At 45.3% G+C, this 72089-nt stretch overlaps 3 protein-coding genes across 3 annotated transcripts in view; 1 reads left to right on the forward strand and 2 right to left on the reverse strand.

Annotated features, from left to right (window-relative positions):
* Positions 1–5153, forward strand: part of fam49al (family with sequence similarity 49 member A, like) — a 6476-nt gene extending 1323 nt beyond the window's left edge. Inside the window, exons 2-8 of the mRNA XM_080516004.1 lie at positions 1008–1144; positions 1259–1336; positions 1741–1857; positions 2865–2944; positions 3323–3449; positions 4448–4518; positions 4598–5153. Of these exons, the coding sequence (XP_080372130.1) occupies positions 1061–1144; positions 1259–1336; positions 1741–1857; positions 2865–2944; positions 3323–3449; positions 4448–4518; positions 4598–4661 (621 nt within the window). The 5' untranslated portion in view covers positions 1008–1060 and the 3' untranslated portion in view covers positions 4662–5153. The remainder of the gene's footprint in view (positions 1–1007; positions 1145–1258; positions 1337–1740; positions 1858–2864; positions 2945–3322; positions 3450–4447; positions 4519–4597) is intronic.
* Positions 5154–19357: 14204 nt separating this feature from the next.
* trit1 (tRNA isopentenyltransferase 1) lies at positions 19358–53528 on the reverse strand (the record flags this gene model as incomplete). The annotated part of the gene is made up of 11 exons (XM_080516333.1): positions 19358–19931; positions 20021–20138; positions 20638–20747; positions 28635–28712; positions 28860–28972; positions 33581–33692; positions 33820–33962; positions 35412–35557; positions 35956–36034; positions 39166–39326; positions 53370–53528. 11 exons carry the CDS (start codon positions 53526–53528, stop codon positions 19720–19722), a joined length of 1431 nt encoding a protein of 476 aa, XP_080372459.1. The 3' UTR covers positions 19358–19719.
* Positions 53529–56203: 2675 nt separating this feature from the next.
* myclb (MYCL proto-oncogene, bHLH transcription factor b) lies at positions 56204–59567 on the reverse strand. Its single transcript, XM_080515997.1, has 2 exons — positions 58997–59567; positions 56204–57382 (listed from the first exon to the last, which is right to left on the reverse strand). Exons 1-2 carry the CDS (start codon positions 59550–59552, stop codon positions 56583–56585), a joined length of 1356 nt encoding a protein of 451 aa, XP_080372123.1. The 5' UTR covers positions 59553–59567; the 3' UTR covers positions 56204–56582.
* Between the last annotated feature and the right edge of the window lie 12522 nt (positions 59568–72089).

Genomic DNA, 72089 nt, shown 5'->3' on the forward strand with positions numbered 1-72089 from the left:
TTTGTCTCATCCCGCAAAGCAGCAAAGTGGCTTGGTTCGACACTGCATGCAGCACCGGGGATATGCATGTCCACTGACGCGCTGGCCAGAGGGATCAGTCCGGTGCAATACTCCCGAGAGACATGCGTTCAGTTAGTGTGAGGGAGAAATATCCCAGCGTCTGTGGTGACAGGGGGCGAAAAGAGTCTGTCAGGGTTAGACGAGCTCTCTTCTTAGACAACAACAGCAAACAAATAAAGAGTGAAAGCCACTTTCCCCTCTTGAGCCAAGCATTAAAGACCCCATGAATGGAAAGTTAATTCATTCCCTTGATTTCATGTAAATTCGTCTGCATTTATCAGCCCAACAACTCACAAAACAAAAATCACATCAAATTTTCCTCTTTCAGTAAAATATCGCCAAATGTCTGATGACTCATGCTGCACTTAGTAGAGTTTAATAACCCTACATGCAATAGAGATGCAAATGCAGCTTAGCGGGGGTCTCCCGTGCATTAAAAGCGGCACCAGTGTGAGTAATGGGGGTGTATTTTGCACCAAGAGCGATTCTAGAAGCCACCTGCCCTCTCAACTTTTACAGGAAATATTAAAAGAAATACTGAAATCTCATAGCACTCCACAATTTCTGGAGGTCGTTGAATGAAGATTTCTTTGTAGAGCTTCACAGCGTGAATTTTTTTTTTTTTGCTTAAGTTAAAGCCGGTTGACCAGCGGCGCTGAGCCCAAAGGTCTGCTATTCTGCTTGATGTCCGCCCCTACTGTGAAAAAAGTGCAGAATCCAACAGGGAAACCCCCCGTTATCACAGAAAGAGATGACAAAACCCTCTTATCTGTTTGTATTGCTCCAAATTTGTGTTTTATTTTGTTTTCAAGTTTACGACATGAAAGAGTCTTATGATCCTGGCCGGATCTCAGAGAATTGCAGTAGTCGGATCAAAAAAAAAAAAAACACCCCAGAAAAAGCTGGAGAAAAGGAATTTCCGACATAGAAATGTGTTTCCTTTGCAGAGAATGCCTTGCGCAGTCTACTGGAGGCGCTGACGAGCCCGCCCTACGCCCCCATGCAGCACCTGGAGAGAGAGCAGGCCCTGGCCAAACAGTTCGCCGAGATCCTTCATTTCACACTCAGCTTTGATGAACTGAAGGTGGGAGGAATCACTTCTCGGCGTAATTACAGTCCTCCGACACCGACCTGCATCGCACCGGCAAATCAATACCTACCTTTAAGCCCCGCCACCTTTTTTCCTCTCGCCACGCAGATGACAAATCCAGCCATTCAGAACGACTTCAGCTACTACAGGAGGACTATAAGTAGGAACAGGCTGAACAACCAGCAGGTGAGGAGACGCGATCCGGCCCAGGCGGTTGTTGCTGTTGCATACGTGATCAAACGTCGAGCCAAAGCAACATGGCCTCACTTTCGCTCTTTAATCTTTAATGAGTCAAGTGGAGGTGTTCCCTTCCTCCGAACAACACAAAGAGATGTACAATCAATATTTCATCTGGTATTGGAGGTACACAAATTAGAAGCCGGATTGGCTTCATCATTACACTCATTTTGCCAGCATGCGAGACGCGATGATTGGATTCGTGCAGCTCCTGATTAATGCTAATGCTAAGCCTCCCATGTTTGACATCTGTTTTCTTTCTCGTGTGTGTGTGTGTGTGTGTGTGTGTGTGTGTGTGTGTGTGTGTGTGTGTGTGTGTGTGTGTGTGTGTGTGTGTGTGTGTGGCTTTGCAGCTGGAAGCAGAGAACGAGGTGAACAACGAGATGGCCAACCGAATGTCCCTCTTCTACGCAGAGGCAACACCAATGCTGAAGACTCTGAGCAATGCCACCACCAAGTTTGTTTCAGAGGTACGTCCTCCAAATGATCGACATCTAGTACGTGGAGTACAGGATTAGAGTCGGGTAAACTTCATACAAGACTGTTTTGCCAACTTTCTGCATCAAGTTTAGACATTGAGATACAACTGCAAACTGCTGCCTTGTCTAAGAGTGCTGCTTCCCCTCTGAGACCAGACTATGCATTTGTAAATTGATGCACTGTTGTTAGTTCAGTCCATTATCGCACTTATTATCGCCACCGCGGCGCAAGCCCGGCGCCAATTGTGGGGCGATGCGTTTCCGCGACTACCGAGTGTGACGGCATGAGGAGCGTCACGTTTCTATGACAACCGAGCGTGTCGACGAGGGGTTGCGAACTGAATGGTGTTTCCCCACTTAGTGCTGCTTCTTGAATCCCATTTATTTCTGCGCCAGCGCTTCCGGTCTTAATGAGGGCATAACTCATTTTGACATTCTCAACACAACGTTTTTCGGCACATTGTGATTAAGGCTCTTTCCTATGAGGCGTTGGCCTGACGCTGCAAATGCATCACTGTTCCTGGGTTAGGGTTAGGGTTTTGGACCAGGGTTTGGTCGTAACCTTTTAATCTGAACCAACAAGCAAATTACAGGCAATATTCTGAAGCATTTTAAACGTGTCCTGGTTTCTCGTCTGTTTAAGCTGTGAAACATCCGAGCCGTCTCCCCAGGCACCCTCTGCATCAAATCTCTCCACCGCCTCCGTTCCTCCGCTGTCAAAACACAGTTCTCGTGTTAGGGTGGGAGCAGTCATTTGCTAACTTTACACCGTAGTGCGTCCTGATGGGACACACCTCTGAGAAAATCCTTTTGGGACTCATGCAAAATGTAGAGGACATGCTGCTGATGGGTGCCTTTTACCAGAGCGGCTTCAGAGGCCTCTGACTCTTTGCCTCCACCTTGTGGTGGAACATTTTGTCCAGATGGCGCAGGAACACGTCCTCACCATGGAAAACAATGTCCACTTTTGCTCCAATCTCCCTTGTGTCTTTCCCTAGAATAAGACCTTGCCCATAGAGGACACCACGGACTGCCTGAGCACCATGGCCTGTGTGTGCCGCGTCATGCTGGAGACCCCGTGAGTGCTCTATCACACTTCCTTTCCCTTTTCCAGTTCAATCCCTTCTTCCTCAATCCATCTCCTTCTTGCTCTCGACGAAGGTCAGAGGATTAAGTTTTAATTAAGAGGCCTTTTCAGAGAGTCTCACATGTGAGAACCCGATTCTATTGACTGAACGAGTTTGACTCGCAGAGTCCTTCATGCCAAATTCAAGACAATTCAATCTTCCTTATTCGACGTGTGTCTCTGTGAACGAAACACCGTCAGTAATTGGTTCTCTCTCCTTTTGTACTTGCTCTGACGCACTGTCCCACTGTTCGCCAGCTCTAAATTTAACAAACGTTAACTGAAGACTCTTCGGGTAATCACTTTGCTCCGCGACCGTCTCCTTCACAGGGAGTACCGCTGTCGGTTCACCAACACAGACACCATGCTGTTCTGCATGAGAGTGATGGTGGGCGTCATCATCCTGTACGACCACGTTCACCCCGTCGGAGCGTTCGCCAAGACCTCCAAAATCGACGTGAGTCCAACACGCTGTGACACGCACACAATCACAGGCCCAATCATTTGGGTTGTATATGACTTATTAAAAGTACAGCAGTGGGACCATTCTCACACACCTCAACGATCAAAAGTCATCAGTGTTTCACCATCATCAGTAAAAACCTTCTCAACAAGTGTCCTAAGATGATTTATTCAAACTTGATTGAATAAGTTAGTTACAGCTGATCAATGGTTCTCATGAAAACTTTCAAATTAGATCAATCAATCTAAATTGGATTGGCCACTAAAAGCTTTCATGGTTTAATTCTTACTGAGGGAGTCCGCAGATGAAATAATAGGCTTTATTTTATAAGTACATTTAAGTGAACCTGTCTGAGCAGTACAAGCTTAATCAGACACAACACTGTTCTCTGCTCTAAAGAGGGGCTGGATACCAGAACGGTGGAAGCTAAACAGGCGAGCATTGATGAGTTTAATGTGCACAATCTGAACCCAAGTTGGGTTTGCAAAGTGTAAAAATGAAGACTAATTATGATTAGAAGATTAATTGTTTTTTGAGTTTGTGGAAAAATGCATGCGTCAGAAATCTTGTGATTTGAGAAACAACAGGCAGGATTGAACTTTAAAAAAAAATTTCTTTAGAAAACATCAGCTTTTTCATTATAGGTTTTGCAAAGAGTACATCAAATTGAAGAATTTTCAGTATGCATTTATATATTTCTTGCAAGAAACTACAGGAAACAGTTAGTGTGTTTGAGCGGTGTGGTGAAATTATCAAATTGTGCATAATGCATCTTTCTTGTTCCCGTCCTAATTCCGGCGGCCACTAGAGGTCGCCTCATACCATTACATAAAACATTCAATCTCCCTGAGCTCCTGGAGAAGACAAAAAAAAAAAATGTTTCTTCACCTCAAAGTGCAGACGCATGTCTGCTTCCCGGAGAAGTAATTTGCCTTTAATAAATGTGTGTTTGAAAAGCTGCTGACCTTTCCTGAATGTTTTGCGGTGTGCAGATGAAGGGCTGCATCAAGGTGCTGAAAGAACAACCGTCCAACAGTGTGGAGGGACTTCTGAATGCACTGAGGTGCGTATAACCAGAGCAAGGCGTCCGCCTCGAGACCAAGCCGCTACGCGAGACATCTCAACGCTTCTTCTCTCTCCAGGTATACAACACGACATCTAAACGATGACAGCACCTCCAAACAAATCAGGGCCCTCCTGCAATGAAAGACCGAGGCGAGTGACGGAGAGAGAGGAAGAATGAAGGAGAAGAAGGAGGAAGAGGAGGAGGAAACAACCGCCTGTGGCTGATAAACCTGTTTGTTTACAACGAACAAAGAAATTCATCTCCAGGTTAAGAGCGACCTGATGATACTAAGAGAAAAATAATTATATATATTGTCAGCTGTCCATCATTCTGTCTCTCATTTTGTAAAGTAATAAAAGAGAAAAAAAAGCCAGAAAAGAAGATTATAGATATATATTAAAAGAAGCGAAACTCAAGCAGCAGATGAAGAGTTGGTAGGGTTAAGAGAAGAAGCTATATTGGAGGATTTACAGTCAGAACCAAACTGAAAATGGAGAAAAAAAAGAAGAAGAAGAAGGGTTCATGTTGCAGCAGTAGTCTGACAAGTATTTTTGCACACACTTTGAAAACAATGCCATCTCCTCTCCCCTGAAATCTGACCCCAAAACTGGTTCCCTGATACTTTCCTGTGTCCCTCCCTTTCACACACACACACACACACACACACACACACACACACACACACACACACACACACACACACACACACACACACACACACACACACACACACACACACACACACACACACACACACACACACACACACGGCTGAACTGGAGGGGCTTCCAGCCATGCAGGCGCGCCGCGGCCTCTCCGTCGCCCCCAGCTGCACCGATCCCTCACCGTTCGGGCGGACCGTGAAGCAATGTGATGGATTCCCTCCGGAGATTTGCTTCCGCCTGTTTCGGTGCAGCTGGAGGAGAGGAGACAAGTGACGAGAGCCCTCTTTCTTCCCACTCATCCAACCTCCCTGCCGGAGATGTGGTTTTTCCTTGGCACAACAACAACAACAACAACAACAAAAAGACTGATACACTCATATGTGCCCCGACGCTGTTTATGTTCCAGCACAAAAAAGCATCTCGTGACTTGTCTGGCTTTACTTGAACAAAGTCGTCCACTCCGTCTTTCTCTCCATGGTGCTAACGTGGTTCAGAGGTCACGGTCATTGCTTGTTAGGCATCATTTGGCTGTCGCCAACGCAGGACATCAAATAGGCTCGATCTCAGATCTGTGCGTTCACATTTCGTGAAACGAGGTTTGGCGACACTCGTAGAACCCCAGCGAACCACAGCACACTTTAATCTCTTCACCCAGTGCCAAAGCTGATTGGTTATACGCTTTTATAACGCCACTGAACCGGGCCGGGGGCGAGCCGGAGGGGTGTCGTCCATCCACCTTCTTGCGAGGACTTGAACCGGCCCCGAGCTGACAGGAGGCGAAGTCACAGACACACATACACACGTTTTTTTTTCCGGAGAGAGCCGAGACGTTCCCGTGTAAATACGGGAGGCTTTTCTCAACGGGCATCCACGCGGCCCACTTGGGTCCTCAAGGAAAAATAAAAAATCACAACCAGTGTCAAACGCCTGCATTCACCGAGACTTCTTCCTTTTCCAGTGTGAGGTCGAAGCCATTCACTAAGTGGGATAATAAAGTGAAAACAACAGAAAAAAAAAATTAATAAAAACGATTTAAAAGTAAGTGCTGTACTTTGGATGTCTATAGCCCTTAGTCTAACTTAATTTGATCTTCTAATATATTTTCTATACAGGGGTATGTGCACAAGCATATTCTGTATAAATACATAGATGGCATGTTGTAAAAGTTCTGACAGAAAAACGTGTAAATAAGGTGTTTTTATTCATTTTTAATTGTTCAGTGACGCTGAAATTGGGTATGTGTTGTCTCTCAGAGTTACCATGCGTTTTGGCTTGGGCCATCGGACTTGCCGTAGTCATAGGTTTCAGAACTTCAGCTTCATAAATGGCGAGTGAACCGGAGGGAGGGGAGGGATGCTACGGTGTGGGGGAAGGGGCAGTGGGTGGGGGTGGGGGCCGTCCATTTGCTTGTTATTTTGTATATTTTGTGCAACAATAAACTTGTCATTTATTACATTCAAAAAAAGCCATGTGCCGTGTCTCTACGTGGGAGGAATTGCGAGTTTTGCAAATTATCGCAACACAACTGAGGAGCATGGAGTTGATTTGATATAATGCCATGTTTATGGATGATTGCAGAATTTGTTTTTTTGTTTTTTTAAACAGCCTCATCAATCTGTTATACCTCTTTGTACAAGTTATTCCGAGGGGTGTGCAGCTTGTTGACTGTGGACATGTTTTCTGTGAATCACAGGATTTCAAAACAGTACCAGTCAAAAGTTTGAACACACCTTCTCATTCAGTGTTTTTTTTTTCTTCCCTTTATTATTATTTACATTGTAGATTCTCACTGATGGCGTCAAAACTATGAATGGACACGAATGGAATTACGTGCTAAACAAAAACGTGGGAAATAGGTCAAAAACGTGTTTTATATTTTAGATTCTTCAAAATAACCTTGCTCACTCTTGACATTCTCTGGGTGAGCTTCATAGGAAAACCATTTCGTCACCTGAAATGGTTTTCCCAGCAGTTTCGAAGGCGTTCCACGGAGAGGGCGAACACTTGTTCGGCCTTTTGCCTTCACGCCGCGCTCCATCTCACCTCTGATATCGGTACTGGGTTGAGGTCAGGAGACTGTGGCGCCCCGGTCATCTGGCAGCACCGCGTCACTCTGGCGGTGTGTTTAGTGTCATTGTCCTGTTGGAAAAAAAAAAATCAATGCTGGTTCAACTAAAACACGAACCGGATGGGATGGCATATCATGCTGCGGTCACCATGCTGGTTCAGTGTGTCGAACATTTTGAATAAATCCCCAACAGTGTCACCAGCAAAGCCACCCCCCCCCCCCCCCCCCACACACACACACACCATCACACCTCCTCCTCCATGCTTCACGGTGGGTACCACGAATGTAGAAACCATCTGTTCACTTTGGTTTTTTGTTTTTTTTTAGCTTCGCTGCGTTGTTTCCTAGCTGCTTTTTGATAACACAGGCCTGATTCACACAGTCTCCTCTGAACTCTGTGTGGCATTTATCTGGCCTCTAATCTGAGGTGCTGTTAACTTATGATGTCTGAGGCTGGAGACCCGGACGAACTGTTCCTCAGCAGCAGAAGTCACTCCTGCTCTTCCTTTCCTGGGCGGCTCCTCATGCGAGCCACTTTCTTCGAGGAGCTTGATGGTTTTTGCGACTGCACTTGCGGACACGTCCACATTTTTTTTTTGGCAATTTGCTGGACTGACCGACCTTCAGTTCTTCAAGTAATGATGGACTGTCGTTTCTCTATAATTAGCCGATTGGTTCTTGCCATAATAGGAATTTTAAGAGTTGACAAATAGGGCTGTCAGCTCTGTACCGACCTGACTACTGCACAACACGACTGATGGTCCCAACCACAGTAAGAAGGCAAGAAATCCCACAATTGAACCCCGAAAAAGGGTGAAGAGCCGTGAAGAGAAAACCTCGCCATGAAGGATATTCAGAGAAAGTCAAGGGTTTACAGAGTTCATTCATAGAGTTGTTGCTTTCAGTGAGAATCTACAATGTAGTTGATAAAATAAAGAAAAAAAAAACATTGAATGGGAAGGTGTGTCCAAACGACTGACTGGTAGACACTATCCATCCACTGGGAGGAATTCGTGGTTCAGTATCTTGCTCAAGGACACGCCATAAGGAAACGGGGAGTCAAACCTGCAACGTTTCAATTGAGAGACGACCCACGCTACCAGCCTGCCACACAGCAACCGCGTAAGACAACCGTCCTCCATCCACACTCACTAAACATGCAAAGGAAGAACATGCAGACTCCACATGGACAGGCATGCACTGACACCTTTATAACTGTCATTATTGAAATTAAATGATCAAACAATAACAAAGGAAAACCACTCAGACTGAACTAAATTAATAACGCAAGTGACACGTTGGTCCAACAAGGTGTATTTAATCCTCCAGAGGTGGTTTTAATGTGAGCTCTCCCATACAGAGCTGCCACTTATCAGGACTTTTTGTTTTTAATCACAAAGAATTGTGAGTGACTTATGGTACACAGTGTTCTCCCCCTGCAGGGTGTTATTCCCACATCCTCACCACAAGGGTGCAGCAAAAGATCACTTTCCAAAAAGCAGTCAAACCAGGCCAATTAGGACACACGCACAGATGTAGCCAGCACGATGTGGACCGAATGATAAATATTTTACATTAATTAAAATGTGAAAGCTGGTCAGTAATTAGCAACACTTAGCTCTAAAGCAGCATTAAAAGGTTGTAAACGTGAGGTATAAATACTGTGTATATATTTGTCGTTCATAGTGGTGAAGTTGTTGCCACAGCAACCAGGTGTAACTTAGCGCTGTGTGGAGTTTGCATGCTCTTCCTGTGCACACATGCAGATTGTTGTTGTTTTTGTTTTTTTTTACCCCATAATCCAAAGACATGCTTATTTCTGACACCTGGTACACAATTGTCATGATCTGGGATGAAGCGGGTTCACTCGACGGATGGGCGAGAGGTTTCTGCCGTCGGTGTGCGATGTAAAACCCAGCATATTTAATCGAGGATATGACTGCAGTCCATTCAGCCCTGCAAGATCTGTTTGTGCTGTACAGTACAGCTGCTGCAAGGTGGAAAGTAGGGCAGGGGGGCACAGGAGAGCCTGTCAGAGAGTATAAATGGAAAAGACAGCAGCATGCTGACACCGTACCGTCTCCGAAGGTGAAACACAACTGCTGGGAGAAAACAAACGGGCACTTAACAAGTAATCAGATGTCAAACACAAGGTGAATGAGGTGAGTGAGGTGTCTTGTGGGTTTCGAAAGACGGTGCCGAGTGTGTTTGTGGCGTGCAGCGGCTTTGGCTTTGTGCCCCAACTGTCGTGTAATAAATAAGGAACTAAGTGTCTCACATTACTTCCCTAACATTTAAATTCAAAACACACACAGGCACCCTGTTCAGACCTCGTTTAATGTTCATCACGGCAGACGACGCAGAAACTACGAAACAACACTGGCTAAAGTCAGACCTGCAGGGTGACTGAGGTTGTACAGTTCGCACCTTTTTGACCCAGCACACCTTTTCAATCCTTCGGCGCGCACTGTGCCTTGCCGCAAAAGCAGCCGTCCACCCACCCATCACCCTCACTTCAAACCCCCGGTGGTGCCACGGATGAGTCGTCGTCATCAAGCATGAAGTCAAGTTTGATCGCGTCCGAGGAAAACTTCAGTTGGACTCAACGGTCGGACTTATCAGATATAACGCCGAAGTTCTACTGAAACGCCCCCCGCCCCCCTCAAGTCAAATATCTTGGCGCCCTTTCTCTTTCTCCCCTCCCGATGCCGCGCCACAGTTTGGCCCGGACTCATCAAGCGTTAACCGTTAACCGCCACGAGGAGGGAACACCTTATCAAGCGAACTGGGAGTGATACAGTGGTTTCCCTCCACTGGCTTCCCCTTACCGCCTCTCAACACACACACACACACACACACACACACACACACACACACACACACACACACACACACACACACACACACACACACACACACACACACACACACACACACACACACACACACACACACACACACACACACACACACACACACACACACACACACACACACAAACAGCCTTTCCTCCCCCTTCGTTTCCCTTTGTCCATTGTCTCACTCTTACACACCTAACTGATCTCCTGTCATGCTTCATATCAGCAAACATTCGCCAACCACAATGTAAATCGGCGCCAGCGAGCCAACTGTTGTACAAGTGTGCCAACCAACTGTGCTGAGCAACAGATCTGTGGTGTGTGTGTGTGGGTGTGTGTGTGTGATCTATTCAGTGGAAATGCATCATTCAGTGCTAATGCAACACATTTTGCACTTCACTGGAGGACCGCTACTGCACTTAAATTCATTTTTGGGCTGAAAAATCACAATCTTGATATAAAGCGTGCCCGTCAATGTTTATTCATTCTGCTCTATTCATGCGAGGTAAATACAAATAACTTGGAAATGCATCAAAGCAAAAATAAGTTTGTGATCATCAAAAAGAGAGAAAGCAACCGGTGATAACAGGAAGGAGATGTGAGATGTTTAAAGATAAGAGCTGCAGATCACCCTCACAGTGAGTTACATCCCCTCTTCACTGTTTTGAATGAACTGATCTTCTAAAAGTTCTTTGAAAGATTTTGATGCTTGGTGCTCTGAGGAAACCTGTTCCAGTAAATCAGTGACGCAATTGGAGGCAGAGACGATTTAGAGCAGGGGTGACAAACATAAGGCCGGTGGGCCAAACCACCGAGAAAATCATAAAGATTTCAATTAAAAAAAGTTTTTAATTTTGAAAGAGTAGCGGACACAACATAACACTGAGACCCAAGATGAGATATCGGTGACGCCACCATCAAAGAAAGCAAACTATCAAACTAGCCTCAAAATGAAGCTGTCAGGGTGACTTTGTAAAGAAATATGCAAACTGCTAAAGCTATATGGGTTTTGTTGTTGTTTTTTTTAACATTTAAATGTATTTTGCACCAGAAAGTATCATTAAAATTGGCTTCAGGTTGAGATTGCTGTCATTTTAGGAAGTAATTGTTCTTGTGAAAACATAGACATCGTCTATATTCTGCGCCTCAACAAAGAAAAACTTTAAAGTTTTAATATTTAAACGTTGATATGACACTGTTGGAACAGTCCAGCCCACTTGAGATGAAGTCGGTCTTGTACGTATGTGGCCCCTGAACTAAAATGTGTGTCGACACCCCTGATCTAGAGCCTTTTTCGATGAATAAGAAGAATTTATGTTATGTCAGAACCTTGAGATGAGCTGAACATGTTTCATATCTCTGCGAGGGGAACCTCAGCAGCATTCCTTCATATGATGATATCTCATGTGTGGGCATGCGATCGCCGAGTCTTGACGTAAGTCGAACAATCGTACCACGTGCGTAAATACCTAATTTAGGTGGGAAATACATTACCAAATGTGCAAAGGCAGGCCCTTGAATGCTGCATTCATGCCACAGCCACACGCAACCTGCAACAACAGAACTTGCAGATATTTAATAATCGATAGCCCACTTTACATAACTTCTTCACCCGGGATCAAATGTCACACATGCTGTATGTTTGCTGCATGACAGCAGTGCTCCTTTCAGCAGGAAGCTGGTGAAGTTCAGCCGCGGCAGCAGATCTGGGATCTGCCGCGTCGCAGTGCTTTGAAACACACCGAGAGTAGAGGAGGAGAATTTATAGTATTCGTGGGATTGAGACACTTTGCTGAATCCAGAGTTGTTTGGGTTTTTAGTTGTTTTTTTTCCCTCCTCTTAGCATGTTGAAAAGTATAACTTCTTCATAAAACAGGACCCTTTGTTAGAAACGGCATGAAGGAAGGAGGGGTGAAGGCATGTACGTGTGTGTGTGTGTGTGTACAACAGCTGCTATTGGTCTACATGCCATCTAAAGTTACACATGGTTACATAACACACTAAAAACATGAAGCAGCCATGTGCTGCTACACACATGCACATCTGTCTCACAATACCTGTGGGAGGCCTGAAACTGGACCGCGGTGAAGGTTTACGAGTGGAAATGGTTCAGGACATCGGGTTTTCATGAAATGTGCAGAATTCGGTGTCAGAATTGAAAAGCATTTAAAAACCCATGATATCTATGTTGCCCTCTCGTTATTGTTTATGGGGGTTTGCGATACAAGCAGAAGAGGTTAAAGAAATGTGCTTTGGCTTTGGCTTTCTCCGTTGACGAAAATCCGAACCTCTTCACGTTCTACTTGATGTGTGATTAAGTTATGTCAGGGATCCATAGGGGATATACCTCTCCATTAAATAGCACCCTGGGCTGGAGGCTGAAACATGAAAATGAGGTAAAACAACAAAGAGAAACAGTCATTTAATGCTTTTTGTCAATTATTATAATAATCTGCACATTATTGTGATGCGGCTCCACATTAGATGAGCAGAAGTCATGCTTATAGGAAGAACAAATAGAGGAAAGCTGTGTATCGCGGCAAACATGATGTCGCTGGGAATCTGTTTCAAAACAACCGTGTTACAGTAACATGTTACTTTAAAATAACATCATTTCCAACGTTGGACAGCCGTGAGGAAAAGTGGACAACAAGCCCGGCTATGTTACCTGGTTTATCAAAACGGTTCTTTACCCAGGCACAAACATAACGTACGCGACACCCCCAGCCTGGCCTCATGTAAAATATGGCCGTTATAAATACTGCACGGAGGAAAATACAAACCACATGTGCAACTTCAAGTGGCTGCAGCAGTCAGGACTGGTTCAGGGGTGGAAGTCGGTTAATAAAAAAGACGGACGGAGTTTAACCTGGAGCTGTCATAGTGAGACAAGGCTGGAGATTCGAAATAGAGCAAAATACACGCGAAACTGGATAAAAAGCACAACATTAACCTGTTTCTTAATGATCATGAACTTCATGTTGAAGAATCTAAAAACCCTAAAATGACTCCGTTTTCAGGACTTCACGCGACAAGCAGATTGTAGTCCAGAGTGCGAGTGGCTAATACCGACGGGCTGCAGCAGCCTGGCGTGGAGCTCCACTCATCTCCCGCTCACACGCCGTCTTTCCACGCTGGCAGCAGAAGCGTTAAGTGCTGCAGTAGGGGAGGATCCCGGAGACGCCCTCTCGCGCGCCGATTTGCATAACGGGCGGGAAGCTCGGGCCCTTTGTTGCTGCTGAGCCCAGCCAAAGCCCCGCCCACAAAACGCCGCACTGGCGGGAAAAAGCCGGCTCCAGCTCTCAACTCAGTGACAACAGAGGAACCCAGATGCTCTCTCTCTCTCTCTCTATGTCTCTCTCTCTCTATGTCTCTCTCTCTCTCTCTCACACTCTTTGTCTCACACAGTGTATGAGGAGTACATTGCTCCCAGCACACACACACACACACACACACACACACACACACACACACACACACACACACACACACACACACACACACACACACACACACACACACACACACACACACACACACACACACACACACACACACACACACACACACACACACACACACAACACACACCATAAAAATGAGCGCAGGTTCTCACACACCAGGCTTTATGAGCCCACACGCCCCGGAGAGGACTCACTGAAGAGTGCGAGGACTTGAGACATTTGAACAAACCACCAGACACAATAAATGCCCAAAATAAGCCGAGAAGACAATGGAAAAGGAGAATATGCACCGTGTGCCCTCCCAGGAACTGCCCTGGGAAAAGAGTTCACAGGGTTGGTGGAAAAACAGGAAGGCATGTCAGGCACTGGATTGGGGAGGGAGCAATAAGAAGGGAAGAGAGGAGGGGAGGGGAAAAAAGAAAAGAAAAGTGGAGAGCGGCCCCCGCATTGCATAACCAGGCAGGAAATATGCAGCAGGGAGAGAGTGAGAGCAGGGCAGAGAGACTATAGGAAGCCGAGCATACACTGCACCTATGACACTCTCCTTAAAGGCTTTTCACATCTGATCACATCTCCGCTTCCTTCTGTCGCTCTCTCGCGAACGGCGGCCGCGAGAGGAACCAGACAGCATGACGAAAAGAGAGCGAGGGCGCTGCATGAACCCATTGAACTCCACACACACACACACACACATACACACACACACATCAATAAATAATGGTCTGCACTTGCTGCAGGATGCATACAACACAGTGAAATGTTAGAAAAACTGCATCTCAGGTTTGGGCTGCAACTGTGTGTATGTGTGTATGTATATGCTTCACAGATTAAACACACACACACACACACACACACACACACACACACACACACACACACACACACACACACACCCCTGTTTAGGGAAAGCACGGCGGTGTGAAGCGGCAGTGGTGGGCGTGTTCGCTGTCATATCGGTAATATGAAACATGACAAACACAAACCTCTCGCATGCCCACAACACAATGCCTTCTTATCTGATTTGAGTCACACCTGAGAGTGTTGTGTTTCTCGCTCACTTACGCAACTCCAGAATTTTGTCTCCTTCCTGCCTCACAACACGGTGTGACACTGACCCTGAGCATGCACAGGCACACGCCGATCTCTCTCTCTCTCTCTCTTTTTTTTAAAAAGGGAAAACAATGTCAGAGGACACAAATATGGGGCTCAAATAGACACACTGAAATGACCTTTTAATTCTTACAGCCGTCTTTGCCCGCCGCGACAACAAGAGATAATCGTAGTCCTTCACATTCCGCCCGCTGAGATTATGAAGGGGTTTGTGGCGTCTACCAGTTCCGTTTTTAACCAGGAACGCTCAGATTCTGCATTCGCTGCCAGGGTCCGACTGCAGCTGCGCCTCAATCTGATTAGCCGCTCGCATGTCTGCCCTCATGCGTCGGTGCGTGTGAATATTTCCCTCGTCTCGCCAGAGCCAGATGGCAGGGAATGTTTAGTCAAATGGGATTAGAGATTAGGATTAAGTGGACTTCAAATTACCTAGACGCGCAGTCACTGGATGACACACTACTACAGCGGGGTGTGAGGTGGAGAGGCCACACACACACAACACACACATACACAAACACAGTCAGCATCGCTGACACTGCAGAGAGTGATAACTCAAAACAACAACAAAAAACCCCACCAAAACATCAACATTAACTTTACAATAAAAGTACTTAACCTTCTGGCTTGTTTACCAGGGATCACAATATTTTAGTAACTGTAGACATAACGCACAACTGCAACTCAAGACGAGACACAAGTGACGCAGCAGCGCGAGCACGCTACCTCAGAGAAGCATCAAGGATGATATTGAGGTGGAACTTGTGAAAACACGGCACTGCAGACCTTGTGTGTCCTGAGAAGAGACTCGTCGAGAAAGAAACACAGGATCTCAGAACATTTGTCAGAGCTGGACAGCCAATTAAAATGTGTTTGGGGACATTTTCCCGCAATTTGCGCCAGGAGGTTTTTTTTAACCGCAACAACTGCACCCATCTATCTTGAAAAAGGTTCTGTAAAAAGCCAAAGTCAAAAGGCTGTTTATAATGGACTCTCTTGTCTTTACACTCAACCACACAGAAGAGTAGCTGTTGTCAATATTTATGAAGTAATTGTGACTGAACTTTTTGTAGATTACAATGAATGTGGACTGTGATTCAGAAAAAAAGAGGTCCATCTGTTTACACTGCTTACACTCAAAAAACATACATCTACACATTTTACCATAATGGAAGCAGTACATTCCATTTACACAACCAATAGTGATTTCAAAAATGGTGCTTTTCTTTTTTGCACAATTTGAGAATAATTTTTAATTACCTAGGAATTTCTTGAAAAAAAATGGTCTGTTTCCATCAGTTTTCATGATGTTAAATAAAAATGACTTACATTTTTCATTGAATAAATGCAATGTGCTCCATTCAAAGTGAGCAATGACATGTTTAGAGTTTTAATTTAAGTGTTAGGTCTGAATGCTGCTTTCAACACTGTTGACCACAACATACTGCTGAAAAGACCACATTTTTTATTTATTTATATATATATATATATATATATATATACATACTTTTTTTTTTTTTAAATCCCACCTTATATCACTATTATTTGCTTTGTTTGAAGCACAACAACTTACCTCATGTCTGATGCTGAGACAGTAAACAAATCTGTCTCAATTAAAGTAGTAGCCTCCAAGCCGCGCCCACACGCTCCTGTCGACCAATCAGAGCTGCTTCAGAGAACCGAGCCATCACGTGCCGATTATTTCCTAACGTAATAAAATAAGCATTTACTTGTGCACATTTCGTTCTACCAAATGACTGCCGTAGAATGTAAAATTAATATTGAGTTCTTAGAAAATAATCTTTAAGTCTGAACTAAAGCTAATTCAGTTTCGTCACATAGAGCAACACGATTCAACCAGTAAAGGAAAACTATCAAAGCACTCACGTGTTGCGATATGACATCTCATGGAAGAGCACTACTTCCTTCAAACGATGTGTTGCACTACAACAGAAGGCTTGACTTTACCTCCAAAGCTAGATTTATCTCTGATTAAGTTCTCGGCTGCTAAAGCTAATGCTAACACGGGCTGAAGCGACTCGACCTCTTTCTTCGCTGGGAGGAAAAGCTATAGATGTATCGCGACACTGACACCTAGCGGCAGAGCGAGGAAACGCTTCACTTGTTGACAGGCGCACGAACACTTTAAGCAATATTAAAAAAAAAAAAACCTTGCCTATTTTTCCAAATTATGTCTGATATTTTTAAAAGGTTAATGTATTTATAAAGAACCATTCAGTCCCAAGGAAATTAACAATGCTTTACAAAGAATATATTATAAGTGATTAAGAATCTTAAGTGATTAGGATCATGAAATGCATGAAAAAAATAATCAAGAAAGGTGCAAAAGGGACAATAAAAATATGAACAATTGTTTATTGGAAAGCCCGAGCAAATAATAGTGTTAGTGTTTTAAGTCCTGATTTAAAAGAAGCGAGTGTATCAGCAGTCTTCGGGAAGTTTGTTCCAGATGATGAGCGTAGGAACTAAAAGCTGCACGACCTTGTTTCGTAAAATTCTTCTTGCGGACCTCAAGGGGTCTGGATATTTCATATTGTACAAGTAAAGCTGAGATACATTCAGACTCGAGACCATTCAAAGCTTTATAGAACAGAAGTAGTAGTTTTTGAAGTAGATTCTTTCACACACAAGCAGCCAGTGCAGATTGATGCTCAGGTGTAACGTGCTCCACCCGCTTTGTGTTGGAGACGACTCTGGATGAGCTGCACCTGTAAACAGTTACAATAACCCAACCTGTTGGAAATAAACGCATGAACAAGTTTCTAAAAATGAAACAATATAGTTCTATAGTGAGATAGAAAATATGTTCACAAATTCCTATTCTTGTATCCCTAAATTTGTAGGAAAAAATAGTCAATGATCATTTCGTTTCATCATCCATCATCATGCAGAAGCCACAGTTGAGGACAAACGGCAAAAAAAAACGTTGCGTAAACTGTTAATGCTCGGCACACTGTAGACAGTGCACGCAGTGTAAAGCCAGTACCACACTCTAAAGCTCCGCGGTAAACAGGCCAGACAGCGAGCATCTATAGACTGCAGCATGTGTTACATAAGTCAGCCTGCAGTTCCCCCAGTGCCGGGCCTCATGTATAGGACAGTGTGTGCTCTGTGAACATACACAGCTACTGAGCGGCTACAGGGCTGGGAGAGACGGAGAGGGAGGGAGAGAGAGAGAGCGGTGAAACTGGGTGAATTATTGTGCGGCTCACTGACTGATGCAGCTATACATACAAACACACACAGCAGTCATCAAACCAAGAACTCAATGCAAAGAGGCCCACTCTGAAAGGACTTTTGAGCGTGTGAGCGTGTGTGTGTGGGAGGGGGGCGGGGGGTTCCTATTTCAAAGCCTGTTTAGTCCGTAATGAACTCACTGAGTGCATGTATGTGCGTACGTACGTGTGTGTGTGTGTCTGTAGGTGATCCTCCACGTCGCAGTACGCAAAGCACTAATTAGCCTCGTGACCGCAGACGCGGCACCACTTCTACACTTGCGCGAGATTCAAGCGGCTTTATGCCACGGAATTGCGCAAGCCCGCTTTCTTTAAACCGCGGCGTGATTCAGCAGTGCCTGGAGGCGCCAGGCCAGACTGGCCGAGGCTCTCCAGATAAGAACATACCAACACATCGTGGAGTCACCACAGAGAATGCGAGACATTTGAAAGAGCATCAGATGACCGATTATCACAAATCTTGCCCTCATGCAGAGAGAACTCATTGTTTGGATCCGTGCAATTAAAGATGATTAAGATGGAACAAACATCACCGGAGGGGAAAGAAAAACAAGTTGGAAGAGAGAGAGAGAGAGAGAGAGAGAAGGGTTATAAAACAGACACCAGTTGCACAGTGACCTTTACTATCAACGTGACTCCCTTACTACTGTACGGTAAGCCCCCAGTAAGCTTGAGAACTGACCCAGTTCAGAAAGAGGGAATGTGGGACACACACACACACACACACTTCCAGCTATTATATAGCTAGGAATATTTTTAGTCATGTTGATGAGGTCAAGTGGTGGGAGCCTGTGAACCGAAGGAACAGTTTCCAAGGTTGAAACCGTAGAGGAAGCGACGACGGGAGTGGTGGCCAGGAATGTGTGAGAAGCGGCTGGTGATCTCCGAGACGTGACAGAGAGAGAGAGAGAGAGAGAGCGAGAGAGAGAGTGAGAGAGAAAGAAAGAAAGCGTGGCAGGTGAGAAGATGGAAAAGGGAGAGTCTTAAGATGCCCTTTGGCGCCGCGCCAGGTATTGTGTAAGCGGTTTTACAAGCAAGGCGGACGCGGCACACCTTGGTCTGAAAAGAGGCACTCGAAGAACAAAAAACCTGCAATCGCTGCTGCGAACACACTTTGAACTGCAGGTTTACACAACTCGGAGGGGCTGAAATGGGCTGGGCTCAGCCCCGACTGACAGACAACCGCATAAATCAGGGACGGGTCATTATCAAACAAAGTCCCCGGGAGGTGTAATTCATGGCAATAAAACAAGGTGGCAGCAGGCAAACAAAGCACAGTTAAACCGCTGCTGGAGCTCAAAGGGATGAAGATGAAGCCATTGCTGATGGCATAAGAAAACATCTCGTACTCACTTTAAAGATTTGAGGGTTGTTTTTTTTATTTTTTCTCCTCAAATGACTTAGTTCCAGAATAATTGGTTTCTTTCAAAGTAAAATAGGATTGTGTTGAAGGATGAGTTTCATTAAAAATTAAAAAAAAAAAAAAAAATTGAATGAGAATTCAGTTAAGGCACACTGTGTAAAAGTAGAAAAATATATCTATCTTTAACAACAAATATCTTCAAGGATTTGAACATTTCCCGTTTTCACTTCAAAGTCCACACACAAAAAGTAAAGTGCTCCAAGGATCAATGTTGTCCAATGACAGATGATCCAGCTTGCATTTAAAAAGTGTTAAGAGTTCTATTCGTGTCCACAGAAAGCAGGAGCGCGGCGCTAAAGGAGCTGGAAGGAGAGCCCTGCAGTCACCGGCTGAGTGAAAGCGAATGCAGTCCAGCGTCAGAGCGTCACAGGGACTTCCTTGCGTGTCGCCGTGGCGTCTTCGGTGGCGTCCCGAGAGGTCTGGCTGCAGCCCGGGGCAACAGCTCCACCGTCGTCTCCCGGGGGCGACTCCCCTGCGGCCGCGTCGCTTCCTTGGGACCGAACAACGGCTGGGTCGGACCGCCGCTTTTTCCTCACGTGATAGTGATGCTTCTTGGACTTCAGGTGAGCTGCGGGTGCAGATGAAGACATGTTGGAACCAAGCCGTTTCTGCCTGTGAAGCGCCGCGCTTCTCCAGGGTCGCCTCGGCGTGCCTCACCTGCCCATTCCAGGTCGCCGATGACGAGTTTGTCACACAGGTCACACGTGTTGTGGCTCCGTTTGTTTCTCTGCTGTGGCCCTTGTACCACGATCGGTGCGACGGTCGGCTCTTCGCCCTGGTAAGAGTGAGCAGAAACACACACGGGTGTGTTAGGAGGTACCCAGTCAAAGATCAAAGAAGAAATGAGGTGGGAGAGAATCAACAGAAGAAGACGAAAATGTGTTGGCGCGATATGGTTCCGCCATCGTTCACGCAGGTGAATCAAGAACGGGCGTCATGGCTGGACTCGACACACTCATGCTACGCGTCACGTCAGTGATGCTGGAAAGCCTCCACGCTATTGAGAATCACACAGGAGGGAGGCGCGCTGCCGCCTCTGTTTAGCTCGGAGCGAAAACAATGCATTTAGCGCTTTTCAGCGCAGTGACGAATGTGACACGAGAGATAACCGCCACAAAACAACATAGCAGCAAATGGAGATTATTATGGGAAGAAAAAAAAAAGTAGGTTTTTCAATAGATACAGACTTGAAAAAAAGCAGGGAAAAAAAAAAAAAAAGACAGACACAGCTCCCTGCAGCAGAAGGCTGTCACTCGGGTCTATTGGGGCCCCACCTTACTGAGACTGTCCAGTATCTGCAGTGCAGGGTCCAGCACGGTCTCCTCCCACCTCGACACGTCCGTCACATCCAGGCCGTACACCGCCGGGATGTTGTCTCCTGGTCCTGCACACACACACACACACACACACACACACACACACACACACACACACACACACACACACACACACACACACACACACACACACACACACACACACACACACACACACACACACACACACACACACACACACAGAGGTCAAGCACACAGTAAGCACACATTATGCATTTTACAAGGCCAACGCAGGCTGCCAATTAACATAATAAAGGCTCTTCAAAGCTGATATTCAAATCCGTCTTGGTGATTTATTGTTATTGGGTGGGTGAAACACCCAGACCACCACCTTCAGATCGCCACCCACCGTAACCAAGTCGCGTGAATGGCAACGCCGCTTTTTGATGTATGAAAAGCTCATTTTAAAACACACGTAGGCATTAAAATGTAGAATAACTAATCGACGCTTCATGTCAATACGCCTTCTTTGTGAAATGACTTCGGAGGGTTTGGCTGAACATTAAGAAAGATTGAGCTGGACCAGCGCAAAGTGGGAAATGCGCACGAGCCGTGATGTGCTGGAGCCGCACCCTGAGGCTCCGTCAACCTGCTGACTCACACTGGCTCGATAATGTCTCTCCCTCCTCTCTCCTCCCACCCTTCTCTCCTGAGCGCCATCCCTCTTCCTTTCACCATCAGTCTTGCTTTGGCTTTCACTCACTCTCTCTCTCTAACTGTTACACCCCCGTGTTTCTATTTTGCATCAGTCAGCAGTCTGCAGGCCAGGCCTCAGCACTAAACAGGAGCACCAGACCCCCCCCCCCCCCAATCTGTCTGTCTGAGTGCATCATGATCCCCTGTCCTGCACTGACACACATGTAGAGAAAGTGACTTTTAAACTTTTAACACCTGCAAAGTCATATCTAATTATCATCCAGCCGGTGGGAAAGGAAGGGTTAATATGAGCGTGCGCTGCACTCCAGCTCACGTTAACCACGGGTTGTTTTCAGCGTTTGTATTTTAGGAAAAAAAGGGATCAAACCCATCTTTATTGTACGGGCAGCAGGAGACGTCTACATCCAGCCGAAGAGTCTTCGTGGCTCTGACAAATACCATCAGACGCTGGCAGCCATGATTTGAAATGACCTTCCTGGCTTTTCAAACACGGCTGCTTGATTTTTCTTCAGAGGTTAAACCTCCGTGCCAGAGAGCACGCTATCACAGAGAGTAAGGAGGGCACAGAATTGCAATGACACCGAACTTAAACGACACAACTCGGACTGATCCAAGAGTTTGGCGGAAAAAAAACCCTCAAAACTGGTGCAGTGTAACCTGACTTTTGAAAATGTATTGCAATGTAATGGCTGTAAATTCAGTCAGCATGTTATAGTAAAAGAAGGAACTGTTCTAGTAATTGGTTACTAACCAACCAATCTGGCAGTGTTGGGAAACATCAAGTTTCATCAAGTTAATAATGCAACCAGACTGGTAATCAATACGCCTCATTTTTCAGGACCTTTTGGGGTTTCGTTCACCTGGAAAATCCGAAAATCAACAGTTAGGAAGATTTGTCTCCAGTGTGCTTTGGAATTTTGACTGTGGCTTCTGGTGAGGGGCGTGAGATCAAACGACGATACTCCACACAAGGTGTAAGTGAGACCTCGCTGCAGCACGACCAACCGAGATGGTACGGCAGCTCACATGTCAGAAGGGAAGTAAAAGGACGCCAGATCATCTTCCCCACCACAGCTGAGTCATGTGCAAAGATGCACACAACCGCCGTGCTTCAGAAAAAGACACGTAGAGATCCGGCTGTTGTCTGATGCTACGGGTGTCCGAGGCCTCGTGGCCACATGTTCAAGTAGAAATGGAAACATTAAGTTAAGTTTCGGTTTTCCATTTACACAACAGTGGAGCCACTGAACACACAACTTTTTTGAAAACGCTCCAACTGCATCTCCATGGAAAAGACGGACAAAGCAACTTTTCTGCACAGAAAGATCACCGCTGCGTTGACCCGGAAGTGGCGGACACTGCGGTACAGAACGGGGTCCATAACACTCTCCACTGATGTCAAAGAAGAAACAAAACTGGCCTCAGTTCAAATCAACTGCCTGTTTGCTTTATAAATTCTATGTGCGAAAGCCACACTTGTGTAAATTAATCCCATTAACCTGTAAAGTAGTGTTAGGCAACTCAATTATGGCTTAATCCTTTTCACACACGCTGAACTGTGGATATGAGGGCAGCAGACGCCCTGCAGACTCGAGTTGCAAACTCTGCTGGGAACCGCGCGGGCCGCCCGTTTAATATTGCAGAGGAACACGGAGTAACTGTACGTCTGGTCTTCTATACAGCTAACTGAACTGACCCTGGCAGAAAACCCCGTGTGACAGACAGAGCGAGAGAGCGAGAGAGCGAGAGAGAGAATCTGCACACGGCCACACCCAGGAGCTTAGCATATAAAACCAATTTACCTGACAAGTGGTATTTCAGTCGCTTCTTTCTAGTAGGAATTGGTTCAGTTTGGTCCAAAGGGAAACGTTCTACTTTTTACAAGTAAAAAAGAACGACGTATTTTGAAAAGGGTCTTTGAAGGGACACTTACGTGTTAATCTGTGTGTTTAAACAGCTCGGCGGCAACTCATTTTTAACTGTGCTTACTGTTAAACAAAAATCGCATCCTGAATGTGTCTCCGAGTCAGATGGAAAGTCTTTTGTGTTCGCGGCACAATAGCAGGCAGGTGGCGGGTGCCACCTGGCATACCTATGCCACATGCACAGTTGCCGGTCTGTCTTTCAGGTGGTCTGATAAAGGCTTACGACCCCAACAGTCATCGACTGCCCTCCTGCTGTCTGTGCATGTCCCTACTTTTTTTTTTCTCTCTCTCTCTCTCTCTCCCGCTTTCATCCAATTCAACACCAGTAGCCTCCCACAGGGCAGAGTGTGCGCAGTGTTGGTAAATAAAAGAGGAGACGGCGTCGGGAGGCTTGCCAGATGCTGGATGGTTACCTCTGTCGCCTCCCTCCATCATCACTCTTGTTTCGGATCTGGTGAAATTTAACTCTGCTAATCCGCCCCGTTCTGAATGAGAGTTGATAAGAAACGCTGACGGGACAAAGAAAAACGGGGCGGCGGGTGCACACACACACACACACACACACACACCAGCCCAGAAACTCTAACTGTGGCCGTTTGCTTTCAGGCACTCGGGGGAGACGGCTTTGCCAACAAGAGGGAGTGTAATCTGTCGCCGGGCAGCTGCTTGCCAGTGCTGAGTGTTCGTGCGTGCGTGTTGAAACAGTCGTCCACCTGTTGCAACAAGGCGGGCCAGAAGTCATTTGCCGTCCTCTTGTTTACTAAGAGAGGATGTGTGCCTGTGTGTGTGTGTGCGCTTTGCTATAAAAACTTGGTTGTGGTGTGGCGTGCCCCCCCCCCCTCTTCAACCGGCCCAGCTGTGCTCCTTTTGGCGGCCGTCCACTTTGGAAACAAGGCAGCTGCCCCTATTCACTCCTGCAGCCTCCTTCCTCCTTTCCTACGGTTCCCCCTCGCTTGTCCAATTCCACCGCCTCCTTTTGTTTACCTGTTGTTTATGGCCGACACTTCCAGACAGGTCAAGTGCTTCGGTTCTCCTGCATTCATGCGACCGCAGCCTTGCTATATTTGGTTTCTACTTAGTCACTTCGACTTCAAGTAGTTTCTTTGTTCACATGCTAGCTACCGTCACATCTCGTACTAATCACCGACGCAGTATAAACAAGGGATCACATGACATGCTGCATGCGACCAAGGCCACTCCGAGTAATGAGTCGATCCCACATCCGACACTGCAAGGCCACTTATTAGCTCTGAGACGTCCTTTGTTTTGTTTTTACGGCCCCCGACGTTAGTGTTTGGGTTCACTCTCGCCACTCTCGTAGGAGGCAGACAGCTGTTCCAGATAAGAAAGCTCTAAAAATACACCACGCAGCTACAAGGAGATGTTTGTGTTCCGGCTTGGTAGGGACCAAAAACTGAGCTTAAAGGAGGCTTGTGGTGTAAAAAAAAATGCGACGAGAACAACAGGTTGATTGTATTATTTCAACTCAACGGCGCAGGATTAGTTTTATTTTCTGCGCAGTGTCCAAAACATTCTTTTGGGATGAATCAGCGGAAGTGATGGGCCGGCTACCAGTCCCAGATCTACCCAGGCTTGTGTCTAATCTCAATTTGGATTTGGTCTGACACCCGGCTCCCCTGAGCGGGATAAAGTAAAGAATGGCTGAATGACTTTATCGAGCCTTTAAATCTGGAGGTAGAGAAGCAGAGGGAGATTTGTGAACAGAGCACATTTGGAAACAGCCGACATTGACCGTCGTTGCCACTGATGGTCCAACAGTCAACACAATCAAGCTGGATATCACAACTTCCTGTTTAAGTTAAAATTGAAAGTATTTCAGATTTAGTTCCGTAATGGTCTGATACTCGTTTTCTACTCGGGCAAAACAGTGACGAATGCATTTGGATTTATACTCACTCCCCCAATTAAGAAAAAAGTGGCTCACAAACAACTGCAAGTGTAAATAAGCAACTGTTTGCTACTAATAATGCAGCACAAGCTTAAGGGATTATAACACCTCAGTGATACGATCACAGCTTCCAGGCAGCTTGAACTCAAGTCACTTCAGCTCTTTTTTCCCAGTAAGATGGTGAGATAGTTTAGTGTGAATGTGCATATTTTAATACATTTGAGAGAATTTGTGATTTTATTTTGGGTTTTTCTTTTTTTTTTTTTTTTTATCACAATGGAGTTGTGTTTGGTAATGGATGACAGTCTGTGCTGACTCACATGAGTCCTGCGGTGCTTTTATGAGTCACTGTGGGGGGGGGGGGGGGGGGGGTTAAATGCATTAAGGGCCCCCGTCTGGACCGGCACCGAGGCCAATGTGGTTGCATACCCCGACCACACCCCTGCTATTTCTGTTCTGTACTCAAGCTCTGGTTCTGTGACAACGGGGCAACAATCTGGATTGTGTTTTACCGTTGTAAAAAGGCATCACGACATGCGTATATGGAAACGTATGAACTCCCGTGTCTCACTTGAACCCTCTGTGACTTTCCCCCGTCTTCCCCGGCTCTCTCTCCCCCGCCTGGAGGAGGTCACGGAGAGGTCTCTGTGGCAACAACAACACCGGCTTGGGCTTTGTCACCACGGGAGAGGGATGTGTTTGTATGTGTACGTGGAGGCTTCGAACTTGCTGGAAGACAAGAGTGTAAAGTCGCCCCACACCTGTTGCCTCAGCTGGATCAGATTACCTTCACTCTCGATCCACCCAGCTCTCCATGTGGCGTCCCCCCCCCCGCCCCCCCTCAGCCTCCATACATCCTTCGCTCGCTCGCTCACTCTTGGGACTAAATGATACCAATACCCCTGTTACTTAACACTCACCGGGCCTCGGTCAAACTACACCTGCGTATCCCGGTTACAGGTGGAGTGTGTGTGCGTGTGTGTGTGCGTGTGTGTGTGTGTGTGTGCTCGCGTCTTTAGGGAGTTGATACAAAAACACTTGACGATAAAAAGCTACACCTTAACAATATTAATTGAACATAAAACTGTAAATACACAAATCCAAACAAGCCGTGCGGACGCACTCATATGCAGATTCGGTTTTAGTTAAATCGAGGTGGATTTCCGCCGAGCCGGATGAGCCGGGGGTTTTTAAATCCCCACTGCATCCGAGGTTGAACGCGTCGAGAGCGACGGCGGCAGCGGAAAAGTATTTAAGAAGCTGAACGCCCACCTGCTCTCTCAGACTGCCACCGCTAAATGCTTCAAGAGTGAACCGTAAAAGTGGGTTAAAGCTGTGGCTTCCAGGCATGCGTCGCTGCCTCTTTCCGTGCATTTACACGCAGAGTCAACATTCGGGGTCCTTTGCTGGCGTCTCCTCCTGCCTGCCGCATTGTGCGTGCCTGACTGCGCCTCTGTCTGTCACTTCACATCGGGCGTCTCTGTGCGACCCGCTGCTGGTCTCTGTGAGCTCGGCCCGCCCGGACCCCGTCGACCCCGCGTTTGTGTGGTCGGGGCAAATTCCCAGCAGCTCTGCAACGCTTCAAGAGATTAGCCTGCTCAGCTGAGGCCTGCTGGCATCTGTGCGAGTGTGTGTGAAGCTCAGACAGGAGGGGGTGTGGGGGGGAGGCAGTCGGGGGGGTGTCAGCAGTCTCAGCAGGACAGAGAAGTCAATGGAGAGGAGGCAGGAGAGAATGAGAGAGGTTAAACAGCAAAGTCTTGGGTTACAGGAACACCAATTCGGGATTGGACACAAGGACTGGGCTGTTCTGAAGATTCAAACTGTAAGCACCCTCAAAAGTCGATTATACCAACAAGGAGGACTACACTACTCGCGTGACCTTTAAAAAAAAAAATATGGGTCTATTCTCACATTTCGTCCACTTGAACGTGGACATTTGATCCAACATGATCATTTTAATCCATCATCGAGATTAAAACAGATTCTAGGAACAGAAACAGTATGATTAAAGTGAAAGATCCGATTAATAATTAGTGTGTATTTACCAAACACACAGTGTAAACCCAACATAAATCTGATCATGCCTTTTGTTACAAAAAGCAACCTTGCTAAATCTCACTATGCAAGATCACATTCTTCGTCGACGAGGCTGTCCTTTAAAGGCTTCGTGTCGTGCCACAGCGAGCAGTGGTTAGATATTAACAGAATGTTTCACCCCAGCCTTGCATGTTTCCCCTACGAACACTGAAAGTAGAAAATGAATGCAAGGTTTGTTTAAGGCGTCTGCAGTGACTTCGCTCCCGGTTGCAAACGCATGGTGCATTTCACCCATGTTGCATCTGGAAACAATAGTAATGTTTCACTCAGAAATTGAAGACCGTATGTACACTGACTAATAAAGTTACAACCAGCCGTGACAATGGCTGGGATCATGCGTGAACACAAGTGGAATCTGTGCTGCATGTAGCAAAAGTTACAATAGCACGTCTACATTCCCCACCCATTCCCACCTCCAGGAGTAATATATGGTCAGACCCCAAAACAGTCGCATGTGCAACAACACAGGCAGATCACTGCATATGTAAAAAGAAAAAGCAAAAAAAAAAAAAAAAAAAAACCCCAGCAACGCAGGAAAACGACACACATGTGATGGTGGCCATATGGTGTATGCAGTGGGCAGGCGGGCGGTGAGAAAGAGGGGTATTGAGGTTTATGGCCTGCCGTAGCTTTAAGCCACTTGGGCCTAACAGGATTAGGAGGCTGGGTTACTGCAGGGCAAGCGACCAGTGGGACAGCGAGGCCAGTTCTCAAGTTTTTGGGTTTGGGGAGCGCACGCTCGGCCCTTTGCAGTGCGTTTTAAAACACACCTCACGACTCGGGGTGGCAATAAGGGTGAGAAAATTGGCACCTGCCAAACACAAGTTGGTTCCGACTGTTTGGTGGGCACGACTCTGGCAGGGAAGCAAACGCCACAGCTCATTTATATGTATTTGGACACATGAGGGAGTTCAGTGGTGGGAGGGTAGGAAAAAAAAGAGGCATTAGTGAGTCTTAGTTGCAGGTGTGCATTGGGAATAAATCCAGAAACAATATCCTGGATGCTGCAGGCAACCAAATGTTTACAAAAAATAGGCAAGTTTGATGCCTACTTTTTACAAATAATGATCAAAAAGTAAATTCTCGTTGAACCAGTCCTTTAAAATAGAAACATTTCCGAAAAATGGAAATATAATTATATGATTAATGAACTGACAAAAAAAGGACTAAAGAGACAGACATGTACTGCACCTCTGTGCCTTGCAACACAATACTGTAGCTGAGAAGCTTATTGTGTGTCTAATGGAGCGCATGAATCTCATCTTGTTAAAGAGAGTGCTGATTGCTTAGGAACTAGGCTGTTTAGGACAACACGCACACACACACACAGGAAGGAGGGTACTCACGTTTAAGAAAGCGGTTACGGACCCATTTATTCTGTTTGCGAGCGTAACGCCTCGTCGCGATCTTCAAAGCTTCTATACCTGGAGGGAGTTACAAGGAAGTGGTTGTAAATTAGGCAGAAATGAGAGACTGAGAGCAAGAGAGGAGGGAGGGAATTGATTCTTATGGTTGATCGGTCAACCAGTCCACCACAAGCTCAGTGACTTTGATTCGGTATTTTTCCTGACCTTTGTCTCGCAGTGTGTCTTTCTCCTGCTGTGTGCAGCTTTCAGGAGCAGTCAGGTAGTCATGAAACTCCTTGAAGCCGATAGACTGGAAAATCCCATGTTGGTAGTCCTGACTGAGAAAAGGAGAGGGGAGAGGAAATGGCATCTATGAATAAAAATGATCTCCAGTGTCTCTGCTGGTGACTCATTTCACTTTTTCCTTCTAAAGATAACTGGTCAGAGCAATCTGGAAAAACACCACAATGTAGGCCGAGTGGCGCAAATGCAGTACTTAAGCAGATGTTACCAACATCTCCATCATTGAGGATTGCAGTGAGATCCAATGGTCTGGTCAGACTATAGGGGGAGTTGATAATGCAGTTAGTGTGAGGTCTGTGTGAGGCTATCGTGTTTTCGATCCCGTTACTGGCAGGTGAGCGGACGTTTTTAGAAAATCAAACTGCAGAAACACAATGCCTGTGTGGTGCAACGGCGTATAGGTCAGCACACTCAAATGCAAGCAGCAAATCAATATTAGAAAAATAAAAAGCCTTCTGGTTAAAGGATTGGCTTTATTCTTTTCGTCAAACACAATGTAGAACAAATATTACCGCCACAATCATGGGGGGGGGGGGGGGGGGTCATTTTTAGAGGCTTTAATTTATGTGCTTGCAAGTGAAACAAGAAGAGGAAATAACAAAAACAAATCTGGCCAGACGGGCCGAGACAGAAATTTGAGAATAGCCACAGAGCGCAGGAAATGTAGAGTCAATGGAGGGAAGAAAAGAAAGAGAGAGGAAGGGAGGGGAGGGGTGGGGGGAGATTTGACCTTGATGTCTGGCCACAGCAGCCCAGCCGGGGATGGAGACATGAGGGTAAAAGAGACAGAGACAGAGAGAGAGAGAGAGAGAGAGAGAGAGAGAGCGAAAGAGAGAGAGCGAGAGAGCGAAAGAGAGAGAGCGAGAGAGCGAGAGAGCGAGAGAGCGAGAGAGCGAGAGAGCGAGAGAGCGAGAGAGCGAGAGAGCGAGAGAGAGAGAGAGAGAGAGGGACAGACAGAGAGCGAGAGACAGAAAGAGAGACAGAGAGAGAGAGAGAGAGAGAGAGAGAGAGAAGAGGGGGTGGAGGGAGTAAAGTGCAAGGATGATCAGATTGCTGAGAGGGCAATAGTGGAAGAGATGGGGGGATGCAGACAGAAGGGGGGTGGGGGTGTGAGGAGGGAAAGGAGGAGGCTGGTTGGTTGGTGAGGTGTGATATGGGGTGATAAAAAGAAAGGGGGGACGAGAGAAGGGAACCAGCAGCTTTCCTGGGCACCGTTCCATCAATGCATCAACTCCCCGCAGCCACACCCCATCGTGCGCACACACACACACACACACACACACACACACACACACACACATACACGCAATATCGATACCTGCAGTGCTCATATACTGAATAAAGCTCAAATGCAAGCATGCATATGAGCTTTATGCCCACATGCTGCATATACAACATACCAAAGTAATTTTTGGGGATAACTGACCAGGTACAATAAAGTCTGTGTTTGACTGATAATTAAAAAAAAGATGTGGAACATAAGAAATCCACCAAACTCCCCACCAATCTCATCTGCAAAGTGAATAATACAAAACTGGTATTACAATTTAATGCCGTATCCCCCTCCCAACGCGCCATATGGTGAGTAGGTAGCAAGATCTAAAAATGCCCCAGTGAGGATAATGGAAAGTTTGTTCCCCGCCAAAGAAAGTGCTCGTTACTCAAAGTAAAAAAAAAATAATAATAAAACACTTGGTGAGGCAGTTGCCGCCCGCTCATGTGTGAGAATGTCAATCATGATGACTTTCCTCGATGCTCGCAGTGGTAATTCAAGGGCAGTCATTCAAATATCTTAAACCTGGAAATCTTCCACACACAAGATGAACAATGCAGTCAAACTCAGAAAAGAAAGGCACTTTCGCATTCAATGTGCGTCGCAACAGCTGTGGGCTTATTGGTGACTCTTCATCAGCTGCACCAAAAGGAAGAGCAATTTCTCTGCTTTTCTAAACGGGTTCTTCCCAATTTCTGGCAGCCCTTCCTCCGGCTTGTTGTGGTTCAGACCGCAACCATCTGTGGCGATTTCTGGTGGATTCATTCCTCACTGTGGATGAATGGAGCTGACAAATCATGGAGGAGATGACACAATCCCTGCAAAGCCACTTTGAGTCTTCCAACATTTTACATTTCAGACATGGCAGCTTCGGAGGATTAACATCAACAAGCGGCAGCCTGACAAGTAACAGAGATGGCTGCTGTAACACAGGCGCGCGGGGGGGGTTGGTTGTGGTTTGTGGGGCTGCACAGTGGCGTCGTGGTTAGCACTCTCACGTCTCAGCCGAAATAGGCTCAGGTTAGATTCTGGTCTTGAGGGGCCTTTTGTTGTAGAGTCTTTTGGGGGTTGTTTTTTTTCTTCAGGTACTCCGGTTTAATCCCACCACATGTGTAGATTAGCGTCTCTGAATTACTCATAGCTGTGAACGTGCGCGTCTGTGGTTGTACTGGCAACCTGTCATGGATCAGGTGTGACTGGAAATCCAAAAACCATGTCCGGGTAACCAGACATATCACCACTTCCAGGTCAGCAGCTTGCGGTTAGCGTTGAGAAAAAGTCGACTCAGCAGTTGGTAATTATGTGAAAGTCAATTAAGATTATTGATCTTGATAATCTTTAAATTCTCCTCTCTTCAGACGACACTGCACACAGGGTATACTTTGTTCCAGGGCCACTGTGAAGACTGTTACAACTCCCAAGGAGCTGAAGTAATAAGCACAGATCACCAGACTCTCCTGGTGCTGCTAATGTGGGATGAAGTGGGGCTTATCTTGGCAATTATTAATAATCACTGGACATCCTAAAGAAATATCAGTCCCGTCTGAGCTGAACGCACATCAGTGTGGGCTGGCGCTTAAATTGGTCTGCGGGCCTCATGGGAAAAGGCAGAACGCGGTGACCTGTCAAGATTGGGAAGGAAAAATAAATAGCTGGATAGTTGTTTGGTGGAGTTTACTCTGCTGGGAGGACAGGACCTAAATCAAGGTCCAGACTTGATTCAGATAAGATGATCACAATGTGGTGTGTTGCGCGGATGCAGAGCTCTTGTATCAAAAGTAAGAACAAAAGTGGGGGAAAAATGGATGAAATTGTAAAAAATTATCAGATTTAAACCAATTAATTTTTTCTTTTCAGTCATTACTTCTAATGATGCGGTCAAAATATTTGGAAAGCGGCCGCCTCTCCGACGCTCCTGTTAGCTTTAACCAGAGATGTATTTGTGGCACCTAAAGAAACAGCATGTTGGTCGTTAATCTTGACTGTTTAGCTGCTCCTTTTTTTGTGGATTAATCTGTTTCTTTCAAGACAAGGTGCTCTGCCTTGTTGGCATTGAATAGAAAAGCTGAATAACATGCGCATACCACCATTGAGCTCCAACTGATGTGGATCTTACATCTCAGTCGACAAACCTGATTTCGATAATAAAGAAATGGTAACACACGAGTTACTTTTCAATGGATGGATACAGTTCCTCCACTTTTTTCAGTGACTAAGAAGATATATTTTTGGTAACTGGCCCAACACTGGTGCCATACAAGACTGCGGGGTTTAGATTTGATGTTAAAATAGGTGTGACTAAATAGAGAATGGAATTTTTAAAACAGAATTTTAAATATGATTCGAAAAAAGATGGAGGGGTAGCAGAAATGATATTTCCTCATGAAAAACACCCTCGGGGGCAATTCAGGCTGAATAAGAGCAGTTTACGTTCAGCAAATGTAAGCATGACCAGAGAGAAATTAAAGACAGCGGGCTTGAGTCTTTACTGAAGTGAATAAAAGTTGGATAATTATCTGACTAATAAAATATTAATCATTGGCTATAGCTGGAAATTTTATATCTTGCACAGATAGGCTTGTGTAATATGTCTGCTTATGGCGCAGATAAACATCTGCACTGTAGAAGATTCATGAATCAGCCAGGCAAGGAAAAAAAGAAAAAAAAAAGAAAAGGAGTACAACTTCCATCGGAAGAAAAGGGTCCTTGATATCAGTTCGCCTTGAAGACAAGACTCACAACTGCCTGTTCTTGGTAGAACAAAATAGAGGCTTCAGAGAATTAATAGTAACGCATACTGAGAAGGTTTTCAAGAGGGGAAAACCATAAAAGGATCTTATAGATACCAGGATAAAGCCTGCAGATGAAACGCCAAAGCAGCATACAGCTTTTATTCAGAAGGGGGTGGAAAAGGGGGCCGAGAAGTTAAGCCCAGACTTTGATAAGAGACGTCTTGTCCCACGGGTGTTTAAGGAAAACTGCAGCAATTACATAAAGGAGGAGCCGCTGCCAGGTCTGGGGAATTACCTCCACTGAGGCCACCTGGGAGCAGGTCAGTTCAGGACCGACGCATGAGGGTCTGAGAGCCGAGGCCAGTTAAGTTCACAAATCTCTGCAGTCCGAGCCTGATCTCTGCGCGGGGACAGCAAATCAAAGCACTTTCGTCACTTCCAGAATAGCACGGAAGGAGTCTGGACGGATGTTGTTGCGTAATGGGTAATACAGACACCGCGTTTCACAAAAATAAGCAAGCTTGTGTGTTTAAGAGTCAAACCCAGTGATGAAAAATAACAAAAACAGTCGAACGGAGGAACAAGTGGTTGTGTTTACTGAGCAGGAAGGATTTTTCCTCCTTCCTAAATTTTCTTACCCGTCGTCCTTGATTTTCTTCTGATTGTAGCGGACGTGGAAATCTTTGAGCTCGTCTATCAATCCTGCAGACAACATCTCATCAACCCGACTGTCCAGCCGCTTGTCCAGAGCTGAGAGGAAAAAAGAAAGGCAAACATTTTAATATGGCAAATGCAGCATGAAATTTAAGACGGACGATATTGTTTTGAGCCATTTCGGCTGCCATTTCTTGTTCCCCTGACGGTTTCCTCGCCTTACTTTCCATGTCGGCGTGCAGCCAGAAGATGCAGGGGTCGGAGTATCTGAGCGGCCCTCCCAGCCCGTCGCCTCCCTCCTGCCCCCGCTGCTCCTCCAGCCAGCGGCTGTGGGGGACGCCCGTCTCTTCATGGATTTGAAGACTCCTGCAGAAGCAAAGCAGAAACAATTTGTAATTGACCTTTTTGTAAACAAAACCCAAGTGACGAGCCATTCCCCGCTAATTCCTCTGGTTCTAACGTCCCCTTCCCGACACCCTACCCACTGGCAGAGAAATCGAATAATGCAAACCATCGTCACAACAGAAAAGCAACAAGCCTGTGAAATCTCTGTCGTTTCCTCCTCTGAACAGGACAGTGATGAGCCTGTACAATCACACCGAGCTCGCCGCTCCTTCGAGAGGCTGAGATTTAAAACCAAAGCAGGCTCTTTAGTCACGCCTGGCTGCACTCTGAGGTTATGAGGAAAAGATGAATCCTGTCATCCGCTGTCAACTTAAAGAACAGGGTAACCTAACCTGCTCACACAAAAGACCGGCGCACACACTGCGTTGACTCATCAGCTGTGTGCGCGTGTGTGCGTGCGTGCGTGTGTGTGTTACGACTTGGCTGTATTGTCAGATTGAGATGAGCCATTAACGATCTTCTAAAAAAAAAACAAAACCATGACAACCCTGAATGGCACAAGTTAACACAACCCATAATGTAACACATTCAACCATGTGTTTGAAATTGGATCATTGGCTACATTTATCCAGCTTTTGTCTTGGCTCTATGGGCTCATTTTTCTCTGGATCTGTGCCAAATAATTGGCAGTATTTTAGAATGAACCATGTTGTCGTTTTTAGAGTGAAACTAAGGAATATCGCTCTGACTTCCATTTACCGGAGCCTTGAAGGTCCCACATTACACAGTTTTTCAACAATTTCACATTGAGGTCAGACAACATTGCATTCATACTGTATTTCCCCAAATCTAGCTTTGGCCGGAAGTTCAGCCGGTCTAAAAGTCCCTCTAGTGAGCTCCACTGACAACAGGCCATTTCTGTGTCTGTACCTTTAAATGCTTACGAGTTGTGCTGCTCGAGGGAGCAGATCGCCATTTAACAGGGAAACCAATTAATCTGCAACACTGTTGCAATTTACTAATGTGTTTCTGAATACGTTACGTAGTTTGGTCGAATGTGTTGATACAGTTACTAACAAGTAGTTAACGCTAGCTCATGCTAACTGGAAGGGTAACACTATTTTTTTGGTTTTTCATATTACACTGAATTTATTCAGATTCAGTTATCTTTGTAAATTTCCATCTCCCTGTGGGAGGGTCAAAGTGAGTATTTAGTATCCACTACCGGAGGGAGTGGTTGTTTCCCCACATGACATCATTAAGGGAAACATCTCTGGATGGCCTGTATGAGCACACATTCACTAAAAAGTGGAGCAAGTGAGGGAGATGACAGACTTGCACACTTCTGGGGCCTCATACACAGGCTATGAAGAGACATATTACTGTTAGAAAACCATTACAAAGTGAAGCTAGCATAATATGGGACCTTTAAAACAAGACAAAAAGACTTGTATCCGTCCGACAGCCTACCTGGCTATCTTGCGCTTGTCATTGGGATGCAGCATGGCCGCCATTGCTGGATCCACCTTCTCCAGGCGTTTATGTAACTCGGCTCCTCCCAACCTCTCCAGCTCCAACTTCCCGTTTTGATCTCCTTTGTCCGGCTGCACGTTTTCCTACAATAAAGACATTTTTCTTCAACTTCAACTTTAAAGCAGCTTTCCTTGAGGCTCCTGCAGATAAATATTTCAGCTTCTCGGCGTGGTTTAAAGGTCCTCTCACACCTGTTTGTGCACATCGCTGGAAAGAAATCCAAGTAGAGTGTTTTTTGGTCTGAACACATGTCTGGAGGGAATTTTATATACATTAATGAATTCTCAATAATGGGTAATGCAAATAGAAATTAAGAGAAGCTAAGGTCGCCTCGGGCAGTTTTATTAACATTGAATTATTATTCTGCAGGAACTCCAGTCACATTTTCCTTATACAACATCTTTACACTATAAAACTTGAGTACACTGTGGATCAATGGTAACTACGGTCATGAGATTTAGAGCATTGGAGTCATACTCACTGCTGTATCCACCAGGACTCTCCACAGCAGAGACTCGATGTAATAGTTGGTTCCTCCCACGATGATTGGCAGTTTGTTGCTGCGGCGCATGCCGTCTATGTTGGAGTGCGTTAAGGAGGGAGCCAATATGCCTGAGTGATCGCTGGGCGAAGCACTATCAATGAACGCACCACAATCATAGGCATTCTGTAATGACCTGTAGCGAGCTCACTCAAGTACTAATTATAGGGAAATATCTCCAACTACTTCCAACTCAATCAGGCCAAATCAGACTGCCGGCTCTTCCCAAAGTACAACATGGTGCAGATCATGGCTTCGTGCATTAACACAGCATGCAGTCCATGAAAGCCAAGGCTGAAGCAGAATATTTGGACATGTTCAGAGCTGTATGGAGATCTGCATATGCTCTCAGCAGACTCAATTTCTTACTAAGCCTATAGTTGAGGTAATAAGAGTCATCATTACAACCAAAACCACAAGTATCCTTCTTTCGCCTCTCGCCTGAGTTTACTTTCAGAACGGAGCGTGACCATCCACCATCCCTTTGGCCTTGGGGAAATTAATTCTTTGCATTTGACTGGTTCGACAATGTCGAGGGACCAATTCAAGTTCTTGAGCCGGGGTATTGGTCAGAGACACAGAGGCATATTAAGCCAAACAATTATGTCTTTAATGGCGCGAGGAGGCTGCAGCGCACTGCAGAAACCCATGCAGTCGTGGAGGAAGGCTGCACACTTGTAGAAGCCGTGGAACCGGAGCTCCACCATGCAGGCCACTCTATTCCTGATATTAAGTCGCAACAACAATTCAACAAAGTTATGGTTCGGGTTCATATTGTTCCAGACTGATAAACGACCAAACGTATTGAGCGTAGGTTTTTGTGAGACAAGTGAAAATTCACAGTTTCACACTCAAAGAAGTGAATGGCCCAATGATGAAGAATGGTCCTAATGCAACTTAATCATCTGAAGTCGCCTACTGCTGAGCAGAAGTGCAGCAGCTTTGACTCCAACAAAATAAAAACCCTTCGGTTTTGAGGGTTTCGGTTTAGAAACTTTGGTGAACAATGTGAAATTGGCAGAATCGCCAGAAGCTGCAATCATAGTTCAATGGAAGTCGATATTCAAATGAGTTAAATCTGGCGGCATGTCGTTCCAGATGAATGATCACGAGTCGTTTCGTGAAAAAAAGTCTTCATGCCAACTCGTTTCCATTTTCTAATCTGGATGAACCAGCTACCAATCCAGTGGTTTCTGCAAGAGAACATCTGGATCATTTCTACCACACTTTCAACACTGCACAAAAAGCTTAACACCTTGGACGCGGATAAAACACTAACCAGCTCATATTTCTGGGTCTGTCTTGCGAGGTTTCATCGTTTAGCCAGCTAATTGTGCACACCCCCAAGTTGACACATCCTCTCTTATCAATCTTTATGGCAGGTGGGGAATAGAGTGGATCTCCCCCTCACGGTGACGGAAGCTACTTCACCAGTCGAACACGTCAAACAGATTTACAACAGATTCGAGTGAAGTGAAGCGGCTGACTCTCGCGTATGGAAAATTACAGTTACGCTAGTAACGGCAACATCCCATGAAAGGCAGCAATACTTGGGAACGACGGCAAGTTTGACTGATGACGATTTGAATATGATAGAATAACAGGTTATTATGTACATTATCTATGAAAGCTGTACTTTCAGAAAGTGAACGTGTCGCTTTAGGGAATCTGCAAACCATTGTTTTGGTGCAGAACTCGTCTCATTAAGACCTTCGCGTCCTTTTCCGGCTGCATTGCGTCTATTAGTCGTGAGGAGCCGTAGATGATCTCAGGCTTTCTGTGGTTGCACGACCGTGACAACAGCCGTCTGCAAACCTCTTCCCCTGTACAACACAAGACTGCAGATTCTAAGCTGCCATCGCTCCGCCTTCATCTTGGAGGGACACAAATCTTACAGTGTGCAGCTGCATTCAACCTGCACTGTGGATCTCTGGACGGAAGAGGCTCTCTGACCACCAATTCATGAAATATATTCAAAAAAAAAAATGAAGTTCTGAGCTCGACTTTTATGTGCAGACTTGAAATTTTACTTCAATATGGGTTTTTCGTCAAAACTCTCTCCTCCCCAAAGGCACAGGCCCGTGAAATCACAAATGTCACTGGTTGCACATGCAGCTTGTGCCACACCTCAGTTACTCTCTCTCCTCCTCTGTCGCATTCTCTCTCATCTTGCACCTTTCCCCTCCCCTCCTAGCTCATTTTAGTCGCCCACCTTCCTTACTCCGAGATAATTAAATAACCACTCAAACAAGATAAAGGCTCATCAGCCGTTGCTGTTCACCGCCCCCCTCTCTCTCTCTCTCTCTCCCTCTCCCGCTCTCTCAGATGCACGGATGCGTTTGTGTGCCTGCAGAGGCAAGAGATGAGAAGGAAGGCGAGAGGGGAATGAAGAGAGTCACAAGAAAAGAGTTGCAGAGGGAGGGGAGTTCAAGCGAACGGCATGTGAGAGTGAAAGAATTTACAGCCGATCACGACGCATCATTAGGTCTTTCAACTTCAAGGCCGTCGCCTTTCTTCAACGTTCGCACGCAGCCGCTCAATTTTGTCTCGGTGTGAAATCCTGCATGCGGCTCCTCTCCCCGCGAATCTGTATTCAGCTCTTCTCAGTCCTCCCTCTTCCCACCAGCAGGCTCACGCTGCACTGAGCCTATTCTTGGAGATGCTGCATCCCCGCGCCGCACTGGTGAGAGTGTGTGTGCTCCAGAGAGGGAGGGGGGGGGGAGTGTGTGTGAGTGTGTGTCATCGTGATCTATTAATACCATCTCTAGTTATCGCCTCCCCTCTTCCACATCTGTGTGACGGCCGGTGTCTGCGGGAGGGTGTGACTGCCCAGAGTCCATCTGCAAGTGTGTGTGTGTGTGTGTGTATATATATGAGCGCCTCAGACAGAGACACAAGCTCTTCTATAAATACCGTCTCTTGCGATCTCTGCCTTTCTACCTTTTTTGGCGCAACATCTGCAGCGAGACGCGCTGACAAAATGAGGACATGGCAGATCCTCCTCGCACCTCCAGACCAATTAGTAAAAGTCACATCGGCTCGAACCTTTTTCTCCCGTAGCTCCCACTTACTACGACGTGACGGCAAATGAGGGGAAACGAGGTGCTACGGGGGGGGGGGGGGGGGGGCATGGTTCCCTCTCCCCTTCACACGCCTCCAGGAAAGGATATTAAGGCCAGAGCTTTGTTCCTGAAGTCCACCACCGTGTAGCTGCTGACCAGCGGGTCCACAAAGCTGATCATGTGATGTCGGCACTGAGCGGACTCCTCGGCTGTCACCTTGTTGGTGATGACGTCCAGACCGTGGTACACCTGCGGAGAGACACACAGTAATGAACCAAAAGCAGGACACTGAAAGCAGATGACGTGTAACTGAGCATCAACAATGATTGCAAAGTTAAGATTCAGTTCCGAGTCCAAGAAAGCCCCCCCCCCCATAAAAAAACAAGAGGAATAAAACCATTAACAACAGTGTACAAATTAGTTTCCATAAAACAAAGAGAGGAGATTGAAATCTGTGCTCGAGGGGAGGGTGTGTCTGTGTGTGTTTGTCAATGTCAGACACTGGCAGCGGGGCTATTATGGAGCCAAGGAAAGACTGGCGCTCGCCGTCTGCCACGTGAAACGGCTCCGACCATTCCTGCAAATTATGACACACACCCTCTGTCCATTTGACATCAGCCGGCGAGGGGGCACCCTGGTGGAATGTGACAGCTGGGTGTCACCCAGAAGCCCGTCGTGATGTTTTCCCAGTCTCGTGCGCAGATTTGAGAGGTTCGGGAACGAGAGACGTCTCCCACACGATACAGGGGGCTTTTCTAAAGCCCATTTGCATTATCATCTTTCCAAGTGATGCGTGTATTTGATGATTACATGAATACTCATAATAGGTGTTTGCACTCCATTTCTCCATCACTGTATATGAAGAAGTCATGTCTACTTTGTGTCATGAATTTATCTGCTCCTCTGCTGTGGAAGACAAGGAAATCTTTTTAGATACTGTACACTTTGCATTTATATTGCCTGCAAACAGCATTAGGCTATAAAAAAAAAAAAGAAGTGGATTCTTGTTTGCGTGTTGATATGTGAACAATGTCGAGAAGTATTTGATCATGAAGTGCAGAGGCCCAACATGGAGGGCTGAAGACATCCGGATACACATGTGAAATGACTGGAAGCAAAGGTGACCTGTGACCTCCAGCAGATTTGTAGCTCGCGCACGTTGCAGGAGGAGCTGCTCTGCTCTGCTCCTGCTTATCGAGTTGCCATTGGTGTGATGTCTTAAACAACAGTACACCAGTAAACCCATGAACTTGCTGGTCGGGTTATAGCCTGGTTATAAATGGCCGGTTCAGGACGACCGGTCACCCAGGCCATGGTGTACATACATTTAGCAAATAAGATCTGATGAAGCTTTTTGAAGGACAGCTGCAACTTCCGTGTCCAACACAAACTCGGCTCTTGGTTTATACACTACTTTTATTGCCAGTGTTACTTCTCCCGTAATATCTGCTCATCTATCTATTGATTGAGGATTTCAAGCCAGTTTGGATTCATTAGTTGGGTATAAATTTAAAAAATCATCTACAAGTGTCAGAGAAGCTGTAAAGTATATTTAAGGTGAAAAATTATAATTTTTTCCCCTCACAGGCCAAATTAGATTGGGGAATGGTGTTTTAAAAGGTTATTAATTAACTAATCAGTCACTTTACAAAGATAATCCGTTTCCTCTCTTCACTTGTGACCTCTTCTCATCTCTCGCCTACACACCAGCTGACTGAACTCCATAAAGACTCCAGTCATAAAAGTATAAAATATGTGAATGCGAGCAGTAAATGGAAGCTGCTGCTTTCAACAGTCGTCCTTTTGTCTTTTAATGCTCATCGTTTTTCCCTGTGGTGGAAACATTTCATCAATTCACAAGTCTTTAAAAAAAAAAAAAGAAGCAAAAAGCTTTTCATTTGGCTCGAGTCGAAATAGCTGGATGACCGTTGGGATGATTAAAAGGTTATATTTCCTTACCCTCAAACAGTAGTGCGATTCAGCAACTTAAAATCAAACTGGGGTCCTTCTGTAATTTTCACTTAAAGTTTTCCGAGCAACACAAGACTGATTCACCCTCTGAGCCATACCCGTGCTTTGAATAGTTAATGGGAGACGACACAGAAGAATACTGTATTTAAATAATAAATCAACTGCTTCCAAACACCACAAGAGCTCATTCATATGCTTTCCAATCAAGTATAAAGTTTAAACTACTATCAACTTTGGGTGCCGTGTTAGATTCCAGATCTCATTTGTTTACGTGTTAAATGGCAAACTAATAAGATAGAGCTGCCATTACCCATTTTCTGTAATTATAGCTGTCGGAAACACTTTTCTCAATTATATGCAATACACATGTGAAACTAATTGGAATGACAGCACCCTATTTGTATTTTTTTTGCAGGAGGTCAGAGCTCTAGCGAGTCATATTTAGAGAACTTCAAAGAAAAAGACATTTTAAAAATAGAAATAATTGAATCTGTGATATTACTGTAAGTTTTACAATTTTGAACTTTATTACACAGGAATGGCATTTAAAGATGTTGGTGCTTGATGGAATTCATAAATCCCTTTTTTCCTCTGAACCAAATGTTGTACAACAGGGTGGAGGGTAATTATTTCCAATCATCCACTATTGGAGTGCGGTAGTCATGTGGGTGGGGTTTTTTCCCCCCCCTCTGTAACATTTACATAGCATTGTTATATTGAGCGATTTTAATTTACCCTCCATTGACCGAAACCTGCAAACATGCTACTATTCTTGTGTGTTTTGGAAAGCTCTGCATAATGTCAGCCGCGCTGCTCACAGGAGTCTTCTCAACTCAAACACCAAAAGCTCAACTTGATCGACCTACTTGGCCAGCGTTGGTCGGAGCTGGACGCATTTTCAGTGTCGATTATGTGGACCATTTGCAGAAGCTCTCATATTTGCAGTGGATTGCTCACGTCTGTCTAAAGTGAGCAATGCTGATTAAAAATCCTTTTTTTTTTTAAAGTCGAGAGCATTATGGACCGCAGCTCAAGCACCTAATGTTGCGTGCGTGTATACGTTTAGCTCTTCCGCCCAGCGATGATAGATGATCAGTACAGTTGAGCAGGTTACTGGATCAAACAATCCTTGGCGATGGTGTGGGCGGGTTGCATCCACTTTGCCAAATGTTCCCGAGCCGCGTGCCAAGCCAAAAGTGAGGAGCGGGGCAAAGCGGAACAACTCGGCCCGATAAATTATTCACGGCTTCTCGGCACAACACCACCAGGGGAGGGTCGGGTGGATGGTTGAATAGATGGATGGATGGGTGGAGGCGACGGAGAGCAATTCAAGGAGGATGAAGACTTGAATGGGGTTTTTTTTTTTTGGAAGAACAAGCGCAGTGGGGAGATAAAAGGAGAGGAACAGACAGAAGAGCACTGTGTACTTGTTACAGAGAACAGGATGCTCCCTGGCAAATTTGCACACATTATCCTCCACCACCCCTCCCTCCTGTCTTCACTGCTTCATCTCTCGCTCAGACAGATTGAACAGAGAGACGACGGGATGATGAGGAGCGTCGCCAAATGACGCTGAAAGAAAAGGCGGGTTGAGTCGCGAAGAAATGGACCACAAAGAAGACAAATTAGAAGACAAAGAAGAATTCTTCCTCCCCTTTCAAACCCGATAGAACCAGGTGCTGGTTAATGGCTGGTGCCAGAACCAGTTTTTGGTCGGTTCCTGTCGACGCTTTCATGAGACCAGTTGGCTTTTGCACAACTTCAGGGGCTGCAACAGACAAGTCGTCACGGGGAAAAGGGAAAAGAAACCGTGTCGCTTCGAATCCCTCTGCCGACGGGTCCCCGAGCCCCAGTTGAGCTCGAAAAGGCATCTGGCGTACGCCTTGTGCCAAATCAAACATGATCTACTGTGGCAACCCCGGACAGGAGCAGCCCAAAAAAAACAAAACATTAAAAAAAAAACACTGTCTCACTTCATTCTGTTAATTAAAGTGGAGCCGGCCGGTGGTAAAAAGCTGGCAGACGTCCTTCATTGTTTTCTCAACTTCGGAGGATGACCACACTGTTGCAAGGAGGCAGGCTGGCTCCTCCACAGACCACGACTGTTTTGGTTGCACTTTCACATTTCAAAACATTCTGGATGCGGATCGCACCGTTACTGTTTGCGAAGGGTTATCCCGGGGGTACGGTCGGGCCTCACGGCGGGCGACGAGCAAGGGCTCCGGCGGCGGATTTAAAAATCTTTTGGCGTTCTGGCGCCCAGCGAGAGGAGCTCACACAGGGCTGCTGCAGTCACACAAATTGACATCACCCCCTGACAGTTTCAAGTCATTTCACAACTGCCGTCAGCAGGTGATAAAGATACGCGTGTAGGAGCGTAATAGATCTCATAAGCAACTCACCCTTCACACAAATCCTCAAAAAAACAAGGGCTTCTTCATACTTGCACAATTTCCCTTTTTTCCCCAACTTTTTTTTTGTTTCATCTTTCACTCAAACCTCTTACGTTCCTTCTGTCGATTTATTTATCTATTTATTTATTTTACCCACCAGCACTCGCTTTAAACCTGGTTATGCAACAACCCCTCAACCGTGTGTGTGTGTTTCCCCAGAGAGAGTAGGAAATAACAGATTGTGATGATTTCAATTTGTCTTTAAAAAGTACCTGGAGACCCAAAAGTGAAAGAAAAGAAGCAGGGAAGAAAAGAAACCAGAGTGTAAGTTGGGGGGGGGGGGGGGGGGGGTGGAATTAAAAGAGCTGCTTGAGTGGAAGCTGCGAGAAGGAAAAAATGCTTTGAGGGAAGCGAGCCGCAAATGAGAGAGAAAATGAGAAAGAAATTAAGACTTCTCAGTCGAGGCGGTGGAAATGAGCTACAAATTGCAGTGATGTACGAGCTCGGAGTGGAGAAGGATTCAAAGATATAAAAGGAGAGAGAAAAACTAAATAAATAAGGGATCAACAGAGTTAATCATGTTTACACGTCTGCCGAAGGAAACTAAAAGAAGATGTCACAATAAATTGTAGAAGATAGGATGCGTCACTGTTATTGGAGGAATTTTAAAGTAAACATTTTAAACGATGCGAGTGACTTTTCATCCAGTGGCTTGGACGGAAGATACAGAGAGAAAAGAGTGAGCACCATGAGCCGCGGGGACAAAACTCTTTGAGGTGCCATCAAATCGTATCCGAAAACCAGACGAGGTAATCCACTTAAGTGTGCAGCAAATTCGTGGGAACGTCTGACTTTTACGTTTTGTTTTTACACCAAATGGCAAAATGTTGAAGGAATTCACTGCAATTTGTGTAAATTCAAGGAGCTAAAATGGCCCCCTCCCCCCCCCCGTTTTACATCCAGACAAACGTCAACAAGTCACGCGGGGCCGCCGTCTCAGAGGAGCTGCTCGGCTTCCCTGACTCTAAATGTCACAATTCACACCGATGCACTTCAATGGAAACACCGGCTAATGTGGGCTCAGCTGCCGCCTCGCTCCCGCCTTGCTCCCGCCTCGCTTTTAAATGGACGTGAATGGATGGGACCGTGTGGCTTGTGTGCGGGGCGAGAGAGGAGTGTGTGTGTGTGTGTGTGTGTGTGTGTGTGTGTGTGTGTGTGTGTGTGTGTGTGTGTGTGTGTGTGTGTGTGTGTGTGTGTGTGTGTGTGTGTGTGTGTGTGTGTGTGTGTGTGTGTGTGTGTGTGTGTGTGTGTGTGTGTGTGTGTGTGTGTGCGCGCGCTGGACAATGAGCTCAGTGTTCGAGCTCCGCGGAGCCTGCAGCCGGCCGGCCTGGCCAACCTTACGCCCCGCACGAGACAGCTGTTCCTCTGCCACCGAAATGAGGGGAGGTGGGAGGGGAAGGACATGGTCAAAAGAAAGAGGGTAGGAGAGGAAGAGGTACAGAGCACAAACGGTCATTTCAGACAAGAAAACAATACACAGAGGAAGCCAAAAACAAGCAAGTGGAGCAGGTCGTTCACATGCAGTCGCTCGTCCATATTGATCCCAAAACGTGACTTTGTTTGAGGAGGAACTAGTAGAAATGGACCAATTCAATAACCTGATTAGGCTTATTTTTGAGCAAGGAAATGATTACTTCCAACGCCGCACGTCCAATGTGGACACCGTCTGAGTTAATGTGGGTTGAAGGTGTGATGCAAATGAATTTGACGTTTCTTAGCCAATGGCAGTGCATGTAGGGTAACATGCAAACTTAATCTCCCACTCATATTAACAGTACAGCAATGAGCTTGGTAATGCTGCTGCAGTTGCATGTCCGTAATCTAACCAGCAGAATTGTCTGGAAAGATGGAACGCTTTCAGAAATCTTGCCCGCTTTGGAAGCCTGTGTTGACGTCACGTGGCTTCCCGAGGAAACACAACACTGCTGCCCGCGGCTGAAACGGTTTAATGAAGAGATGCAGAGTCGTGTACATACGTTCAGACAGGCCTGTTCTATTTTGTACGCATACACAGAGGACCGCAGCGCAACTCCTCACAGCTAATCTAACCGAGAGCCAAGCAGAACTCGTCGATCACAACGTTCCCCGAGCGTCTTCATATTCTCTTTGCTGAGCCGTTTGCTCCGCCTGCGTGTTGTACATCACTTCATCCCACTAATAGATTCATTGCAAAGGGGGGGGGGGGGGGAGAAAAAGCTCTTTAAGCTAACTTGCCTTGCCAACCCTGACTTCAGAAAGGCCTTTAGCACCAGTCGCTAATTGAACGAGTTCATTCAGTTTGTACTAAAGATGTATTTGTACCATGATCTCATGACTGACTGCAAATCAAGCCACTTGAGGGTTCGTGACAGCTCATTAAGGCCACAGTAAGAAAAGGAAATAACAAATGGAAAGTGATTTTCTGCTTTAGTTTACATATTACGAGTTCAAGAAAGTCAAAGGAGGAGGAAAAGGGACAATTCTGCAACATGATTTAAAAATAAGACCAAAGTCCACACTTTGGTTTGGTAAAAGTCACAGTTTGACTTAATAGCCAACAAAGTGACTGTATTTATGTCCATCTTTGTTCAAACATGGGATCAAGTTTCATTCATTCATAAAAAAATATCTTACACAAGGATTCCACAATCACTTCCAACTAATATTCAACGCAATTTGTTTTAATTTGAATGAGAATTCTCAAAAAATGTGACTCCACACTCTTTAATATTTGTGTGAATTCTTCTCGTCGTTCTTGTTTGTATTGGAGATTTCAACCGGGGCCGCACCATGTTGTGACGGTTGGCCTTACATTACGTGACCGGATTGAATCTTTCTGTGTGGAGGCTGCGTGTTCACCAGTTTCTCATCACCAAAAATTCCACGACGTCCGACCTTTCGACAGGTCGGACGTCGTGGCGTTTGCCTTTATCAAGTTGATTCATATCAACCAATAAAATCTCAGAATGCTTCCAAACTGATCATCAGATCACAGCTTGTCGTCATTGGTTCGAATTCGGATTGAACCAGAAATGGGGAAAAGTGCTAGTCAGCAGTAATCAGACGTGAAGACGGTAGAGGCTGTCCTTCCTCTGACCCTCTGACATGCACATCGACTGTAAGACGACACCACACCGCTGGATTCTTGCCTCCGATGCGCTCGCGCGACACAAGCGAACGCCTGTCGGCCTCGCTCTCTTCTCGCCCCTTCTATATCCTTCCCCTCAAGGCACCATCCTTCAACAATTTATCCCTCCATCTTCCTCTTCTGCGTCTCTCTGTGGGGAATGGCCCAGTAATGCCAGACTAATAAATCATTCATGCCATAGCCTCGCCACCCCCCCCGCTCCTTTTCTTCCTCCATCCGGCTATCCTCCTCTCCCTCGATGCCGTACTGTAGCGGTGACCGCATCACCACGCCCGCAGAAGGAAAATGGGAGTTAATCAGCTCTTCTTTTTGGCGCCGTCTCCAACACCGGCTTAGATTACTTCCAAAGATGCATCACAAATGGGATGTGGGAGGCGGCGCTGCCCGAGTTATAATACCAGCAGATACGTCAAAGCCCAGACAGGTCATAGCTGCTCCAGACACACGGGGAGAGACAGCAGTGGGAGAGGAGGGGGGAGGAAGAGGAAGAAAGACAAGGAGGGAAGGATGACTGCCAGCAAATTAGCAGGATGTTACACGTAGCTGCACAGTTTCTGACAGTAGGACGTGTTTAATACGTAAATAAGCAGTTGGCGTGTGCGTGTGTACGCATGTAACAACCCCGTAGTGCCCTTTAAAAAAAAAATTAAAAAATGAGCCCGATGCAGTTTATTCATCACATTTTAAATTTAAGAGGCAAATCGGCATTTGGGTTCCCCCTCTTTTTTTTCTTCTTTTTTTTTAAACGATTGAGATTTGCATCATTTCACTTCAATGACACCATGAAGGCCAAGATGACACATGACAGCCTTTTCCCGCTGTTCGGGCCCATTCCTCACATTCAGCAGAAAGTGAATACGCCTGACAAATCATCGTGCTTTCCAAGCGCTCGGGCTGACCTCCACAGAATGCGGCGCTGCCCTCGTCAACACATGTCTAAAAGCGAAGGGTCACCGGCCACCAATGCTCCCAAACACAAGACGAACACGGGCGGCGGCGCCCGCGTGTGCGTGACCTGTTAAATTGCTCCCGGGGAACCTCCGAGGGCCCTTCGGTACTCGCCGCCCAGCCACGCCCACACTTGCCCAAACGCAAGCCTCGCTCTCTTTACATCCCGCGGCGGCAACAATACGTTATTAGTTAATTCAGCGCACGCGAGTCTTTGAGGGAGCGTGAGAAAAGCGCAACGCCAAAATGTTCACTTGTGCACAACCTTTGGACTTCTTCTGCAGATGAACATGCGTTGTCATGAAATCATAGAATCCCTTGATGCAAAATTAAAGTTGCTCTCCCAGCAAGGCTTTTCTCTTATTGGATTTATCCATGGAGAGCTTACCAGGTGATGAGATTAGCTACTCCATATTAATCACATGCGGTAAGAGCTTCCATGCAGCTGATATAGTGCAGCGTGTGTGCTTCCATTGCCAAAATACTGAATGGATTTGGGGTCAGGTCTGTGTTCCGAAGACATTTTACAATAAAAATGTGTTTGTTGTTCATGGCTGTCGAGACATATAGGCAACACACCCGTTCGGTATAGCGGCTATACCTTTTCTCTCCTTTGAAAGTAGAGGTAAGGTATAGGTAGTTCTCTATATATAGGTTTGCAATTGTCATATCTGTTAGTGGCCGTAGAGCTTATTATATAGTAATAACGTGTCTTATTACATTCACATGTAAGTTTGTCCATAACACAACTCAAGCAATGTTTATATTCCTGATATCGCAAATCAATATCAAGTCTAGACCTTTTTTATCTGGAGTATTTTAAAAAGGTTTATTTTGTAGTTCAATTGAAAATAGACGTTTAATCAAACCGATGTTAGCAGTAAACCGTGGTTTAAGGAGAATATTCATGTCCACTCTACCATCAATTCAAACTGGAACATTTTGAATTTTTGAATAATTGTCTCTGCTGTGCAACAACATAAAAATAGCCGTATTTGCAGGTAGGGTTGTGAGGTAGCCGGTTGCTGCGGAGCCACAGGTCGGTTTATACAAAGCACAAAGAAAAACAGAAAACCACATATGTAATAAATAACCACTGCGAGAAGAGCATGATAGCGTAGCATGAAGAAGCACCTATTTATCATCTCAGAGGATAGTATAAATATACTGCTAAAAAAAGGTACACACCTGTGGAAAACGATGCTGCAGAGCAAGGAATGTTTCATTTAGCAAAAAAAAATTACAGAATCCATAGAACGATGATTCGTTTGGTGACGCTCGACCTTGAAAATAGAAGGAGCCACAGACTGTCTCTGGATATAAAGCAGTTAAAAACATCCTGCTTCTTCCCATTACGCCAGACTGACTCCACCATGTCCTGATGGACCCTCTGTGACGGCCACATTATAGCGTCATTTCAAAGGCATCTGCAATCTTGACTTTCTGGAACTAAACTTTCCAGAGGTGAAAACCCATGAAAGTTTCTGTGATGTTTTCTCGTCCCTGTGGTCAAACTGCCGAACATCCCTGCCAGGACATTAAAGCTGCAGGGTACATGGATCGTATATAATCAGATTGAATGCCCGTGCGATTAAGATTGCGGATAAACAGTTGGAACGGATCACATTGGAGGCGTCTGATTGAAATGACGGATCCGAAAGGATCCGATCAGAGTCAAAGTAAATGGCACATGGGTTTGTATACCACTGTGACACATTTCACCATGTGACGCTTCACGCAGTGTTTTAACTGGTGGAAGCAAAGCCACCATCGATACAGGAGACAAAACTGCCACATCAGTTTGTGTTAAAAAAAACCAACATGCGCTCGATTAGTCTACCTGACGAATCAATATTGACGGGCCTTGATGTGTGCATGTAGGAACGGGAAACATCGCTATGCAAAGCATTACGCGATTGACCCACAGAATAAATTGGATGATACTCGAGGTGTTTATAGACCCATTTTCTTGGGCGTTTATGTGAAAGGGACAAACGGATCTCTCGATGGGAATGGAAAGACGTGACCTGTAAACACAGCTATGGTAAAGCTCGCTCTCTGAGAAATTGGCTAAATGTTTGGGCTCGTGTCCTCCAAAGTCGGTCAGACGCCTCCCGACTGTATTACTTGGTAGATAAGTGACACTTAAACCAACACCTGCAGAAGGTTTAACAAAGGGTTGTACAAATAACAGTCTTATCAAGTCAGCGATTACGTGAACTTTCGCTGCACTTTTCCTGAAAGGAATTACAGACGACTTTGAGAGGAGGGGCAGTCCACACACACACACACACACACACACGAACACACAGCAGCACCGTCACGTTAAGAGCATGACGGAGAACTCCACAGTACACTTAACCGATATCACGCAGTGCAGCAGGAAAGGCAGCGGATAAATGACGACCGCGGCTTTAAGGTAAACTGCTGTAATGCTTCGCTCGGCTCCCGCCAGTCACTCGGCCACACGACTCACTGCCACTGCCCGTGTCAACTGTTTCGTATTACCGGCAGTGCCTTGCAAAGTCGTGTCAGTAAGGGAAGCCATGATGAATCATCCGTTTCCCCAAGGTGACACCCGATTAACAAATGTCTGTCCATTACGGCTCATCAAGGGCCTGATCTGACCAATTAACTCCTGCATCTTGTGCATGTCAAACAGCCGCTCACTCCCTGGATGTACGATTGCTGCCGAGATACGTTTCTCAAAGTGCCCATATTGGCTTGAAATCTCAGGTGCTCTGCCTAGAAGCTAAACCACCTGGAGTAAGACAACTCTTCCACACTGAGCTTCATTTATATTTAAAGGAAAGCCATCACTACTAAAACACTTAAATCTTCTTCCCCAAAGTGCCCTCGGATTCACGCTTCTCCCCGGTGGCGGAAAACTGGAAATAAAATACGAGAATAGTTTCCAAGTCATGATTCTTGCAAGTCAAAATGACCACTTTTACACTGCAGTCTTTTTAATGTGGTGTGAAAAGGCTTGAGGCTTTGTCATCCTGTGTAAACGAGACCTAAATGTGAGCATTTTCCTCTGAATTCTATGAAGTTTACACTTTTGCCATCTCTGGCAAAATACATTTTATTTAGAGCAGAATTCTCACATTTTTGTCACAGAAAAAAAAAAAAATCAAACAAGAGGAACATATTGTATATCACCGAAGACATAAAAGTGCATGAATATAGAAGCTTGTAGTTGATCACACTTCACAAATCACAAAAAAAAAACAAGCGAGTCAAACTGAAATGGAACAAACTGTTCAGTTCAATCAAACAGAGAAGGGGCATTGAGTTTAGTTAATTTTAGAGAAACACGTGCTGTGCTGTTCCACTGACCCACTTCTACTACAGAATATCTTGAGATTCCCTATATGACTAAAAAAAAAAGAGTCGGCTTTTAGACTTGTGGGAGGATTTTGTCATATTTAAGTGATGTGGTAGAGACAATGAAGGCTGTCCCACCTTCAAATCAGTAATTCTGTTTTTCCTGAAGGACCCCCCTGCTGGTCCCTGGACCTCCCTTTGGGAACCACGGGGTTTTTACACTATTTGGCAGCTCCTCGTTCAAAGACAGTACAGCGAGGCGCTTGTGCGTTTGCCATAGATAGCATGTTCATTTAATGAGGGAATAATGTCCCCCTGCATGTCCAATGAACTGTGGGCTGGGGGCATGGGCCAGGGGCAGGAGGGAGGTTGATAGCGACACAATGGGAGAGTTAGTGAGTGTGGGAACCGATTCTCGATGGGACAATAGGCACTTCCCAGTGGCTACAGCGTGCCCATTCACCATCAGCTGCAGGGCCGGCGTAGCGCGGCGCTGAATGTGCACCAGCTCAGCACAATGCTGCTTTCTCCCAAACAAGACCAGACTGTTTCCTATCCCAAAGACAACACAGGCCGGCTCCAGCCTATACACAGCCTCATTCTCACATAAGCAGTCTCTTTCTCAGTCACTCCATGGTCTCTCTCGCTTTCTCTGACTGTCACACATACCAAACGGCGGGCAGCAACAAGGCCGGGGATTGTGGAGATTGTGGCGGGGGCTGCCGCGCTGTAACTAGGCCACTCGTTTCTCCCTCCACCCGAGCTGCTGGTCGTCGAGATATTCTGGGCTGGAACGTTATTAGTGTAACCCAGTTTACCCAGTACCAGGTGACTGCTGGGAGAGGCGCTCCCCCCACAGGGACACACTGTCAAGGACGACGTGCGCCAACAGTGGGAACGATTATGGGAGGGGGGAGAGGGGGGGGCAGGAAGAAATGTTCAAGGATCTGATCGGTTATTGGATTTCGCTGCAGATGTGAGCAGCTGGAGTGACTGTGTGTGTGTGTGGAGATGCTGTGCACTGGGCTGACCCAGAGACTCTAACCAGTAGCCAACCTTTCTCCTATGTGTGTGTGCCCTTTGGTTGCTGTGGCAACAGCGCCTGAGAACCAAAAGGCAGGGGGGGGGGGGGGGGGGGGGGAAGAGAGAGAGAGAGAGAGAGAGAGAGAGAGAGAGAGACCCATGATTCTTTTTAAATGTCACCCTTTAGACACATGCATCAGACACACTGCTGAATGACAAACTGCAAACTATACCTGCTTCATATTACCACATCCAGGCTGAAATTCTTCAAACATGCACTACAAAGACGTTCACACAACTTGTAATGAGCATACTGTGATTTACATCAACACAAGAGCCTCATACAACACTGCCATATCACTGGAATGTCAATAAAGGGCAGCAAAGGGTCCAAATTACGTAAAATACATGCAAGTGCTACTCAGGAGTGGCACTGCATATTACACTGCATATTACACACATTACAACAATACAAGTGAAGACCTCTGAGGATATCTGCTGACATAAACCTTTACCAGCATACACAACATATTCCGGCCACCCTATGCACACAATTAGCTTTTGTTCAAATCCTATGTGGAAATGATGAAAACAATTGAGATAATCTCACTTAGTAAAGGTGTCAACGATGGATCACAAGTCATTCCACGTTCTAATATCCCATGGTAGCACCCAATCTGTAATTTAAATAGTTCAGTGTGAATAATTGAGTATTTGAGTTTGTTATGTTCAGATGATAGGGGAAAGAATTAATCTGAACAGTGCTCTATTTAAAATGCATGACAAATCATTATAGCAGCTTGATCAAGCTAACATATAGACTTTGACAGTGACACTGAACCAAATAGAGGAAATATTCATTGTCATCTGTGAATAAGCTCGCTGATGGGAATGCAAAAGCACAGAATCGAGCTGAATACGCAAAATAATGCATTAAAGAAAGGTGGCATCCGTTCATATGTTCCTTAAAGACTTTAAAATACACTTTACCTTAGCAGATGTCTTCACTTATACCACGGATATGAAGGATTTGACTGCAGCTGCCTCATCACGTTCTGGCTAAAGCTAAAGCAGATCAGACGTCAAAACACGTTTCTCCTGCAGCTCCAACACACAATACGGGTTCTTTTGTGGAGGTCGTCGTTTTTTGGGTGGGATGGGTGTTAAACAGAAACTCGGTTTTAATCTAAAAGACCAAAAGGTACACCTTTTCTGACGTCTTATATTTGCTACCCTCGAGAACGTCTGTACACGTCACTTGTAAACTCCAAATTCCATGATATTCTGTTTCTTTAGGGTCAAGTTTGCAATAATAAGCCGAACAAGTGCATGCTTTATCCTGCTAAACTCGAATTCTGTGAGCAAATCGAGTGTCATCCGAGGCATAATGGCTGCCATGTCAAGGACTCGCCGCGGATTCCCTCGTGCTCACGCGGCTCCTACCTGCATGGAATCGGCGCTGATTATCTCTCCACAAAGTCGTTTTCCGATTTCGATAGCCAGTTTGGACTTCCCCGTGCCGGTAGCTCCCAGAATCACCACCAAAGACGGGGCAATCGCTCTGCGAACCGCGGACTGCACGTTAAAGGTGGACGCCGCCATGATGCTGCCTCTTCGGGCGCCCAGCTGACGACGCGCGCATGCGCTGTACACGCCGAGGCAGAGGGGGAGGCGGGCTCAGTTGCCAGGCAACTGGCAGCCGTTCCTGTGGAAACGCTGGTTTCGCAGCATTTCTGTGATTTCTGTCGGACTTTTATGATTCAATTTATTTATTGGAAGTGTTTTTTTCTATTATAGCCTCCCTGGTGTAATCACAGAGGGTTTTTTTTGTGTAGTTTAGTTTGGAAAAAAAATCATTCAGAAGCCACAATGAATTAATCTGACCTCGGGTTTGCATTTCTGAGCCGATTGTTGGTTACATTCACAATGAATAAAAAGGTTTATAGTGCTGTATTATGTATAGTTGGGATCGTTTCTATGGAAACTGTCAGAGCGCTGCAGTATTGAGAAAAGATGCCTGTGGCCACAGTGAAGATGCTCTGATTGGGTTACCTGGGAGACGGATGAAAACAAACAGGCTCCTGGAAGAGGGAGGAGAGATATCCATTCACTTATACAAGTGGTTTTAATAGTGAATAGTGTATTTTACAACTAAATGTGGATTCGGAGTAAGAGACAATCATATTTACATATTCGTAAATGTCATTTTCAATGAGCACACACGACAAAGAGACAATGTCATTTATGATGTCAAACCATGAAATTTATTAATTTTCTGACATACTTTTCTTACATAGAGGCTTATGAGGTACAGAAAAACAAAGTGCTGAGACAAGGCTCCAAATATCACCATAGCTAAACTCCCAAAGTAAGCAATATCCACTGCTACTATGACTGTGCAACAGCAGAGACCAGTGACCAATACACGGAGAAACAGACAGAAATAAACAACATGCAAACCACTAACCACTGTTGTGGGTGCACCCTATTGGGAAGAAATAAAATCAATTGGGTTTACTGGTGGCTTGTGCCAATTTGATATGGATTTCTTCCGAAATTAAGCTTCTGATCCAACTCCCTTATCTCTGAGGTGGCTGCAGAGGGTACGTTGTGTATACAGCATGTTAATATTTTTCAAGCATAGCCTTCGGCCCTATTGCAAGAGCTAGAGGCTACATGGATTTTCCTGAGTGCTGGTAAAGCAGGGCATGCTACTTGTCATGATTTAGTCATTTACAGTACAAGATCCAGGGCTACAGTGTTCTGTCGCATGGCTTATGGAACAAGAGGGAGCACCAGGCTTGCAAAAAAGAGAGAGGAAGAGAGAGAGAGAGGGAAAACATTAACATTGATGTCACTAAAGGCTACACACAGCCACAAGTTTAATCGGTAGATCCTCTTAAGTCCCCACCCCCTCTGCACCACCCACACGAGAGCTAAGAGAGTGCTATGGGAACAGTGATTGGATTGAAGGCAGCAGCATTCAGGTGCTTTCCAATTCAGAGAGTAGAAAAAAAAAAGAAAAAGAAAAAAAAAAGCCACATCTCTCAGTTTCAGCACATAACCACCAGTAAAACCCTGCTCGCTACAATAACAAAAACAGTCATTAGCTCACACTGAAACATGACGGTAGGAAAATATAGTATAAAACTTTTGTCAGTTCTGACTCGTACAAATGAAAGAGACCTCAGAGACAGAAAATGAAACGGTCAAACAAATAGCCTTTGCAAAAAAAACAAACATTGTGACAAAGTGGCTAGTGTGATCAATGTTCAAAGTGTTTTATTTCAACTTTTTTTTTTTTTTTTTTAATAATCATTTTATTAACAAAAATAGAAGCTTTGAGTTATCTTTGAAAAGCCGGCAAGCTTGGCCCTGGTTTAGGACACAGGGCTTAACAAAAACTAGGATGAGTATAGTAGACACCTCTGGTTTTGGTTTGGAAGGGACTGTACAGTAAGGGTACTATATACATAACATCCAACTGGATAGTCTACATACATTGAAAGGCTTCTAAAGGCATTACATCAAAATGCAAAAAAAAACAAAACCAGAAAAAAACAAATATATCGGATAGCAAGATGAAAAAATATACAGTTTGAACTCACTGGGCTTCAACTCCAAGCAAACAATGGCATTTTTGCTGTTGCACAAACACAGATCGAAGCCATTCTTTTAAAACTGAAGCCGACATTCACCTTTTGGCTGATCTCCATGGCACAACAATAAAGGGAGAGATGAATCTTTGTATTTTCGATGGCGTCAAAAAGAGATGTCTGCATGGCATCCAAGCTTTTTATTTTCTCGAAATGCTGCATCAAAAAGCCGTTAAGGGCACCGTGCTGCTGAAACAGTTATGTCGCAAGAAGGAAATACTGGAGTTATGAATGGAACCTGCAGGGATAGAAGTAGAGGCTTAACCTCATCTATTCCAGACATGCAGCATAAAATTGCCTCCTTCCAGTTGTAGCATTACCGCCGCTCGACCCGAGCTCGTATGAGGCTAGAAATGTTCTCAAATGCCGAGGAGGGGAAAAAGAACAAAGCGTAAACTAGGAGAGACGAGATGCAATAGTTATCGGGAAAATGAAACGTAGCAGGAAAAACAGGACTCAACTTGAAACTCAAGTCATGTGACAAGCACTAAAGAGCAGGCCCATTGAAGGGGGGGGGGGGGGGGGGGGTTCGGCCAAGAAGCTTCAGGGAGACATCACAGCTGTGCAAGCACAACAAGCGCCATCACAGCCAATAAGCCTGACCAGCGCAGCAGTTAACAGCACAATTATAGCAGTTTATCAAACGCTGCTGCAGTCTCAGCAGGCTTTCCTATAGCAAGCAACTGCTTGGAATATTTTTCACGAGGGGAAACAAAACACTTGGACAAATCTCTCTTATGCGGCCATGGACATATTAATCTGCCCGTAAAGATGCCTCATTACAAACGGTCCCTAGCTTGCTGTCCTGACGGCTTGTGGCCTTGTCAATCACTCAGAAGCTGATGTGCAAAACAAAACTAAACAAAAAAAAACACCCAAAAAAAAGGAAAAACAAAATCCACCCGCACAATTCCAACGTGAGCATTAGTGTCTTTTGTCCCTCATCAAGTCCCATTCAGTTATGTGAGTGTAGGCGTGAGGTGACAGCTGATCCCGTCGCTCAGGATCGTTTGAGCTGCGCCAGCCTCTGCAGCAGGTGCAGCTGCCTGCTCTTCAGCTGCTTCCTCTCCAGAGCCTTCTGCCTCTCGCTGGCGTGCAGCTGCTGCAGGTACTCCGTGGCTCGCGTGAGGATCGCTACCTTGGGAGTCTTGGGGCAGTCCGCCAACCCCGGGATCTCGTCCCGCAGCGACAGGAACCGCGAGCGCAGGTCGTTGCGCCGCTTCCGCTCGAGGAAGTTGTGCGCCTTGCGCTTGTCCGTGTCCTCGCAGTCGGACGACTGGGGGCTGGAGAGGTGGGAGACGGAGTGGGGCTTCGAGGGCGAGCACTGGAGATGGTGCGAGAAGGACGAGCAGGACGAATGGGGAGACGAAGGCGACGCGGAGGAGGTCGGGGAGGAGGCGCCGAGGTCGGGCGACTCCGATCGGAGCCCCGCCGCGGCCCCGTGGGACTTCCGGCTGTCAAAGTTCAGGGGGGCGTGGCCGGGCCGGGGCTGGTGGTGGTGGTGGTGATGGGAGTTCGCGTGCGGCTGCGACGCCTGACAAGAGGCCTCCTGCCTGACCCTCTTTCGGGGCGGCTCGGCCGCCGTCGGCAGAGTGTCCGGGGAGGGCGCAGCGTAGTTGTGCTGCTGTTGGTGGATGGAAATGTGGAAACGCTTCATGCCAGGGTCCAGGGGGTCGGCTCGCACCGTTATGGTCACCGGCTTGCGGGCGTTGACCAGTCGCCGAGGTTTACGCTGCTGCTTGTGCTCCACCGTCACAACATCAATCTCCTCTTCGTCCTCATCTTTGTCATCTTCATCATCTGATGAAAGAAAGAAAGAAAAAAAAACTGTCAAAACCTTTGCGCAAAGAAGTAACACTCAACTCGGGCTACAAATGACAGTAAAGGTGGGAACAAGGGTTCACACACTGGATCCACTCGTCTGAGCCCTCCTGCCTTTACAAGTCCAATAAATCGCCTCTGTAAAAATGAACTTTTTACAACCTCGAGAAAAACCTGAATGATCTCTTGCACTTTACAGAAAGAAAACTCACTCTCACTCTGAATCATCAGCGCATGAGATCAGCTCCCTGGGTGGAAATTCCCTCTCTTCATTCATGTATACAGAGTGAGGATAAGAGGGAGAGACAGGCTAGGTTAACAAGCTCTCCGGTGCAAATCGACAATCTTCAAACTTGTTAAAACGAGCCTACCAATATTCAAAGCTCTGCACGTTTGACAATTTCCCCTATTTGATTCATTTACTGGGGTATTGAACACGAAAAGAGGCCTCATACGCTCTCTCTTCTCACCCACGACTCCTCTGGGGGATTTCCAATGCTTTTGTAAACTGAAAAGCAGTTAAAATAATTGTGCTTCCACATATTTTGACAGCTTAGAAAACAGTAGCCTTAATAGGAAAATCACAGCGGCAAGGGGGCTGAAAATAGAGCTCCGGGATGAGAGGTGCCAGCACTATTCAACACCTTTTATCTGACAAAAGATGACATCTAATATTACAAGGCACACCAAATTAATTCTGTCAAATGACTATAGAAGCGCTCTGTAATGAGGTCTAAGCATACATGCTCCCTATAATTGGCCATTCTCTTCCCTTTTGAGCACTTTACTATCCCCTGAAACGGTGTGAAATACTCCCTCGAACTGGTGTCAAAGAATTCTGCAGGCCTGGCGACCTCCTAAATGGCTAATCCCGCTCTATTCACAGCCCAGGCTGGCTCGGCCCAAATCCACCCACTGACACAATTGGCGCCGCAGCCTGTTGAGTGGAGGAATGCAGCAACAAGTTCCCTTTGTGACATTCCACACACCATTATGCATGGTCCGAGCTCTGCATCACATGGCAGCCTACATACCGGACCCAATCATACAGGCTCAGGGTGTGGGGAAACGGAAAGAAGTAGGTCTTGGGGAAAATGTAGGCTAGACAAGAATTTTTTTTTTTTTTTTTTATAGGGGGCAATTTTCCCTTCCTTTCTTGTCCTCGCCCCCCCTCTTCCTTTTCTTGTTACATAAACTCCCAACAAGGAGTACCCGTTAATGAATCCATGTCAAATCGGAGCCGTGGAGCTTGGAGAGGATATTGTTATCATAAGTCAGACTGGAGGAGCATGGAGAGGCAGCAGCTGGTCTGCTGGAGCTCTGCCAAGCAGCAGATGTTTCAATGGGCGTGCCACTCAGGGCTGCTTCAAGCATGTGTTGCATGCACCAAGGTAACGCAATGCAGTTATCATGTGTCAAGCCAGACTTTATTGGCATCAAAAGCAAAAAAATAAAATAAAAATATTAACCGAATGAGTGATTAATATACGTATCCAATTTGATCTATAAAGCCTGACAGAACTTATCCATCGAGGGGGAGATGATTGCAACTTAACTACATGGTCAATTGTAAACAAGGCATCCGCCACTGACCTGATGAGTCGCTGTGTGATTCCGATCCAGAGGACACCGCTTTCTTACATCCACCGGACAAGGGGAAAGTGAGCACCGCCGCCGGGTCCACACAGTCCGTGGCCAGGCTGCCCTGCGCCGCCGTGTCTGCCGGTGCGCCCTGCGCCCTCCCCGGGGACGGCACTTTGTTCGTCCCGGGACAGGAGGCGCAGCGCTCCCCGACAACTCTCTCCAGCTGCTGCCCGGCGGAGAAGCCGCTCCACATGCAGTCCTGGATGATTATGGAGCTCAGGTTACCGACGGAGTCGCTGGCCGTGGCCAGCTTGCAGGGTAGGTCCTGCTGCTGCTCCTCCTGCCCCAGGAACTGGGAGACCCACTCCAGCTTGTCCCCCAGGGAGGGAGGCAGCAGCCCGACCCGGCCGGACCCCTCCACCGCCCGGATGGGCGACATGGGCGGGGTCGGCACCAGCTCGAATTTCTTCCATATGTCCTCACTTGGCGCAGTGGACTTGAAGAAATCCTCGTCCGGGTCGTGGTCGTCGTAGAAATAATGTTGGTAGTGGTCGAGGTGGTCCATGTCCCAGTTTTCATAACGAGGCGCGGTGGAGCTGATGCCCGGCATGGGGGCTGCAGGCAGGGGGTGGATCACTCTCTGTTCCCTCTGTCTGCGCGCACACACACACACACAAGCACATCCATGAGTTGAATCAAAAATAATTACACCTCTGCCTGTGGATGTCCTCTGAAGGGATGCTTTTATTTTGTGTCCGTGTATGATGCAGCTTTAATGAACGCAAAGGGTAATTATGGTTAACCATGCAGATTATGTCCTATCATTCATGTAAAAAAAAAAAAAGAAGAAGAAAATAATAATAAAGTACCAGCTGAAGGTGTAACACCTAACAAAACCAATAAGGAGAGCCGTCATTGAGCACCGCAGACTGGGTGGGAGAAAAAAAAACCCAGTTTATTTTATACGTTTAAAGCGCTACAAGGTTCAAAACATCATCTGGAGCTGCTGAGATGTTCACGTTTCGCAACAGTGTTTCATTACATAACACTGTTTTAACAGTATAGTGTGCGAGTGTGTGTTGTGTGGGTGTGTGTGTGTGTGTGGGGGGGGGGGGGGGGGCGTCTTCTCGTGCGTGCTTTGGAGAAAACTGCGATTAAATTCGATTCAAATTGATTGTCTAGTGGGGCAGGTAGCGGTGGATGAGTCAGTTCAGACCGTATGTAAAGTGGCTTTATGTGACTCCTCCTCGACGCAACTTCTCATTACAGCTCAAGAGAAATCAGCCGCGACTCAAACGCGCTTAATTAACGAGCAGGCGCGAGCCGGAGCGCATAAGACGCCTAAAAACTTTACGATCAGATACACACGCACATGAGTGTGTACGTCTAGGTGGTGTTTCAGGATTAAAGAAAGTTAGTTTTGAATTGAGAGGCAATAAAGTGTTATTATAATTATCTTTTTTTGTTTTACCTGGTGTGGAGAGTGAAAAACGTGTCTGCGTCTTCATAGATCCCTCCCGTGCGTAAATGTCCAAAGCAAAAAAAAAAAAAAAAAAGCAGGAGCAGCCACACGGAGTCCTCGGTCAGTGATGTGTGAGTGTGAGCGATCCAAATTATCCTTTTTTTTCTCCTTTTCTTTTTTGACTTTTTTTCCCCCCAGTAAAGGTAAAACGAGTGTATTTAGTCGCAGACGGCTGGACTGGCTTCAGCTGTGGTCACTTTTCTTTGCAGGCTGCTGCACTATATGATCCGGGGGAGGGAGAGCTGGCTGTTATGCATAAAAGGCGGGTCGTAGTAGCGGAGCCACGCCTTGGCGCTTAAAGGTGCAGCACACTCAAAACAAAACAAAACAAACCAAAAAAAAACGCTCCTGCAAGCACACCGGCAGAGGGAAACGTTGCACAAACCGCAGCAGCGGAGACGAGGACATCATGACACTGATTTCATAAGATGACAGCGGGCTGCTTTTGTAATAAATATGTCGGCATGCAAATATGAAGGAACACTTGTGTTTAATCATCACGTTGCATAAAAGAGGTCGAAATAATGAGGGTACCAACCATAAGAAGAAGCACTAAGCAGTTCTTGATGAGTGTTTATATTTATGCGGGTTTTTTGTTTTGTTTACGTTGTTGGTTATCTTTAACAGTATGAAGTATTATCCTCCTTGGAGGGACACAAAACAGTCCCCCTAAGGCAAATAGTAACATATTAACTTGAATTGTCACTATGTTTTCAGTAACTCTGTCCGTTTGATGTTTTTTTATGTGTTTGATTCGTTTGCACCCTGTTTCATAATTGTATCCTGTATCCGTCAGCTCGGTGGTGTAACACTCTCATCTGACAGTGAGAAGTTTGTTTTCATGAGTTTGCATATTCAACCTGTACGTAGGTGTCAGTACTCCAGTTTACCCCCAGAGTCCACATAGATGTGTGTTGTGTGTATGACTGTTGGTCTTTGTGCTTGTCCTGTGATACTAACAACATAAAGCAATCCATAAGCATATTTACCATTCTTTTTTTTAAATAAATATATTCACTCTACGGTTACCTTTCAACTTCCTGTTTTGCAATGATTGGTTGATTGATAAGCAGGTGCATGAGCGTTCTAGTTTCTCTATGTTGGTGGGGGTGTAAATCAAATTTTGGGTATATCAAACAGAATCCACAACAAGTGATGAATTTCAATACTTTTCAGTGGATACTGAGTATGCCCACAATTTCTATTGCTTTTCTATTGCTTTTCATATTAAACCACAAGTTTAATATCTCCAAATGATTATTCCTGCTCAATAATTTATCCTTGTTTGTAACATGTTACATTGCTATTTTTATTTATTCTATTGGTTATCTGGAAAATTGTGCTTTGTACTCATACAGTGGTTAGTAAAATGACTATAATTCAGCACCAATCTTTACCGCAATAACAATTTTCAGGATTTTATTTTTTTTTTAAACTTCTGGGTCAATGTTAGGATAGTGGTATGGTTCTGTCCCGTCAATAAAACTTAACATGTGCACATATGTGAGTGGAGGATGTGTGCCTTCATGTGTGTGAGAGCCAGTCACTTGCTCATGTGTCCAGTTTCATGTGGGCATATGGCTGCAGTGTCTGGTGTCACCCTTGCATCTCCCCTTCTTTGTAATCAATATCAAGCCTATGATGTAAAGCCCTCCCTCCAAGAGACAATATGGAGCAATGGTCTGTCTGTGTTGTGTGTGTGTGTGTGTGTGTGTGTGTGTGTGTGTGTGTGTGTGTGTGTGTGTGTGTGTGTGTGTGTGTGTGTGTGTGTGTGTGTGTGTGTGTGTGTGTGTGTGTGTGTGTGTGTGTCCTCGACAGCTGCACACACGACTGCTGACACTTGTTTTTCTTGCCATTCGAAACCAGCCCACTGGTGCCTTTTCTGGAGTTATGAAACTGCGCCACACAAGCTCTGGCACATTCGCTCTTAAAAGATGACGGTTGGGAAACATCCTCCCAGTGACGGCGCCCGTGAAGTTCCCCGCCTCTGGATTTCGTGGCGGCAGAGCAGACAGCGTGAAATCCTCGTCTGTCCACTTCATCTTCCCATCAAACTCAGACTCCCCCCCCCCCCCCTCCACCCCCCCTCCTTTTTTTCTCTCCCAGACCCCATCTTCTGTCACTCATCCTCTATTCTTTCCTTCTCAGTTTCACTCCAGCCTACTTTTCCTCCTCACTCCTCCCTCCAGACCCCCTCTTGAGCTTTTATCCTCAGTCACCCCCCCCGATCAAAAAGATCTTGACCCTACATGAAGCCGGGAGACTTTGGAGGGTTATATCCTCCGTTTCCCAGGAGAGACCTACAAAGACACAGAACTGAGAGACTGGAGAAACAGAATCTTTCAGTCATCCCTCTCTGTACCACTTTCTCTCTCGCAGCTCGCCCTCGTCCCGATCTCACTTTCTCTTGCCTCTTTCATCTTGTTCCTCCCTGTCCCCCGCCTTGTTTCATAATTTGAAGTGCTTAATCTGCCTCCCCTCTTTGAATTAATCATCAAACGTGTATAAGTAAAAGAGCCATCTCCAGAAAATGTACAAAGCAAAGTCGTTTTCAGAGAAAATCAGCGAGTTTAAGGAGTCCCTACTGGACCTAATCATTTGCATCTACCAAAATTGCACAAACATTTAATTGATGGGTAAATATAAAATGCAGTTACCAACAGACAAGTGAGGTTTGAGGGTGAAAATGGTTAATTTACAGTAATTCTCCGATGGATTTTTGAACCTTGTTTGCATGAAAATGGGAGGAGTAACTTGTGATATGCTCTGAGGCTCTGACCTCCCCCCCTCCCCCATTTCTTTTTCTATTAAAAACCACCCACAGAGAAATGGCACAGTGTCATAGGATTACTCAAGTGTTATCACTCACAAGGCCCCAATTAAGTGCTATCTTCTCCCAGAATAGAAAAGCTGATGATGTTGATATGCACTTTACATATTTAATACATACCGCATGTACCACAGTACCGCGGCTCCATAGCTTGAAGCTGAGTCTAACAGAAGCCTTGTTATGCATGGAAACTGGAAAGAAGGGAAGCTTGCCCGGGATTTGTTTGGTAAAAAAAACCCCGAAAAAACATATTAGAGTTTGGAGGGTGGATGTGTCAGGGTGGATGGAAGGGTGAGAAAGACTCTCAATTGTTTTACACTGATTTAATTTAATGATCCCCCTCCAACATCTTTGACATTCTAACCTTAAAGACTGCCCTCTGCCCAAACACATCCCAACTACACTATTTGTGTGTAAAGCCAAGAAAATAGAGTTTAAATATAGAGCCCGTGCTATATTTCCTGCATCAGTATAAGGGCACAATTTGTGGAAACATTCCTGTGGGTTACATTACAGAGAAGAGACAAATGAAGAAATAGCTGGTAGGAGGCTTGAAGGCAAAACAAATATATAAAATAAAAAACAAAGTTCCAGTTCTTTGCATTCACAGCGAAACAAATCATCATCTGTAAAGTAAATGTATTTATTCACAGTCACACACACTGGCACCTAAGGTCAATTAGGATCCATTAATTCAGCCAGTCAACCTCGAACACATGCTTCTGAGAGGGAAACCTGAGAAAACTCACACAAACTGATATAAAGCCTTGAAGCCAGACTCAAACCAGAGATTTTCACACTGTGAGGCTGCGGTGCTAACCCACTGCACCACACCCTTTCTTTCACAGAAGGATTTTCCCCCGTTCAAGATGAGTCAGGCAGCCCTGTGCACGGCTGTTGAGAGCAATAAAAATAAAAACAATATTGATAATGGCTTCCAAATGTTAGGCTTCCGGTGTCTGTTTAAAATTTGTATACAATATTCTGGTCTGAGATTTGCTGGTCGTATACAAGAAAGCACATTTAAAGCTTTCATATGCTGTTTATTCTTATTTCACGTTAGTCCATGTAATGCATCAAAGTTAGAGGTCCTTCAAATGAAAACACATCTGAAGTAAAAGAGACACCTCCACTGCTACTTCTGTATTTCCCAATTAGCTTTACATTTAATAAATTATGCAGAAAGTATGAGTAATATTTCAAAGTAATTTTGTTGTTTTTAATGATTAGATTAGATTGGATTAAATAAAGCTTTATTTATCCCTGCGGGGCCCTCGCAGCCGCTGCAGTGAATATGAGTTTATATTACACAATACAGTGGCTTATAAAGTGATCACACTTAAAATGCAAAAAGAAAATAATAAGAGAGTTGTTGAACTTGAATAAACTTTTGGATATACTGCCTGGACTGATCAGACATTCACATTTGCATTAGCCATGTCAGCTCATAACCAATCAGTTTGAAGAAAAGAGTCTTAAAGGGCTCTTTTTGCTGAATGTGATGATTGAAGGATAGTCTGACAGGAATTTCAGTATTCACTTAACCGGTAGTTGTTTGTGTGTGTGTGCATGTGTGTAAAGAGTGTCTGTTGTATGTGTAACACCAGACGGCGGGGCTGAGAACAGACGCAGCTGGACAGATGAATGACTGAAGGTGGAGAGAGGCGATGACAAGACAAGCATCGGCCATCCCACCTTCTCCTGCCTCTGACCCATTTCCTCATTCCTCCAGCCACCCCAGGCTCCCCGGCCTTCCAGACTGATCAATGCACACACATCAGAGTGTGTGAGTGTGCGTCTGTGTGAGTGTGAGTGTGTGTGTGTGTGTGTGTGTGTGTGTGTGTGTGTGTGTGTGTGTGTGTGTGTGTGTGTGTGTGTGTGTGTGTGTGTGTGTGCGTGTGTGTGGCGTCTGGGTGGCCACAGGTTTGCAGTATGTAATCTGGGAGACTGTAGAGAAGAAGCGACAGCTGCTCCCCACTGGATGGTGATGACCTCCTGCCGACACACACACACACACACACACACACACACACACACACACACACACACACACACACACACACACACACACGGTAAGTAAGAAGATTGCCTTTCAGTCCAGATGCTCATTACATCAAGCTATTGCACACACACACACACGCACGCACGCACGCACACACGCACGCCTGCATTTTTTTTGACGCAGGCATTTTTATAATTCCTTTTTAATATCAACACACACAATAAAACAGTTACGATTCACTTCCATTGATCTTGATGTGTTGTCCAGTACTGTTGTACAGTCAGCATCTCGTCAGCCTCAGGCCAATAAAATAAAAAAATAAAAAAGTCAGTTTGAATAGTAAACATAGCAGAGGAAGGAGCTCTTGGTAATTGCTGAGTAAAACCACATTGCCAAAACTCTGAGAGAAATCTAAATACAAAAACTGGGCACTGCAGTGATTCACTATTGCTAAAGAATGCACACACACACACACACACACACACACACACACACACACACACACACACACACACACACACACACACACACACACACACACACACACACACACACACACACACACACACACACACACACACAAATAAAAAGTAGTTGAGTTCTAAAAGCAGAATGTCGATTTTCATACTCTGTGTTTTCCTCTAAATGATGGAATCCAACCAGGGATAATTTCGCCCAGATAAGAGATGATATATTTTTGTCTCAGTTTTGTTAGGTTTTTTTTTTAAATTTTGATTGGTTGTGGTGGCTCAAGATGGATAATCCAATAAACTGCCTCATAAACAAATCTCTGCTCTGAACGGTTTAGTGGTTTGGACCCTTAATTGTGTAACACCAAAAAAGCGATGAGAACTTATTTTATGCAGAGATTGCATGTGCCAGTGATTGATTCTGAATGAATATGTAAGCGTGTGCCTGTTTTTTTGTTGTGCTAACAAGTGTGCAAAGCCTTTTGCAATGTTAGTTTTATTCACCCAATCCGTCTATCATACCAGATGATAGACGGATTAAATCAACATCTGAGTTCACAAACTTCAAAATGTGACGATAACTGTTTTATGCCTGCTTCTGGGGGATGTATGTTTGCTGAACAAGAATCATTTGGAACCGTGGATGGACTGTGCCACGTGACCTCAAGACCTCAAGACCAAGCACCGTGCACACGTCTGCCTTTTTAGACGTTTCAATCAGCCGTGTTCAATGTGAATAACGTCGCTCACTGAAGAGCAGCACGGACCGTACACGCTGGAAATATTAAGCGGCCACCTTGGAAATGAAAGCAAAGCAGCTGTATTGCATGCGTCGTGCGCACTCTTTTTCCATTTGAGTCATAATTTCTCATTGACCACAGTCGGGCTGGTCGGGGCCGAGGCGTGCATGTAGCCTGCAGGCTGTACAATGCCAGGGTCCGTGGCCAAGGCTTGCCGCTCTGATTTTAATGGATTTTTGTTCTCTTCTTTATTGGCCTTAATGACTTTTTGCACTCTTGCCTCCCAGAAAGAAAATCCACTGTTCCATAATTTCCTCTGGGTAAAGACATGCATATTATGTGGATGGGTGTCTTTAAATCGACATATGAATGAGAGTGTGTGTGTGACTGCCTGTCACCTATTATATGGTTTGAATATTGACTTGCTTTTTGATAGACTAGTGAATATGAGATATAAAGGATCTTCATTCTGAAATGTGGAGTTTCAGTTGCACTCAGTCGGAGTGTCCAACTCAATAAAAATCACGGCTCAGGAGGTTTGCTCTTTCACCTGTTACTTTCATTCCCTCCTCTTCATTGTGAAACCTCTCATGTTATATTCATTTAGGACTTGTCGTCGAGCTTCCAGGGGATTTGGTATGCAGATTGGCTTTCAAGTAATGGGAGAAAGCGGTCGGGTGTTCCAGGCAACCGTCCGTTTTGATTTCCTCTCACAAGAAAACTGATGTACATTTTTGACGACGAGTTCACGGGTCTGTCATGTTTCCTTAACAATACAACCACGTCTATGCGAATAAAAAACACAAAGCAAACAGCTGTGTGCAATCAAATGAGGAATTGATTTTAATCAAAGAGCTGCACAGCCAATGATCAGCAGTTACACAAATGCCGTCAAGGTGGCAGGAAATCTATCCAGCCTTATGAGACTACAGCTGGATGCTTTCACACGTAACAAACACACACACCGCGGCACTCTGCAGACAGGTAAATCAACTCCCCACCTTGTGTTTGTTTATGTGTGTGTCTGCAATGAGGACACGGACACGGCTCATCCCAAATTACACATGCCCATCAGTGCAGACTGACAAGCAGTTGTTACTCAGCTGCTCCTCTTCTTTCTTCACTGACTTTTATTGCATTCTTGGTAGAAATCAATTCTGGAGGAACAGGCTGTCAGCACAGACTGTACCCTAGAGACACACACACACACAGAGAGAGAGAGAGAGGTATATGGAGAGAGAGAGAGAGAGAGAGAGAGAGAGAGAGAGAGAGAGAGAGAGAGAGAGATTGTAAGTCTGAAAAAAGAGAGGGGTGCTTGTGCGTCGGAAAGAAGGGAATAACAACTGTCTGCAGGAGATGGGGAAACAAAGAAGGAGGAATTTAGGAAGGAAGATGCTGCAAAAATAATGAATTTGAAGAGCGTGGGGAAAATGTAGACACAAGAGGAGGAACGGGAGGGCTGAGGCAGAAGCAGTGACGGGAAAATGAAAAAAGAAATACGAGATGAAAGCAGGATGGAGATTTTGTGGAGGGTGAGGAGAGAGCAGTTCACAGGAACAGACTTGAGGAAAACGATGCAATTACATAACCGATATTTGGCAGGGCAGCGTTTCTGAGCATTCTTGGAACGTTGATCACACACACACACACACACACACACACACACACACACACACACACACACACACACACACACACACACACACACACACACACACACACACACACACACACACACACGCACACACACACACACACACACACACACACACACACACACACACACACACACACACACACACACACACACGGCCTGACGGATGCGTATAGGCAAACCCTCATGTCAACATGACTGCAGAAGATCCTGCATATATGCATACAAACCAAAGTAAACAAATGCAAGCAAACAGTTGTCGGCGAGCGCTTCCTCTGATAAATCACCTCCTGTTTCAAATTACATAACTGATGTCTGGAAAATTATCAGTGTGTGCATTCTCTCTCTCTCTCTCTCTCTCTCTCTCTCTCGCTCTCTCTCTCTGATTGTTTTCAGTGTGTCAAACTTCTGCTCTGTTGACTGTCACTGTTCTGAATTATTGTGCTGAGCTGGGAGAGAAGGGTCTGATATTTGTCATGACACCTCAAATCATTTCTCATGATTGTAATAGTTACCAGTTTGGGATCATTTGGCCTCAATGGCTGTCAAGGTTTCTGAATAGCATAATAAAAGGATAGCTTGTGACGTTTATGGTTGTATTAGTCAGTAGCTACTATGTCTTCTAACTGTGACCGTGAATCCAACACATTCTGCTCGGTTTTCAATCATTTGAGGAAACGTATTGATCTTGTGACGACGTGATTACCTGTCACCGTCTCTCTCGCAGAGCTGACAGTCCCATATTGCAATCAGCCGAGTTACAACAAATGAAAAGTAACTCACATTACATGAACCACACGTGCAGATTTATGTTCATGTGACTGTATACGTTGTATAAACGGGAGGTTTCCCTGCACTTATAGAGGAGAAGCAGCAACACAACTGAGATAAACTATACAAACGTGCAGACGGCAGCAGATTTTAATGAAACCACAGAGTCATGTTTCACGGACTGCGTTTGTTCAGGATGAATGATGTGTCCACCTCCGGTAAACAGGAGTTCAGTGAAACAGTAACAGTGTTGCATCGCACTGCAGAAGACAATATATATAATGTTGTATAGTTCCTAATGAGTGTTGCTGTCTGCAGGGATTGTTTCTTTTGTGAGTAGCTGAAACGAAAAAAATAAAAACTACTATTAAAGTATTATTAAAGTTCTATTCTGTTCTGCTCTATAGAATCAGTTAACCCCTATTGAGCGGAACAATGAACCACCATCTCCCTGACACTTCAGTAATCACAACTGCCTCATCAAATATATAATAGTAATCATCCATAAGTGTCCGTTGGTAATCATGTTCCAAATAGCACCTTTCATATTCTATAAGCAGTATAGACATTATACCAGTACACAGTGTTTTTCTGTCCCAGTGGATCTTTTGAAGATGTTGCAGTCCTTCACTGTCCAGATCACACACTGTTCGGTAAAGAGACATCTAGTGGTGAGACCTAAGAGTTTCCTGATCACTGCACTTTGCTGCATTGGCCTTGAGGCTGTAAGGGAAAAAAAAAAGCAGAGCTGAGAGCCATTCTGTTTAGTCTGTACTTTAATTTGTTCTCCTCCTCCCCTCTATGTATTGTCGTGTACTCTTTCCATGAGTGTGAATTGAATATTTCTCTGTACTGTAGATGTACTGATTTATCTGAGAAGTCACAGAGAAATGGAAAAATCCCGAATCTGTACTGACAAAAAAAACAAAGCACGAGCACCTCACTCGACCTGTGAAAACACTGAAGATGTGACCTTCGAGGAGCTGATAGGAAAGGTCTGTGTGGCGGGTGTTTGTACAGACGGCCGTGTCCCGGCACTCCGATGCAGAGTCGAAATCACAGCCAACACAAAAGAATTATCTGTGCAATAACAAACGCTGTAAAGTGAGATATATTCAAATCAGGTTGGAATGACTTATTCATGCCTTTAACTCAACGTGTGTTTGTTTATTTGTTGCTGTACTAAAGGCTTTATGCGAAGCTATTCGGAAAAACCCCCACAAATACCAGCAGATTTTTTATTCAGAACATTTCAAAGCAGATTTGTTGCTTCTCTTTCCAGCATCAAGACAGATTTATTAAAACTAGACAGACGGAATAATAACACGGAGAAACAATAATCCTTTTGTCTTTTCAACTGTGAATTTAAACAATGAGAGAAGTAAGAACTAAACAGACAAGAAAGGTTTGTATTGAATGTGATTTCCACTCACCTGAAAGTTTGAGCATTTGTTCTGTATTCTTGCACCAGTGTCCTGATATATGGGACACTTGTGGGGTTTCAAATACTCATTGATTCCAGGGGGTACAAGGAATTTTTACTGACACTCAGGCAGTGAAGTAGGAATCAGATTCAGGGAAACAGAAAATCATGATTACCGCTTCCTAGAAAAAAAAAAAAAAAAAAAGGTTGTTGCTATGAGAACCGAAACAGTACAGATGTCCTTGAAAAAGGACACTTTTCTTCATATTTTCAATGTTTGTTTGCCGTCTTTTTAACTTTAACTTGAACACAGAAGTTCTGTCAGCACTTTTATGTTACAGAAGCATCTGTAATGTTACTTCCCTTTACCGACTTGATGATAGCAATATGAATGATTATTAATTTGCATTATTTGATGATTTCACCACCCCCCCCCCCCCCTAGTTTATCACCAAAATACGCTATATAAAGTCACCGTTCACTTTCCAGCTCAGCAGCACTCACAGGTGTTTGTAAGTAAAAATCAGTTTCCTTGGTTTTTGTTTTTTTTGTTTTTTAATTTTGTATGATAGAAATGTAAGCACGTCTCTTCCAGTTGACAGAAGGTGTTTGGAAGTTAATAAGTAAGAGTAATTAGTAACTAAAGCAGCAGATGGTGAACAGATTGTTGATACAAGATACAGACCTTTTTGAGTGTGCGATCAGAAAAAGTCACACAAAATTGTCGTCTTGGCCAACGTTAGACCCTTTTTACATTTTCAAGTGAAAACAGAAATCTTTTATTACGTTTTGGGTTATCTGTTTCCACGACAACAGTGCTCCGAGCCACTGAAAAAGCGACTTTTCAAAAATGGCTCCCAAGGTGGAAGTTTTCGAAAACACTTCGACTCCGTGTCCATGGAAACAGAAGAAGATGAAATGGTTGTGGAGCGCTGCTACTGCCCAGTAACATCATTGCCATGGTAAATTGTTCTTGTGTACATGTCCAAGTAGATGGACAATAACAACAGTGACCAATCCAGAGTGGCATGACTGTGTGCGCTTGCCGTTGTTAATGCTCATAGGATATTGCTCTCTGAGCATGTGTGTGGCTTCATAATAATAATTTAAAAAAAATCAAGAGCACCAACTTACTACATTGTTTTCTGACATTTCTGTGCAGAGAAGGTTCCAGTATGAAACACAAGATGACAAAGATGTGCTTTGTGTCACGATAAGAAACATTTTCTCGAATCAATATCAGACTGAATGACTTTAAGATGTTGAAGTGATCTATAGACAACGGGAACCTTTGTTGAAGGTGTACCAGCTGGATGGATTTACAGTATCTAAAGGCCTGCAGCTGTCATACCTGTGTCTTATTTCATCATTTTAAGAGAGCTAAATGTGCTCACTTGCTTACTGGTCAACTGGCCCTGAGCTGGTCTTGGTGTCTGGACACACGGCACAGCACGGAGGCTTATCCTTTTAAATAACCGACAAACTCATCACACGCACGCAAAATATCTGTGTTTCTGAGAAAGTTCAGACGGACTGAACACCATTTGTGTAACAATCGGCCACAATATTGAGACTTTGTTATTTCGATGAGACATGCCGTTATACAATAAGGATAATGATAAAGTTAGAACTGTGCAGCTTTAAAAAAAGAAAAAAAAGAAAAAGAGATTAAAAACAAAGTGTAGCGAGA

The sequence above is a fragment of the Blennius ocellaris genome (genome assembly GCF_963422515.1).
Source record: "Blennius ocellaris genome assembly, chromosome: 20".
Classification (NCBI taxonomy): Eukaryota; Metazoa; Chordata; class Actinopteri; order Blenniiformes; family Blenniidae; genus Blennius; species Blennius ocellaris.

What these genes read in the sequence shown, in the direction of transcription:
- myclb (XM_080515997.1), bottom strand. Translation starts at nt 59,552, where the DNA reads ATGGACCACCTCGACCACTACCAACATTATTTCTACGACGACCACGAC. An exon ending in ATCACACAGCGACTCATCAG is followed by an intron (nt 57,383 to 58,996) that starts GTCAGTGGCGGA and finishes TTCTTTCATCAG; the next exon opens with ATGATGAAGATGACAAAGAT.